At 44.6% G+C, this 71,857-nt stretch overlaps 1 protein-coding gene and 1 non-coding gene across 6 annotated transcripts; both read left to right on the top strand.

Annotated features, from left to right (window-relative positions):
* Positions 1 to 46,271: 46,271 nt before the first annotated feature.
* On the top strand, positions 46,272 to 65,729 carry LEMD1 (LEM domain containing 1). 5 transcript variants are annotated; one of them, XM_045013956.1, is made up of 10 exons: positions 46,343 to 46,402; positions 47,437 to 47,519; positions 54,635 to 54,806; positions 55,150 to 55,275; positions 58,259 to 58,332; positions 59,180 to 59,263; positions 59,998 to 60,096; positions 61,798 to 61,890; positions 62,330 to 62,418; positions 64,290 to 65,729. In XM_045013956.1, the coding sequence occupies exons 3-10, from the start codon at positions 54,653 to 54,655 to the stop codon at positions 64,531 to 64,533; spliced, it is 963 nt and encodes a 320-aa protein (XP_044869891.1). In that variant the 5' UTR covers positions 46,343 to 46,402; positions 47,437 to 47,519; positions 54,635 to 54,652; the 3' UTR covers positions 64,534 to 65,729. The 5 variants fall into 5 exon arrangements, with proteins under 5 accessions (XP_044869892.1, XP_044869891.1, XP_044869893.1 ...); XM_045013958.1 differs by lacking the exon at positions 46,343 to 46,402 and adding an exon at positions 46,605 to 46,644; XM_045013957.1 differs by lacking the exon at positions 47,437 to 47,519 and having other exon boundaries at positions 46,272 to 46,402.
* On the top strand, positions 46,577 to 46,648 carry TRNAW-CCA. The gene has a single exon. It is a non-coding gene; the product is annotated as a tRNA-Trp (tRNA).
* Positions 65,730 to 71,857: the final 6,128 nt, after the last annotated feature.

The raw sequence follows: 71,857 nt of genomic DNA, 5'->3' as shown, positions 1-71,857 counted from the left end.
TGGACCAATGCCCATTTACACCAGCAGCGATTCTGGCCCCAGTACATTTTTACAGCTTCCAACAGGCTTTAACTTAAGGTGAGCAAAGCAGACAGCCTCCTTTAACCCCCTAGTTTGTGTTATAACAGAATAGTGGCTTCTTTTCAGTGTTATTGTTGTTGTTGTTGTTGTCATGCCTAGAGGCCCCACTATGCTGTATGTGCCATCGTGCTAGGCATGGTACACATATAACCTGAAAAGACAGTCACTGCCCCAAAGACTTCTCAGTCTGGACGAGTCTGGCCTAGCCAGTATGGAGTGTGTGTATAAGCAACAGGACTGATTTGAGTGAAATTGGGCTCGTGGCTTTTTTTTGTAAAGGCTAAAGGGGGCTCAGAGGTTCTGTCTGATCCAAGTGCATCCAGCTGATATTGTCTCTGTTTAATACATTGCTGCTGCATTCGTATCTGAGGCTCAGTCATTTTGGTGCTACATGAGCTGTTTGAGTGGAGATGACATCATGGCGGAGACCCTGTAATTAATGCAAACACATTATCATCATCATCATCATCATCATGTTCCTATGACGCCTCTGGCGTTTAGGGCAGTGATGAAGCTCCTCCACTCCTGTCTGTTTCTGGCAAGTCTTCCAATGGTTCCCCAGTTGTGCCCCAGGTTTCTCAGCTCAGCTTCCACAGCTCTTCGCCATGTTGTTTTCGGGCGGCCTTGTTTTCACTTGCCTTCAGGTGTCCATCTTATTGCTACTCTGGTGATGGAATCAGTTTCCATCTGAAGCACATGACCGATCCATCTCCAACGCCTCCTGGCAATGATGGTGCTCAGATCCTCTTGGCTGCACTGTGTCAATAGACCTTGGTTTGAGATTGTTCTGGGCCAAAAGATAAGGAGGCTTTTTTCTGAGGCAGGTTGTATGGAATGAAGACAGTTTGCACATGTCCTACTTTCTCATTCCCCAGCATTCTGCACTATAAAGTAGTGTTGAAAGTACGCAGCTCTGATAAATCTTGAGTTTGGTTTTGGTGTTGTATTTTGATGATTTCCAGACTGTATTTAAGCTCCCGAAGGTGTTCCTGGCTTTACTGATTTTGTACCAGATGTCCTGGCTTGTTCCACCATCCTGGCTGATAGTGCTGCCCAAGTATGTGGATGTTTCTACAAACACAGGTCTCTCTAAATGGGTACGTCCATACTACCCGCCCGGGTCGGCGGGTAGCGATTGACTTCTCGGAGTTCGATATATCGCGTCTCATCTAGACGCGATATATCGAACTCCGAACGCGCTCCCGTCGACTCTGGAACTCCACCACCGCAAACGGCGGTGGCGGAGTCGACGGGGGAGCCGCGGACTTCGATCCCACGGCGTCTGGACGGGTAAGTAGTTCGAACTAAGGTAGTTCGAGTTCAGCTACGCAATAGCATAGCTGAACTTGCGTACCTTAGTTTGCCCCCCCCCCAGTGTAGACCAGGCCTAAGGCAGTGTCTTAGAGAATGTTAGAGGCAGTGTTACCTAATGGTTAGACCAGGTGTAGGCAACCTATGGGCGGCACGCAAGCTGATTTTCAGTGGCACTCACACTGCCCGGGTCCTGTCCACCGGTCTGGGAGGCTCTGCATTTGAATTTAATTTTAAATGAAGCTTCTTAAACATTTTAAAAACCTTATTTACTTTACATACAACAATAGATTAGTTATATATTAGACTTATAGAAAGAGACCTTCTAAAAACGTTAAAATGTATTACTGGCAAGCGAAACCTTAAATTAGAGTGAATAAATGAAGACTCGGCACACCACTTCTGAAAGGTTGCCGACCCCTGGGTTAGACCAAGGCATTGATCGAACTCCTGCATTCAGTTCCTGGATCCTGGCAGCAATGTGGTTAAAGCAGGTGAATCTGGGAGCCAAGACTTTTATTCTGAATCCCCCAGCTCTTTTAATGACTCGCCCTGTGACCTTGGTCAAGTCATTAAATTTACCTGTCCCTCCTTTTCTCCATCCTTAAAAGGGGTGTGTGTGTTGTGAAGTTTATTAGGGGTTATTATGAATTTTTAAAAATTCTTTTTATTAAAGCAGATGTAGATACAAAATAAGGTGGGAGAAGGTAATAATAGTTCATAAATGATCAGAAAATATTGCGTATGACACAGGAGGTACAAACAGTATACAATGTCATAGTAAAGAAAAGTATATAATAGTATTAAATACAAAAGGGTTAATATCATGAACTCATTTTGAGATCCCCAGTTAGAAGGTGCTGCATTATGTAGCCAAGTCCCAATATAACTCATTGACTAGGACATAGTAAGGCGGGTTGGGGGAAAGGAAATGACTTTGTTACAAGGAAAGACACTCTCCAAATACCCAATTCATAGTACAGGTGGCCTTAGAACCTCACCAACCCACTCCTGCAGTAGGTCCATAGCCTCTGGCTGGGTTACTGAAGTCCTCAAACCTTGATTTAAAAAACTTCAAGTTAGACTGAATCCACCACTCATTCTAGTTCAAACCAGCAAGTGACTTGTGTCCCCCCATTGCAGAGGAAGGCAAAAGAAACCCCCAACCATCTGACCTGGGGGGAAATTCCTTCCCAAACCCAAATCTGGCGATCAGTTAGACCCTGAGCATGTGGGCAAGACCCACCAGCCAGACACCTGGGAAAGAATTATCTATAGTAACTCAGAGACCTCCCCATCCAGTGTCCCATCGCTGGCCATTGGAGATATTTCCTAATAGCAGTTGCTGATGGGCCATATGCCATTGTAGGCAACCTTATCATACCATCTCCTCAACAAATTTATCAAGTTCAGTCTTGAAACAGTTAGATTTCTTTGCCCCACTATCTCCCAGCTCACTGACCTCCATGGCTCTCTTGAGTTATAACAGTGAATAGTTAAAAAATAAGCAAGACTTTTGGAAGGACCCTCCTGCATCAAGGCATACGCCAGCTGCCAGGTGATGGGGGTCAGGAGAAAACTTTGCCTAGGGATAGGTTATGCCATACGTGCAGGTAGGGTGACCAGATGTCCCGATTTTATAGGGACAGTCCCGATATTTGGAGCTTTTTCTTATATAGGCACCTATTACCCCCCACCCCCTGTCCTGATTTTTCACACTTGCTGTCTGGTCACCCTACGTGCAGGGTTTCTTGCAACTTCCACTGATGCATCTATCGTTAGCCATTGTGGGAGACAGGATACCAGCTTAGATGGGCCCCAGGTCTGATCCAGTCTGGCAGTTCCTGGATATCTATCTATCTATCTATCTATCTATCTATCTATCTATCTATCTATCTATCTATCCTTCCTTCCTTCCTTCCTTCCTTCCTTTTATTTGTATTTATTTTTGCTATAATGCTATTTCTCTCTCCTTCCCCCGGTAAGTCGGAAATGGCAACGTGGCTCTCATTAGAGGCTCAAGAATGTGTGTAGTCATGGTGAACAATGAGAGCACAGAGGGGACAGAGGCAGGAGAAGAATGGGGCCTCTGTGGCACCTGGGAAGAGACTCTTTTGAATGTCTCAGCTCTTTGGAGGCCCAGGGCAGCAGTGGAATGAAAGCACCTGAGAAATGAGGGAGAGGGCTAGTGAAGGAAGAGAGAAGTGGGTGGATGGCGGGAGGCAGCACTGAAAGCCTTTGTCTATACTAGGGCCTAAATTTGCAGATGAATTGGGTATGTAATTTGAGACACCCCCTAGGGACTGATGTTCAGAGGGTGCTGACCACCCGCAGCTAGCTGAAATCAGTGGGAACAGCTAGATGCAGACACTTTCTGAAAATTGTACATTGAGACAAGAGGGCACAATTTCCAAAGGGGCCTGAGTGACTCAGGGATGCTAGTTCTATTGACTTTCAAGAAACTCCTGGTCAGATTTTCAAAGGCATTCAGGTGCCTAAAGATGCAAATAAATGTTTGATGTCAATGGGCGTTAGGAACCCAGCCTGCTTAGGTGTGTTGAAAATCCCACTGGGTGCCTCTTTGCATCATTAGGCACCTGAATGCCTTTGAAAATTTGGCCAGAAGTGACGCAATTTACTTAAGGGCTTTTGAAAATGTAGCTCAGAATTTTCAGATATTGGGACCAGATATTCCAAACAGCTCAGGCAGCTAAACAAGTGGCTGGATTCTCGGAAGAGCTCAGCTCGGTGGGAGCTTTTAGGAATAGCTGCCCATCAGAGTCACGGTAAAAGCTGCTGGGCGCTGAGTGCTTCTGAATATCTGTCTCCTGAGCAGAAGACAGTGGAAGCTAAGTATGCTCAGCACCATCAGCTCAGGCTGTGAAGCCAGCAATTCAACAACCTGCTTACTGCATGCCCCCTCTCCACCCCAGTCCTCTAAAAAGCCCCCAGAGCTACACATACCCCACAGGGGAATTGCACAAGGGGGAGATAATGTACGTTCAAGACTCAGAAGACTTGGGCCCCCAGTCAGATGTTTTCATTGTTTGCCCCGGCCCAGGTGCCAGTAAAAGCCTTGTTGACAAACAAAATATTCATCCCTGCTCCACCAAGTTCAGTGTTCTCAGGGCGAGAGAGGAACAGTGGAGCCAAGACTGTCATTTCAGTGGCCGGGCCAGTGATAAAAGGCAGGGGTAGCTCACCCCTTGAGATTTTGGGCCTGGGAGGGTGACATGTTTTGAGTGAGGGGGAGAGAACCAGCAGGGTCGGGAAGAAGAGAGAGAGAGACAGAATGTGGAAAAGCTGCTGTGAGGGGCTAGGGCCGGGTGATCCCTTGCTGGCTTACCGGCAGGGTGCTTTCCAAAACAGGGGTGATGAGGGGAAGAGAGGCTTATTCCTCCCCACCCCCATTCCCCATGCTGGCAACAATACCCCATCACTGGGACGTGAGTAATACACATCCCACTGGGGGAGTTAGATCAAAGCCAGTGAAGTAGATACAAGAGGTTTCTGCTTCACAGACCAGAGAGGCTGGAGTTCAATAGAGCCTTTGTTACCCAGGCTCTTCAGAATTAAGGATGGAGAAATACCTGACCACCCGCCCCCCATCCCTAGCCCCTGGGTGCTGAACCATCTCAAGTGTGCAATGGAACAGCAACCACTTGGTTACTGGTGGAGAGACGGAGAGGGGAGGCGGAGAGGGGACGGCGGGCAGGGGAGGGGTCAGCGGCTTCAAAAATGAGTCAGATTTAGTTGGATGTCACTCAGATCTCTGAGGCAGGACGGCAGCAGGAGATGTGGAGCAGGAGTCGGGGCATATAAAGCTCACGGCCGGATCCCCGGGAGGCTGGTGTGGCCGGGAGCGTTGTCCCCGCATCAGAAAGCCTGCGATTCAATAGCCATGGAGGGGGTACTTCGTGGAGGGCTTGGAAGGAGATGGCAATGCAGATCTCACCTCTCCTAGCCAGCGGGGTGAGTGGCGGGAGCTGTTGCCATTTTTGAGGCCTATATCCGGGTCGGCTGGTTCAGTGCACCAGCCCCGCCGTGATGATGTCGCTCTGCCAAAGGTGAGGTCATCCGTGCCCAGCTGTTGGCTCCGAGACTTTGAAAATGATGCGTCCCATCAATCCTCTCTCTGCTGGGGGCTGGCGTGTCTGATTAGGGCTTAGTGCAGCCAGCAGGGGGGCGAGGTGGAGAGGAAAGAGGGGGGACCAGTGGAGGGCGCTGATGAAAGATCCGGGATGGCATTTAATCTGCCACGGTGTGCGTGCATCTCCCTTTCCCCTCTTAAGGGCTGTGTGGAGCTCTCAAGGGGTGGAGAGCAGTCTTTTCCTGGGGTGAGACTCAGGGGCTGGGTTGTTTTGGGGTCATGGTGGGGGTTAAAAGCACAACAGGTTCCTCCTATAGCCTCCTAGCCCTGGGTGCTGGAGCAAGGAGACAGTGCAAAGCACCATGCCCGGGTTGGAGAGGAAGGGACCTGGTCTGCTCTGGCACCTGCTTCCCACACACCTTGGAAAGTGCTTGGGCCCCAGAGCAGAGGCTGAGGGAGGGGTCTGACTCCACAGAGGCACCTGGCTTTGGTGCTGAATGCACCAGGCTCCTTGGAAAGCTGGGACTGTGCTTTATGTCCCGCAATGGGATACCACGGCATAGAGCATGCATGTCCACATAGGAGCAGTTGTAGATAGCGTGCATGTGACTATACAGGGGCACATAGGCATATGTGTATAGATATGTCTGCCACTATAGGAGCAGGTTGTTATATAGCACCAGTGGACACATAACAGGTGAGCACATAGCATGTGCACCAACATAGAACCATACAGGTGGCCATTCAGCCCACGTACAATGCATGACAATATAGAACAATGCAGCCATGCTTATAGCATGTCTGCTCAATGCCCATTTAAGCCCATGCAGGTGATATTCACAATGCATGTTCCATTGCCCATATAAAGACTATGTTGCCATAAAGCAAATGTGTCCACATAGGACCATATGGAGCAGGGGGGGGGGCTTTTCGTGTTTGATTGTTAAAGGTGAAAGGATGTTGGCAAACAACATTTCGGAGCCATCCATGTGCTTCAGAAGTTCAGCTTATAAGTGAAAGGCCAGTGCACTATTCTAGACCGCAGGGTTTAAGATTTTACCAAACCTGCTGACTGTATAGTTTTAGAGAAATTGAATTTCCCAAAGACTTTTACCGAGGCAACAGAGGGGAATTTCGACTCAGAAGCAGAGCTGACCTCATCAGAACCTGGTAATTAGTAATCACTGTTGCTGAACAAGTGTGAGCGGCAGCAGTGTATGTAAGGGAAGAGAATAAAGGCAGAGGGCCAGATCTTTAGCTGTGTAAATCTGTGTAGCTTCATTGACTTCAGCAGGCTTCCCTAGTTTACGCCAGACATTGGGTGCAGAGGCTCTCACTAAAGAATGGGGACTGTTTCCATGTCTAGAAAAACTGGAAAATACTGAAAATACTGCTGGGAGTATCTCTTGTGTTCCTCTCCTCTGAACACACTTTACCTTGTCCAGAAGTGCCTTTTTTGTAGCTGCCTCTGATTAAATGCAGGGAGAAAGTTTTCTTGAAAGAGGCAGCCGAGGAGACCATCAACCTGGGAAGCAGAGTGGGAGGGAGTGGGAAACATACTCTCAGCAAAAGTCTTTCTTTGTCCAGCAGCCTACAGAGAAAGTTTTGTTTCATGCACCTTTTGCAGCTGCATCTTATTATGCATTCATTTATTCTAGTAGCCAGTGACATTACAATAGATGCTAGAGAAGAAATGTAGACTAGTTCTTGGAAATGGGAGGCAGGACTCCTGGGTTCTATTTCAAACTCTGCTGTTGACTTGCTGTGTGACCTTGGACAAGTCCCTTACCAGCTGTGGAGCCAGATTTTCAAATCTCAGTGCCTTCATTTCCTTGTATGTAAAGGAGGTGTAATAACACTAAACCACCTTTGGAAACTCCTTGGACATCCTCAAAGGAAAGTGGCTTTATAAGTGCAAAGTATTACTGTACTTAATGAGCCAGATCCTCAGCGGATGTACACTGGAGCTACACTGAATTACGTTCAGCTGAGGATCTGAACCAATGTTTATCATGTGCTTTGAGATCCTTAAAAGCAAAATAAAATGCTGTCATATGGGATGCCAATGGCAGGCATTTAGCAGAACAGGCAGAAAATGCTGCAGGTGCAGTTATGGCCACAAATGGACTATGTAAAAATAAGCTCCTTCGTGCTGTACACATCTGCTCCCTGAAAGTTTTGCCATTGGTTTCAATGGGAGCAGGATTGGAGCATGTTGTGATTCAACTCTGCTGGAAGACAGTGCTGTCCCTAGAACTACAATGCAACAGTGTAGCTTGTAAAATACAACGTTACGACATGGATGAGAAGGGCACACGGCTTTCTAACTGCCCGTTTTAGATATTTCCACTTGCAAATCAAGACTAAGGGAATTAGAAACGATGGGCCTGGTTCTTTTCTCATTTACACTGGAGCAAATCAGGAGTAACTACATTAAAATGCTTACATAAGTGAGAGAAGAATTGGGCCTAATTTACATAGGTGTCCTTAATAGGGAGTTTCCACATTCTTGCATATTTTGACCCCAACCCTGGGAGGTGCTGAGCACCTCATTTCACACTGCAGTCAATGGTAGATATGGGTGCTGAGCATCTTGCAAGGTAGGGCTCTAAGGACCAGGTCCTGCTGCTCTTGAAGTCGATGGTAAAATTCCCAAAGGCTCCAAAGGGATCAGGATCTGCCCTTAAAGAGGTCTTTGTAAGCGAGGAATAATGCAGCAACCTTAACATAAAAACCCAGGGCCCAGTCGTACAACTCCTCCATAATTGGAGCTCTCAATAACCTCTGGGTGTGGAGGACTTGCAGAGATGAGCCCGGAACGAAGCTCCTGCTGACTTTACTGACCCAAACCCAGCGTTACTCCTTTAGCCCTGCAGGAGACTGTGCGGCAGAGGGAGAGTGTGGTGCGTGCTATTTCCCGGACCCTCCTCTCCCTCACTCTCATTTTAAACCAGAGGAATGGCACTGACTAGGCAGAGAAGCTACTCGCGATTTACACTGGTGTGAGAGGAGAATCAATCCAGTGCGGTGCTTGCACCATCAGCTGCTTTGCCCGCAAAGCTCTGACTGCAAAACCTGTATTGCTGACAGAGACAAGAGGCAGAAGGAGAAAAGCTGGGATTTTAGAGCTTTTGATTTGTAAACTGTGCAAACTGCTGGACATAAATACACACCCTCAAGATGTCCCTTTTACTGTCACTCTTCCGACCACAACAGCATTTTAAAATGCTTAGGGTCAGATTCTGCTGTCAGTTACAGCACTGTCAATCTGGAGTAACGCCACTGACTTCAGTTACTCTGGATTTACATGGTGTAGCTAAAATCAGAATATGGCCTTTCCAGGCATCCACTGCCGTTAGTGTACTTCATCCAGACAGGTGGGTATTCATATACACTGCAAATCAGGTCCTGCAGGCAAAACTCCTAGGTGTTCGGCTAGGTTTAGCCTTCTAGCGAGAACAGCAACCAGCTCATTGTCGGCTTCCCAGACGGACTGCGACAGGCTTTAGCTAATCAGTGGAGGCGATGCATGGTCAAGACTCCATAATGGCCTTCATCAGACAGCATGTCCTGTTCCGTAAAAGCAGCTAAGCTGAGGCCACCAAACTCATTTCAAGGATGGCCCAAGAAAGATAAAGGGAATGGCAGTGGGGAGACATCACGTGATAGGCCGGTGACTTTATTATGAAGTGGAGCAAATTACTCCGGGGCATAGCTGGAGTTAAATTAAATTTTCTTTGGGAACCTGTGAACTCTGGGGAGTCAGAGACGGAGTCCAGGTGGCCCCAGTTCCGAGGGACTAAGAGGGGTTTCATTATTTTTATTTTTTTTCCCTTTCCCTTTTTCTTTTTATTTCCCTAAAGACGGCTGGCTTATCCTCGGTAAGCCCTCTGCTGTGGTCTATGGCTTTTTATTCCTATGTGATTGCGTTTCCTAACTCATGTAGGGCTAAAAGCCATGGGCTACAGAGAGGACAACTCCACCTTCTCAGGCACCTCTACAGTCTGCACGGATTCCTGATCCCTTTTTAATCACCCATATTTATTTGGTAACAAATAGCAAGTGAAAGGGGGCATTGAAGCCTTGCACGACCTTGAAGGTTTAGCAGGACAAACGGGGTAGGGGGTGGTTAGCAAAGGGACAGACAAAGGAGGGGTGGGGGGTGATGTTGGCCTTTCAGAGCCCTTCCTCCCCATTCAGAGCTGAAAGGCGGCTCTGGTGCGTCCGGGGCTGCACAACTGCTATAAGAAGTCTTTGGGAGGGAGGCTTTGAGTTTCTTTTTTAGTGCCGGGCTTTTCTCACACAGTTCAAAGCTCCCCCACCTGCAGCTTTTCTGAACAAAAGGTTCAGGCACAAACCAAGGCCATTTCCTATGGAGACAGAGTGCCGGTTAACTAGACCCACAGAAAGTAGCCACCAGGTAATTATAAAAGCCCTTTCTCTTCTATTGTCTCCTTTTCTAGTGGGATCGCACAGGTGTCCACGAAAGGGACAGGCCCCTCCAATCACTTTTACTCTGATTCCATCCTGCACTCCCAGTCTCCCCTACCCTCTTTGCACTTCGAGGCCCTGGCGGGTGCAGTAAACACAGAGGGCTGAATCCTCAGCTGATGGAAATGGGCATAGCTCTGTTGCCTTCAGTGGAGCCATGTCAAAGTGCACCAGCCAAGGATTTGTCCGAGCGTCTTCTGTGAGGCTGTGGCTAATGCTGTGAAATCAGTGGGGAGTGGGAGAAACCAGGGGGTGATTGGTGAAAGATAATCATACAGCAGAACTGTGCTAATTCTTACTGGGCTAATCTGCAAACCCAATAATCCACAAGTTCAAAACCTGGCAGGGTTTCACCCAGCTTCTTGGCTCAGACTGAGCAGCAAAGAAAATGCTGTGGTGAGGTTTCATGCTGATCAGACTTCGTTATATTCTCCTGCATATTTGGTCATGCAGTGGGAAGACGTGCTTACTATATCCCCAAGCCAAGCATTTCAAAATCATGAGTCAGACACCTCAAAAATCATGAGGCTTACTTTTTGAGCTTTTAGGGGTCACAGTCTTAAGCTTTTCCCCTCCACACTTATCCTTTTATAAAAAAGTGAAAGCTGAGCTTCTCACATGGCTCCAAGAGCTAGGGCTTTCAGAAAAGCACCAAATATCATCCCAAGACTCATGGTAAAATCATGAGAGTTAGCAAGAGTGGGCCACGTAAATAATTAAAAGTAAGCAATGCTAGTCAAAATTAATTGAACAAAGCAGATCTTGTGAGGCTGTTAGGGTATTTTTGGTTGGTTTGGGTTTCGAGGGGCGGGGGGCAGAGCAGGATTTGCTAATTCACAAAATTTGCCTATTGCAACCGGTCCCATCACTTGTGTGAATGAGGGTTCAATCCTGTAGTCACATCTTCAGTGACTTCAGTTGGACTTAACGTGGACACCTGTTTCTCTGATCTTGGCTAGCTATTAGTGGAGGAGCAAGACTCTGATGGTTAATGCTCCAGTCCCAGATAGCTTGGATAATTAACCGGCAATAATAGGAAAGGAAAAAAATTAACGAGCCCATTTAACCACCTTCTTTGTCGTAAAACAAAATGTTTTGTTGTGCTGGGAAAGTAATGAGCAAAATCCCCTTTTCCTGTTAATGGTACATTAACCCATCTTGAATTGTGGCAAAACTCCTGTGGAATGCACGGCCCTGAGATCGCCAGGCTGTTCCTGAATGAATTCCTAATGATCAGTGCAGCTGCTCTGGGGGCCCCCACACTTTCATAGTGATAGGGGATTTAAATGGGGAACATTGCTGAAAAGGATTGGGGAAACAGTTCTTCCAGGATCCCAGCTCTCCTTACACTGTACCCGTTCATCCTGATTAGCCTCAGTCATCTCCGGTAATTGCAACGCTTCATTCTGCGGCTAATCTAACCGCCGGGCTGGGTTAATTTGTATCTTTGTTTCATGAATATGGAGTGCACAACATGCCACCTTTATAATCAGGATGCCAGGAATTTGGCACTTGTTTACAGGCACAATTTTTAAGTGGTAATTGCTTCTTATTGTCAACAGGCTCCAAGAGATTGCAAAGGATCTCAAATACCCAAACAGAAGCGGCTGTAGCCCCCATTAATATTTCGGTGGCTGTTGGGCAAAGCTGATCAGAACAAGATTATTGGCAGCCTGTCTGCAGAACGCAGGCTAGATACTCATCTCCTGAGACTCGCTTTGACTCTCCTTTATACTATTGATTTTTCTTTTAGCAAAGCAGGTGCTTAAAAACGAAAGAGAGAGAAACACTCAACAACATGTATGTTTTCAACACTGCATTCGATGGAAACCCAGCTGGGGTAGGAGGGTGACGGCTGGGTCTGATAACTTATCACGGCCTCTGTCGGTCAAAAACAAATGGATCTAGGGCCAAACACATCCCACAAAGTCTTTTTCTCCCTTAGTATTTTTTTTTCAGATGGAATATTTTCTTGCCAAGCCAGAGACAACCCAAGCTGCAAGACCTGGATTCTGATTTTTGAACACTCCAAAGTCTGAGGAGTATTTGCATCTGGTTTGGTCCATTATAATGACAGCAGCATTGATTCATATACTTTAGGGCCAGGAGAGACAATTACAATCATCTGATCTGACCTCCTGCAAAGCACAGGCCATAGACTTTCACCCTATGGGAACTGCATCAAGCCCATTCCTTCTAGCTGAGCTAGAGCATGTGTTTTACCCACAGCATATTTGGGCCTGTCTCTGCCATTGGCCTGATTCAAACATCAAGCAACCCAAAAAGATCAGAGTTGTTTTGGTTTTGGGCTTTTATTTCAGGCCCATCACTAATGGAAACGGGGTTGACCTTGCAGGGGTTCTCAGGAGGAGTGTCTTGGGGACTGCGGCAGAAGGAGCATTTGAAACAAGACCTCATAGGAGGCATGAAGGGCATAGTAAGACTTGGGACAAGTGGCTGCAGGAATGGATGCTAGCAAGGGTGGTTGCAAAGCATCTACTGAAGAAGAGGTAAGACTTCCAGGTCAGGTGAGCTATGGGCTTGGTTGTCATCCAAGAGTTGAAAGTAGCTCATGCGGCCTTACAATGAAAGCAACCTTTGCCTGCTGGTCTAAGCGCCTATATTAGGACTTGTCTACACAAAGAAGTTAATTTGGGTGAAGGTAGGGTGTGAATTTAAATGAGAATAGCTATTCCTGAATAATTTCCTGTGTAGAGGCTCTTATTCCTGAATAAGAGTACCTTATTCTGAATTAACTTAATCCACTTTCAAAATGAATTAAGCTAATTCAGAATAAATTAATCGGGAATAAGTCCCTGTGTAGACCAGCTCTAAGGGTGTCCACACATGGAATTGTTCAGGAATAACTATTGAGCTTTTATCTACACACTCCCTTAATCCATATTAACCGTCAAGTGTAGACAAGCCCTTACTGACCACATCCAGGAGCAGACTTTTGGGCCCTAGCTTCCAGAGCTTGAATTAGGGTCAATGAGGTTAATAACATCCCTGCCTCCCAAAGCAGCAAGGAGAGGATGAGTTTCTGTTGTCATCTTCCCTTTGAAGTGAAACATCTCAAAGCTTTTGTTTAATGTAGTAGAAATCCCTTCTCCAGCCACCCTTCCACCTCTGACCCCAGCCAGGACTCTGTGACCTAGCTCTCTAGGAGACAAGGCAAAGACTCTCAGGCCAACTCTGCCACTGTGGTTATAACAAAAATAAAATGACTAGTCAAACTGACAAACGTAGGGTGAGATTTTCAAAGCAGCCTTGAAGACTGTACACACACCTGCCATTACTTTTAACAGGAGAGATGGGTCTCACTCCCCTGGACTGCTTTGGAAATCTCATCCCTAACAAAAGGAAGAGCTTCATTGTTTTTCCCGTGCTATTTATTGTCATTTCAATAATGCTGTCTCCTGCCCTGAAAAGAAAGAGACGGGAGCAATCAGATTGCTACAATACTGTTAATTCCTTTCAGAGCTACCGAGAACTAAAGAGTAGGGCCAGTCAAGCTACTAGGAGCATCCATGACCTATTGACAACCTAAACCCTAGCCAGTATTTGTTATGGGCCAGATGGCAGCTTGGCTTGTGCAGGACAGTAGGACACACCTATGCATCCCAGCATTGGCAGCTGCCTATAGGTGAGAGCAGCTTGTACAGGGAAGCTATATCTCTCTTACCCCGTATGCATTGGCAGAATCTTGGTGCCACATCCCTCCCCTATGTGCCAGCCAACACACCTGTTCAGGTAGCCCGGAACAGGGTATTTCTACCAAAACAAGGGGCAATTCTTGTTAAGTCACAATCTGCCTGCTGGTCTGCTCCGGGGGCAGGATAACTTACTCAGGGCTTAGGGCAAAGTCACACTTGCACCCTGTGTTAACACACTTCCTCCTACTTACAGACAGAGCTGGAGCTCTGGATTTCTTGCTGGGTAAGCTGGTCACATGGAAGACAATCCCACGAGCAGGGGCAATTTCCCTGCAGACCATGATAAATGACTCCAGGGAGGGAGTTGCAATTATTAATATTTTAATTACAGCCAGATGATAACAAACTGAAAAGCCGTTCTTTATTAAAGCTGCAGCAGTTGGGTAATGAAGGAAGAGGCTGCTTCTCTTTCCCTTCAATCACCTCAAGCTCATTTAACTGGCTCTAAGTTGAGGCTGTTGGGGGATAAGATACAAGGAAGGAAGAAGCTGCTGTTCTTATTTTGTTCTGTCTCAATGGGCCCCAGAGACCATTCCAACCTTCACTTGTTAGCCAGTCCCCTCTATCTTATCATTAAGGGGCTGATCTAAAGGTCATTAAAGTCAGTGGGAGTCTTTCCATTGACTTCAGTGGGCTGGAGATCAGGACCCAAGTACATTGGACCACATCCATCCCAATGAAGCCACTGCAGTAATGTCAGGGACAAAACTGGCCAGTTTATTCATCCAGAGTTTGCTTTGCCACCTGCTCACCATGGGAAAATCCCTATCAACTGGGTGGAGAATCGTAGAGAGGTTCTCAGCTCAAGGTGGGTCGTTGTGTAGTTCCAGTTTCTTTTTAATTGTGTCTTTTGCATTGATGGGTCTCAGTCCAGTTACTCATGGGCAAGTGTCCAAAAATCCCGCTCATCCTAACTGGACCACTGTTGGCAGTCTCAGTAGAGGGATCAAGCACTGAATGGGTCATGGAGACTGAGCTCCTCTCTTTTATCCTAGTCATGGTCCTTTTTTCCAGGGGGAAGCCGCGGTGCATTGCTGGGCTAGTGATGGGGAAGTTTGCCCACACTGTATTTGTTCCATGGATAATGAAGGGGGAAATGTCAGGAGATTTGCAGTTCATTTTTCCTTCCCTCCTGCCTCATCCTCATTTATGGGTGTACATTGGATGGAGACCGAGTTTCCTCAATTTTCTAAGCTTTCATTGCAATGGTTCGGATCGGTTCTTCTTTTGTTTGACCCGGTCCATCCAGCCTCAGGGCCTGACCTTGCAATGTGCCGCACTACTTCAGCACAGTGCCAAGAGCCCTCAACTCCCAGAGGTGTCAGTCAGAGGTGAGGGTGCTGAGCATGTTGCAGGAAGCACCTGGCACCTCATGAAATCCGACCCACAGCTACAATAGATTCTGTGGGAAGCCTTTGCAAATAGGGTTACTCAGGAGGAAAGCCAAGGGGCTTATGAAGGATATAGCTGGACATGCTGCCTCTCCAGTCATGAGGGACTTTTCGACTAAGAGTTCAGTCCTGGGAATGAAGCACACTCAGCACTTCACAAGTTCGGGAGCTTCATTCAGCAACAAGGAAGGTTTCATGGGTGATGAGAGGTCTGCAGGCGAGGGCAGGTCACACACTAGGTATGGTAGAACTAGAATGCAGAGGTGCTGCAGGATGTCTGTGCATCTGCCAGCTGTTAACATTCCTTTGGCTAGGCCTCGTCTGAAAAAAGAAAATATTTAAAAAAAAAAATCCCCCCCCAGATGACACCACACAGGCTCTTTATGTCAGGCTCCCATCAGCTCATACTGCCCGAGAAATAAGGACCAGGAGATGTGCTAGACATGCCCAAGTCCATTTCACTGGCAATCAGACCCAGAGACACATCTGTACAACTGGGGCTTCGCTCAGACCCGTGTAGCTCTGTGGTTCACGCAAGCCATTTTGTTGGCATTTGATCTAAGCCTGGAGTCACATTATTTATGGTTTGTTTGTGTCACGGTAACACCTTAACATAAATGAGGCTCCATTGTGTGAGGTGCTGTACATAAGCACAGCAAGACAGTCCCTGCCCCAAAGACGTTACAATCGAAATAGATAAGACAGACAAAAGGTGGGAGAAAGGAAGGATTTTTTATGCTCATTTTACAGATGGGGAACTGAGTCGCAGAGAGATTAAAGGAGAGATTTTCAAAAGAGCTCATGTTGCTGGCTGAGCTCTTTAGAAAACCTGGCCCCATTTGACTTGCTAAGTGTCTTCATGCCTTTTGAGTTTTGCCTGGAAAATTCACAAGTAGGACAAAAAGGGACAAACAATTTTTTTGCTGTGAACTATTCACTCGGCTCTGCTATCTATGGAAAGATATGGATCTACTGTATATACCATGGGATGCCTCCCCCTGGCCCCTGCTGCCACGTCTACTTGAAAATGGGTTATTAAGTAACAGGCTACCCCACTGGTGCTGAGTCAGCCTGAAACTAATGAACACCCTGGCTGGCCATTTGAAATTTATTGCACCTATTAATTACAACCATTAGCTGCAGCCAGTGAAAATTTTATAATGAGGACCCTTGTGACTTTGCCTTCCTAGCAGCAAATTAACTGTGTGGGGGGAAGAATCAATGGGATCAGCATACTTTACAGAAGTGATGTTTTAATTAGCAATTCTCAGCAAACATGCAGGCCCAAGAAACAGTGCTTTGGTTCATTATCTCCTCTTAAAGGGACAGAATTTCTTTTTGATTTAGTCCTTTTCCGGTCTCTTCTGTTTAAAAAAAGTATCCCGCTGTAAATTATGGGTTGCTGCTCTTAATTGGGTTTTGCCTTAGGTTGGTTATAATGAGGGAGCATCCAGGGTGTGTGAAAAAATAATAACCATAATTTTAGAAGTGGAAATAAAAAAACAGATTAAATAATGTGGATACTCTGGTAAAATTAGCCAGCGATACAGCAACTGGCATACAGAGGAGTGTAATGAAGTGGCTGGCGCGTACGTGAGGCATGCCCTCTCCTGGATGGAATCAGTATGGCCCTGTACTGCTAACAGCTAAAGGAGATAGATGCTCCATTATTTTAAGTGATAGATTTTAGAGCCAGTGGCTCTGGATTCTATCCCTGTAATTTTTATTAAGTTCTTAAGGCCTCATTACACACTGTGCAGTAGTGACTACTAAAGGCCTAGGTGACTGGATTCGTTGCAACAGTCAAGAGTAAAGATCAACCCAGCCCAATTTGAGTCCAGATCTGTGCTTTCCAGAGTCTGCTGGCTTTTGGAACTGGATTACAGTGTGAAAAAAATGTCATAAATCTCTTAACGTAGGCCTCTATGCTGGGGCATTGCTCACAATTCTGACACGCTTGAAGCCAGGGGCGGCTCTAGGAATTTGGCCGCACCAAGCAGTCATGCCTGCAGGAGGTGCACCGGAGCCGCAGGACCAGCGGACTCCCGCAGGCATGACTGCGGAGGGTCCGCTGGACCCGCGGCTCCAGTGGACCTCCCGCAGCTGCAGAGGGTTCGCTGGTCCCGCGGCTCCGGTGGAGCATCCACAGTCATGCCTGCGGGAGGTCCACCCGAGCCGCGGGACCAGCGAACCGTCTGCAGTCATGCCTGCGGGAGGTCCGCTGGTCCCACGGCTCCGCTGGACCTCCTGCAGGCATGACTGCGGAAGGTCTGCTGGAGCCGCCTGCCGCCCTACCAGGAAAATGCCGCCCCACGCGCGCGCTTGGCGCGCTGGGGTCTGGAGCCCTGCTTGAAGCCCAAGGTTTTAAAAAGTGACAGTGGTTTGGGGTGCCCCACGTGAGACACCTGAAAGGGGCCTGATGGTCAGAGGATGGGTGCTCAGCACTGTCTACTTGTCCAGCTCTTTTAAGGTGTCTCAAATCAGGCTCCCAAAATCACTGATCACATTTGAAAATCTTGGCCATAAAGGTCAGAGATGGCTGAAATATCTACCATGAAGGGGAAACAACTTGAAATTTGAAGGCATTTTTTCATATTTCATTACAAGCTATTTTATTCTATTCAGGTCCTCATACCACACCCATCACCATGGTATTTGGGCACTTTCCAGTACTAGGTCATTTTACCAGGACATTGGTCTCACCTCACAAATTTTTTTGCAAAAACACGGGACCCATTTCCATTGAAAATCAGCCTGCTTCCCGAGAAGAATTTTCTTGCTGGGGGCAAAAGGCAGCTTTAAAATTCAGAGTTCAAAGTGTAAAATTTAACATTTTTCTAGTGGGGGAATTAAAAGCAAATTTGATCACAATTCTCAGAAAAGCAAAACTGGAGTGGCATAAAAATCACATGAATTGAAACCTCAGAATTTCTGTGCAAACCTTTGCCAGGACAATTAAAGGGCCAGTGACACATCATGACAAACCACCTCTTTCAGTGCAACTCTGCTTTTAGCCGTGTGAAAAGAGGGTTCACCTGATTCTTCCCTCACCCAAAGCAGAGCTCAGTGGGTATGACTGTAGCTGTTTTAAGGGTAACAATACATGATACCACAAGATGCAGGTGATTGGTCAACCTGACAGTAGCAGAGTTGCCCTGTAGATAAATTTAGTCCTATGACTTCAAGGGAGGAATAAACAGTAGGGACAAATATACACATCTTTTATTGCAGTATCAGATTCTTATCTCAGAGGTTGTCTACATGGGCGAGTTTTACAAGTTATACAAGTATAACTCCCCAGGTAGACACTCTTATTGTTCAGTTCTTCCTGTAGTAACTCCTCTGGACCCAATTCACTGTCACCCTTCACCTTCCATTGTCATTTATATCATTGTAAAGCAGGTGCAAAATGTTATCAGAATGCAATGGTAGCATTTTACTTTCACATTTCACTGGTGTAAATCGCTGCACAAGGGGCAGGGCAGCAGTGATTCAGGCCCATTGACTTTAGTGGACTTTCTTTGAATTTAAACCAGTGTAAATCACATCAGAAATTTGTCCCTTTGTGCTTGTCTAACTAAGATCTCATAGCACTTTATCATTATTCATTAAGCCACACAACCCTCCTGGGAGGTAACTAATAAATACACTAACCATTTTACATATAGGGAGATTGAGGACTTCTCTATACTGAGGATTTTTGCACCCTTCTAGCTACACCAATTTTTGCACTAGTACAAATCCCTAGTGTAGACATGTTGCATCATCGGTGCACCATGTCTACACTAGGGGTTTGTAGACATGTTGCCCTGGTACACCATGTCTACACTAGTTGTTTGTCCTAGTGCACCAATCCTCAGTGTAGACAGGCCCTACGAGAAGTGACTACCTCAGGACCACACAGTGAGTCCGTGGCAGAGCTGGGAATAAAGCTTAGAAGTCCCAGTTCCCATTCGTTTGCTCTGACCACAAGATTACACTGCTTCTTGACATACAACTGAGAAAGAGAGGAAAAGACAGCGTGGAAAGTCTAAGCTAAAATAAAGATTTCCCATTTCATCAGCCTGACCTGGCTGTTAAGAATAGCCGGGGTTGAAAAGCAAAACCCAGGGAAAGCAGTAATTGCTGGGCTAAGGAATAGGTTCTGTCCAGCTGGTTCAGAAACACATTTATTAGGACTCAGAGAAAGTGACATTATTAAAGTGAGCATGCTGATTTCAGACAGCTCCCAATTCATCACTGTGACAGTGACAAACACGGCCGGGGCTTGTGCAATTGACTAAAGAGAATTCTCTGGCTTAACATTTTTAATGCATCCTGCATTTTTTCTCTGCTGCACGGGGCTTTATCCAAAGGATCTTCTCCCTTGAATAGAAAGGGCAGTGCAGCTCTGTGAAGCATGCCCAGCTCTTGCAAATCAAACAGGGCTTCTGTCACCGCTAATGAAGCTAGTTCATTTATTTTTTAATTATTCCTTGCTCCTTCAAGATCCTTTTTCTACCTTTTCAAGACGAACAGGAGCATTAGGCTCAGTTTGTGCTTGCCTCCATTCTTCCAGGCTCATTCATCATTGTCTGCTCCCTGAATGGAAGGCAGAAGGGTCACTTTTAAAAGCCTCCGTGCGACAAGTTTCCCTAAAGACATCAATAGCTCCATAATGGAAGCTGGGGTCCTGTCAGTCAGACCGCCCAGGTTCTGATGATGGTTTTGTGTCTGCAGCTAAGTCAGTCTGTCCCAGGATCCGCTAATATCCATGGAGAAAGGTACCCGAGTGATGCTGTGGCAAGTGTTGGCAGAATAAATATCATAGAACTGGGGTGAGCCTGCTTGTAGGTCCATAGTAAGGAAATCTGACCGTCTATTTCAGTGTCCTGAAACAGGGCCACAGCATATTGATAATAATAACAGTCTGCACTTCCCATAGCAACTTTCATTTAAAGATCCCAAAGTGCTTTGCAAATGTTTGTTAGTTAAGCCTCCCTGTGAGGTCAGGTAAGTAATTTTTTACCCCTGTTTAATAGAGAAAGTGTAGCACAGAAGGGGAAGAGTCTTGGCCTAAAATGAGTTCGTGAAGTGAACTGGAGGTGGCTGTATAAGGACAAGGACCATGTGTTTGCTGGATCTGAGCAGCTTCTCCAGGTGCTCTGGATTCTTGAGTCCTGGGCTCCATTTGTGGTAGTAGCTGCCGTCTTCCTCTCTTGCTGATTCTGAGCTGGGAAGGGTAAGTCATGCAAGCGTCCAACAAGAATCCTCAGCAGTTTTGCCTTTCCCATTCCCCGCTCCTTTTGAATGAGGGTCTGAACCTGCTCCCATTAAAGTTGATGGGAGTTTTGCCATCAGCTTCAACAGCAGCAAGGATGAGGCCCTGGAGACATAAGCAGGCAGAGCAAAGGCCTGTCCAGCTGGAGCCGGCACCCTGATTGGACCTGTTGTACCGTGAGCAAAGTCCCATCCACACAGTCAATGGTAGCCACTTCGGAGCTATTTTATGGTTACTCTTCCTTTTGGTATTGGCCATTACTTTTTTGTCACCTCTGGTTTCCTCTGGAAGCTCTGATGGGGCCAGATCCTCAGCTGATGTAAATCAGCAGGGACTCCCCTGGAGCTAAATCAATTTACACCAGTTGAGGATCTGGCCAATTGTCTCCCTGGTTGCCTACGTCCTGATCCAAAGCCCATCAAAGTCAATGAAAAGGCTCAAGCTTCAATGGGCTTTGGATCAGGCTCCTCGTGCTTTGAACCCGGCCCAGGGGGCTGAGATGCAGAGCACCAACAGTAAATACCAGCCCGTTGCTGGGCAGGAAAATGTCAATTCAGCAGGAAATTCCATGGCTGCGGTACAGACCATATGCGAAATGTTTGTTATCTCCAGCTTCAGCTTGATTAAAACTTGTCTTTAGTTCCTTCTAGGTGGCCATTTGCCTAGAATAAGGATTTCCTATCAGTTATGTCAGGCTTGCCAGCGCCTTATGCGAGCTGCTGGCTCATTGTGGGTACGTATGCAGTGGCAGATAGTTAGCAAAAGGAAATGCTGGCAGAATGATGTTGCCCAGGATACATGTTAGAGCCAAGATTGACACAGCTTGACCAGAGAATGGGGAGATCTATTGTTAGAACTACCTGCGTGACTGGGCTTAAAGGGACACACTATCTACCTATTGTACTCACACTTACTGTACAGTGACAGCATGGTCTGGGATATGGTGTGGTCCAGGGCCCCTGAATTCTACTCCTGGATCTGCCACTGAGCTGCCAGGTGACCTTAAGAAAGTCACTTTGCTCCTCTGTATCTCCTCCCCCCCCCCAACCCCCCCGTCTATTTAGACTGTAAACTCTCTGGCACAGACTGTCTTTTGCCATGTATGTACAGTGCCTAGCACGAAGGAGCCTCTAGGTGCTACTATAATATCAGTAATAATAATTCATTTGGGCGCAAAATGCAATGAATTTTACAAGACATAATGGGCTGAATTTAGCACTGGGGTAACTCTGTTGGTTTGCACACACCAGGGATTAATAATATTAAACACATGTCCATGGGTTTTTAATATTAAAATCCAAGAAGATCCCGTTTTCATTTTTCTTAAATTTTAATATTTCCTTGGAGTATTGGAAATGCAATAGTGTTGTGCGTGAGAAAAACAAACGGAAACTAGCTATGAACAAAAGTCAAACTGAGCTGTCGAGTTTCATTGTCCATGCTGAAAAATTTGGAAACCAGCAGCATAAATAATGGGAAACAAATCTGACTTGTAAAAGTATTTTAAATGGTAACAATGTAAGGGCCTGATCCTGCCATCCTTTCTCATACTGGGTCTGATTCTGATAGCCTTGCCTGCACTGAATAATACATTACTCAAAGGGCAGCCCACTGATTTCACAGAGCTACTTGTAGCATAAGGTATCAGACTCTCGCCCATTGAGTAGTGCAGGTTTCAAAGCCCACCGAAGTCACTGGATTTGACTCCCACTGACTTCAGTGAACTTTGGCTCAGGTCCAAATTCCCACCGACTTCAATGAGGTTAGTCTGCGTGTACGAAGGGACAGAATTGGACCCTAAAGTATTTGAGCTGAAATTCACCACTCGCATAAATGGTTGCAACTCCTCAAGCTTCAATTAATTTTATGCTTCTTATGTGAGTGGTGAATATTACTAGATCATTTTCATCTAGCTCATCCGGGGTGCAAGGAAACTACCCAATAGTGAGGTACCAGGTTCATTGCACTATGACTTCAGATTTTTATCTTGACAGCGTGTCTTGAAATTTCCCTGGAAATTGTCCCAATGTCCCATTTCCCTAAAAATGGTGGAGCGTTGTTACCCTTGACATATGCTCACAATTGTACTTTCAAAAGGGTACCATTTCTAGGACCTACTTCTGATGGATATTATGGGCTAGCTTTTGTTTTCCCTATATCTGGGAGCCAGATCACCAGCTGGTGTAAATCAGCCTAACACTATTGACTCCAAAGGAGCTACATTGATTTACATGAGCTAAGGATCTGGCCTCTGGGTTTTTAAATATCCCCAAAATATGTTTGCCCATTTTAGGTGCAGGTGGTAAAACCCTGTTAAATAGTTTACAAATCTTAACAGTCCTGAAGTTCTGCAGTACACCTGGGTTTCAGGAGGAATTTTTAGCTAGAGTTGGGCCCACATAATGTATATGCTGAGAAATTTGAATCTGGATTCAGATTTTGACCACCCCCAAATTTGAGACAGATCTGGTGATTTTGTTCAGGCCCATCGCTGATGTTGGGGGATGAACGTATTTGGGTGCAGGGGCTGAGGAGGATTTTTCTATCTTTACAAAAATATTCATTGACTCAAACACGGGGCCCCATCTGGCTCCTGATGAGCCATATTTACACCTACTGACATCAGCTGAGGTTTCACAGGCAGTAGTGCCATTGAAGTCAAATGGGAGTCTTTCCATTGACTTTAATGGGAGCTAGATCGGGTCCATAGGGCAGAACTTGGCCCACTGTCTGCAACAGGAGCTGAAGTAGGTTCGCTGAGCCTGATTCTCCACTTGCTTACACTGGCGTAAATCAGCAGCATCTGAGGTTGGCGCAGTTACCTCAGTGTAAAACAATCAAGGCATTTTCACTGGCTCTTTCTCTCAGTGCAGATTTGCAAGTATACCAGACCGGTTCTGCAGAGAATTCCTTTCTCCACCTAAAGTCACAGAGTGTAGCTACGCTGAGAGAGAGCTAGCTTCAGATCTCGTCTTCAGACAGCTTCATCCAGTGGCACTTTGCTCCCTGCCAGCTGTTACCTCAGAAGACCCTTTTGCTGGCTTATAATAAAAAGCAGCAGCACAGAGAGGGATGCACAGAGCTGCCACTATGCTAAAAAACCCTGCAGACAGGAAGACTCATTAAGGAGCCTGTTGTCATTGTTCGTGACTCTGAGCCTCAGAGGTAGCATTGGGGCCTTTTTAATTTGGGAGCCTGATAGACAGAAGGCTGTCAAATGAAGGGGAAGGTGGGTAGGTGGGCGGCTGGAGAAGTGTATTAAAGGGACTCCGTCCCTTGCTTGCTATCTGCTCTATATTAGTAGCTGGGCTCTGATTGGAACGACAAAGTCAGGCAAAAGCACAGAGGACAAAGCCAGCCCACTAGGTAGCGGCGCTCTGGTATCTAGTTCCCAGGTTACTGGATGGGAATAATGTGATTTTCATTGCCATGTCGGAATGACAGTGCTGGGAATTGAAGGGCTCTTAATGGGTACTGAATGGCTGTGCTGGAAGCCGGAAGGTCAGTCAAACATTCTCCATGGCCCCCTCGAGGAGCTTAGCATGTGCCCCTGAGAGCCAGCTGAGCTGCTGACAAGCAGCCACTCCGAGTGGGATTTTAGCTGCACTCTCTCCATTGGGGTAACTGTCAGCTTGGGATATTTTGAAACCCTGTGAGTGGGAAGGGGCGGAGTCACATGCCAATATATAGGCTATTTCTCTTGCAAAATCTCCTTTGGGCCAAACCCTGCTCTCACTCAGTGGACTTATTTGGCGCCCACTCTGGACCCGACCAGCAAATCTCTCAAGCACCTATTTAATGGGACTCCTCGTTGAGAAGCACGTGCAAAAGTGCATTGGTGGCTCAGGGCCAAAGAGGAGCACTGGGCCCAGTGTGTTCAGTTTAATTCAATGCAGTTAAAGAGGTTCTCCTTACTTTTCTCCTAAGTGTCCCCGTGTAAGTTAGAGACAGGTCCAGTTCTGAATTTCTGCAAAGTTACGGGATGTATGAATCAGGCCTGTTTCTGTTAGCAGCTCACCAGTGTCAGAAGCTATGGTTCATTGCTAACCACTATGGGCAATAGTTGCCCCACTGGAGCTTATGCTAGAATTTATACAGCAATTCCCACTCGTGGATCTCGAAGCTTGGATGAGTTTCATTATCCCCATTTTACAGCGGAGTTAAGTGATTCATTCATATGGTAATTTAGTGACAGACCTGGAAGAGTCCAAGCTCCCAATCCCATGCCCTGTTCACTAGCTCACACTGCCTTCCTTGCTGAGATAGGGATGAGGGGCCAGTTGAAGTTTCCTTCAGGACTCTCTGTATTTCAGAGATTAGACTGACCTAGCCATAAGAATGTATCAATTTAGTGTTCAAGACTCCTGCTTGCCAGCACTTTAATCAGTTACCCTCTTTCTCACTAGCAAAACTAGATTTGGTCATTTGCAAAGTTAGAAATGCTAAAAATTAAAATGGGGGAAAGCGCAGGTGGGTTTGACTTCAGATGTTATTTTTTCCCTTCCATGTCTTTAAAAAAAAGGTTTTTGTTTGCATAATTACATTTTGCAGCTGTTAGAGCTGTTACTCCCTAATGTGGGCTGTGCTTTGGGGCATGATTTGATCCACTGAAAATGGACAAGGAGACACTGAGCTTTGATATCAGCTGCTTCTCATTAATTGCGGTTGCTGGGTATATATCGCTAAGCTTTGTTAAAACACCCCAATGAGCCTAAGCTTAAGGTCCCTGTAATATTCATTAGCTTAGCAGACTGTGCAAACTATTTACGTTTCTGTGCATGTGGGAATTACAGCTCACAGGCTTCCACGGGCAGCATGTGTTTGGTTCAACCCCCTCTTCTTTTACTGGAAAAGAAAATTTTGGAGAATGTGATTGGGGGCATCTGGCATGGGGAAGGCTGGAGATAGGAGGTTCTGCACTGGGAGAGGAGGCTGCCGGGGCCCAGGAGTTCTGCATCTGGGGTTGCGGGGAAGTGTGTCTTGCAAAGGAAGGCAGTGATTGACCATCCCTGCCCACCCTCCTTCCCAGCCATCAGCAAGAGCTGCTCTGATTTCAAAAACTCTCTCTTTCTTTCCTCTTCCTGTCCCCAACTAGGTTTCCTTTGGATGCTCCTGAGCCTGACCTGCCATAGGGGATGCCCCAATTCACCTTCGCTTGCTTCTGTGGGCTCCACGGCTTCTGCAAGATGAAGAGGAAAAAAGAAGAGCCCAGTGCAGAGCAGGAGACGTCAGTGTGAGACTTGTCCCAGGTGTGTCACATTTACCCGCTCACTCACATCGCTGGATCCCAGCCCTGGTTTGAACTTGGTATGATATTTTTGCCCTTTGCCTGAGATCCCGTCTCAGGGGGAATCAATCCCATTTCTGCTCTCTGATCTCTGTAACCATGAAGAGGCACCCTGCCATCACATCTGCGTCCCATGCTTATTTTGCTCTCCTGCTGCACTGGTGGGTGCACAGGTCGGGGGTGAGGGGAGAGAAGGGAGTCACAAGACTGATGCTCCAAACCCTGGAATAGGAGGACCAGCATGTTCATTTAACTCCTAAAAGCAAAGCTGAGTTTCCTACACTTGACTGTCGATAGTTAATCCTCCAAGTGCAACTAGGGCCGCTGGAAACAGGGTTCCTCTCCTGTGAGAACTTTTGAGATTTCAAAATGTTTTCATGTCCTGAATCAGGATGAAAAATTGAAATCTCAAAAACTTCCACTAACTGAAAAACTGGATGAGGGAAGCGGGGGAGGGTGGGGAGAACAGTTTGGATCAATTGTAACGTTTCATTTCCATTTTGAAACTTTCCCCTTTAACCTTTTTTTTTGGTCTAAATTTACTAACATTTCTGAATAAAACATCGTTTTCCTTTGAAAAGCGGTGGGTGAGGGAATATCTTCTGTTCGACCAACTTCTGTTGGTGAGAGAGATGAGCTTTCAAGCTTACACACCACTCGTCTTCTTCATGAACAGTTTTGCTTTGGACAAATCGGCCTTTTTCAACAAAAAAAGTTTTGCTGAGAAATTCTTGACCAGCTCTAAGTGTGACCTCCACAAGGAGACTGCCGATCTTTGTTCCCTTCTAGTGGGTGGTCCATATAAAAGACTTATGATTCTACTACTGCTCCTAGTTAATGGCTTAGTCCTTTAGCCTGTGTGGTAGCAGCTTGTGCTTTGAGTATTGAAGGTCTTGTGTTCAAATTCTCTGTTGGTCCAAGTGGAGTCAGTTATACACAGAGACACTGGAACAGTTTGTACAGTGGGGAGTGCTGAGAGCCATTGAACCAAACTGTAAACCCTGTACATGATGGAAACCGCTTCAAGCCAGGGGTGCGGCAGTGCCAGCACCCTTAGCACCCCTAGTTCCAGCACCTCTGGTTATACAACGCCTTTTGCACCTGAATAAATTTGGTTTCCTCCTCTCTTCCCTGTATAACAACCTCATTGGCATCTATAAGAGGACAGTCAGTTTCTTAGGGGACTTGAAAGGAGCAAGCTCAAGTTTATAGGATGCTCTTGGTTACTGTAGCAGAGGGAATTCCAGCCAGGATCATCTAACCATCAGCACACAGCTCCCGTTAGCAACAATAGCTGTGACTGGAGCCAGGGAGGGGAAACGAGGTGTTCACGTCAGTGCAACATTCCCAGGGGGCAGGCTGTCTTGCTCAGTGTGGCCCTCCCACAGTGCTTGATAGATGAGCTGGGGAAGGTGTCCTGGCAGAAGGAGGTGCTCCTGGGATGTGAATGATGGGCTCGCTCATCGATGTCAGCAGCAGGCGGAGGAGAAGGCGGAGGAAGCTGGTTAATTTGTGTTCACACGTTTATCCTGCAACTTCTCTCATTTTCTTTCTCCTCCTTCTTCTTTCCTAGAGACTTGCCTGGCTTGGAAAAAAGCTGAAGCTCAGAATGACCCTTACAGAAGAGCCACAAACAGGCATTATCCTGGGTGCTATGGTGGTTCAGCACAGATCCCCAGTCTCAAAGGTGCTTGGCCTTGGACCTCACAGCCATCCGTGGCAGAGAGAGATTTTTGTCTCTTTACTGGGTAAAAGTTTCATTCACCAGAAAGCTGTCCTTGTCTTGCTCGAATATGTCCCCTGGACAGACTCTGAAGGAGATTTCCAAATCAAGAGCCAGGTCCTGCCCTCAGTTTCCCAGGAGTAAGTAGGCAGCAGGATTTGGCTCTGTGTTTTTAAGTTGTCTCACTGCTGCACTGTCAACTGAAAATGAACAAGCTGTAGAGTTTTGTTAGTATCTCCCAAGCAAATGTCCTGTGTCTACAAGAAGCAGCTCCTAATGCTTCTGAGACATTTTGTGCTCAGATATGCTAGATGCCAGCATGGAGAAACCCTTAGGGAGTGGTGAAAACACACTGGGCTTTGATTCTGCTCCCTCTTGCATCGATGCAAATCAGGAGTCACTCCACTGAAGGCAATGGTGTTAGCCCAGTGGGAGAGCAGACTCATGCCCCTTATGTGTCTATATTAACTATGGGAAGTGAATTTTGCAGTTGGCCCCTTTTCTATAATGGGCTTGAATCAAAATCCCTGAACTCTATGTGAAGAGAAGTTTGGAACTGGGACCCAGATTTCAGCTTTGGAGCTCAGGTCTATCTCTAGCGTGTATGCATCCTCCAGTGGTTCTCCACCTTTCCCATAATGGGTGCCCTCTTCCAATCCAGCCATTTAGCAATCTGGAAAAGGCAGAATGACCACGATCCTATGACACCTGTTCATTTACATGCAGAGGGTCGCAACCCCCAGGATAAGAGCCCATGTTCTCAAAGAAATTCATGTAGTTGAGAGTCTGGAAAATGCCAGTGTTCAAATCGTTAACTTTTTTTGCTGGAACTGCCTCACCTAATCCAGGCATAGCCATTAGCATTAGTGTAGTGCTGCAGTTTCAAAGGTTGTCCCTGTTTTCTCCCTCCTTGTCTGTATGTCTTTCCTACCTGCTGTTAAAGCCATATGGAAATTCTTTGGGTGCTGTGCCTTTCAGGAGGTGTTGCAGACAGACTCTCCTCTTCAGGTACCCTAAAACAGCCCCACTAGTTGTCACTGTGGATCCCAGAAAATATATCTATTTCATGGCCTGATCCAAAGAACATTGAGGTCAGTAGAAACTCTCCCTTTGATTTCAGTGGGTTTGGATCAGGACCTCACTCAGGAAGGTCTTCTTGTGGTAGTGTTGGAGATGGGCTTGAACCCAACCCTCAGCTCTGAACACCCCCCAGCCTTATGGCACTGGAAATCCAGATCCAACTTTAGCCCCTCAGACTCAGCTCTGGTTAATTCAGACAGCCTCAACACTTTCACTCCTGAATCCTTTGCTGCCACCTCCAAAATGTTCAGCCCCTGAGGATACTAGAGTTTCGCTCTTTCAGTGAGGATGGTCACACAATATTTGTAGTCCTTTCAGTCAGAATAAACTGCAGCTGCGGCGGCTTTCGAGAACTGGTAGCAAGGCCTGAGCTGGGTGCATGACAGAGTCAGAAAGACAGGCTGTCAACATGACAGGCTGAGATGGTAGCCATGGAGAGCTGAGGAGGGGTTCAAAATGGCTGCCTCAGGCAGGGCTGGTTTAGCCAGTATTGCAAAGCTGGTGGCTGTAGGGAGCCCTCATGAACCCTCTCCTGCCCCAGTCATCTCTGTATGGAAAAGCCCATGGGAGGTTCCTTGCTCATGCTCCAGGGTTCAGTGGTGTGGAGTAGAAGCTGCTTTGTACTGAATGAGAACCCAGTGGGGACCACTTGGTCCCCCTAGAGAATTGGGGGGCCTCCTCCTTTAATATGTCCCTGGTTAGGGTAAATTGCTGGCTCTTTGCCTCCTCCTGTGTAACAGAAAACCTCCATTCACTTGCTCCTCTAAGTCCCTCAACAAACCCATTGCACCAGTTCTGGATACATCTCCTAAGGCCTGATTCCCACCATGGAATGGATCCAGCCCTCAGAATCAGTCAGGTCAGAGGATGGGTAGTGGGAGAAGGTCATGTGCTAAATCTAGTGGATGAGGTCTGGGGAGGGGGACAAGTGAATGACGTTGCATGGAACTGTCAACAGGCCTTCACTGCAGCCAGCCAAAGGCTTTGGGGACAATGTTATTAATATTAAACCAAAAATAGTAACTGGGGCAAAACCATAATTTCTTTTTAAAGATCACACATGGAGGATCAGGGGCACAGAGTGCCTTAGGACGGTGGTGCCAGAGATTATTAATGCTGTAACTCTGATGCAAAAGCTTGCCCGGTAGGGTCTCTGAGGAATGTTGTCGCCTGCTCCCCTTTAGGAAGGGCAGACAGGTAAATCTTTAGGGGCCAGATCCGTGGCCAGTGTAAATCAGAGGAGACTCGTTGACTTCAATGGAGCTATGCAGATTTACACCATCTGAGGATCTGGCCCCGAAAAGAATAAGTTGAGCTAACTCAGAAAACAAATCCTTTCCCCTACTTATAAAACTCACTGACCTTTCCAGCTCTCAGACCGCTGCTGCGAGACCGGATTTATGCTTGATAAACAGAGCTGTGTGTGCTGGTGACAAGCTCTCCTTTTGGGAAGATTTGCTAGCTTGGCCAGCTACCAAAACCTACATGGCCCTTATTTTATTGTCTTATCTGAAGGGTTTAGCATGAAACCTCTGCCCAGCAAGGATGACCAATAAAAGGAGACACATGAGATCATCTCCTGGGGTATAAGAAGAGCAACGAACTAAGCAGCTTTAAATAATCTTCGTCGGGTGCCAGTAGTCGGGGTTGCTCTAGGAGATGGCTGAGTCACTTCAAACACGAAACAGCTGGTAGCAGACCATAGCGACGAGTCCAACTGCACCTGATCTTGCTTAGTGAGTCAGTCTGGAAAGTTCACATTCTGAGAAGCACTGTATTTTCCCCATGGAGCATGAAGAAGATACTCACACAAGGTGCTGTCTGGTTCATGCACATGAAGGATCAAGCATAGGGAAAGGACCCAACACTGAAAGCATTGGGGTCACACTCCAGATGGATATGGCCCAGATGTCTTTTTTTTTCTCAGTGAACTTTGGCATGTCTGAGCCAACTTGTGATGGTGACCATTTTGCTACTGCTTGATGCATTACAGAAACTCATCACTGGAGGCTGTTGGTCTCGTTTTCATCTCATTTCAATGGTGGCAGAACGTTTAGCAGAAGACTGAAATTTAGGCTTAGTTTGGGTATCTAAATCCCCTAGGAGATTAAACATTACAGGCCAAATCTTGGGGTCTCTCACCCAGGAAAAGCTTTTGCTGGGTCAACGCCTCACTGGAATGGAGCATTTTCAAATTCTATTGGCTCCAGAGAGAGCCAAAGGTGCTCAACATCCCTCAGGATATTGCCCCTTGACTGGGTTTTTTGCCTGAGTTAGAGACTTCAGGATTTGGCCCTAAAATTCTTTCCAATCATTGACCCCATAATAAAGCAGAAGGAAAAGTGATGCAGAGGATGAACATTGCCCCTGAGCATCTCTAGATGCCAATATCACAAATGTGTGCTCTATTCTGCAAGTTGGCAGCAATGGGAAACATGATTTTTAAAGAAAACCGGCTACAGCCATATTCTGGGTAGGGATATGCCTGTGCAGCTCCTACCGATGCCAATGGGAGCCCAATATATGTATCCAAAGCCAGGATACAGTTGGATATGTCCTAGCACAGTTCTGAGTTTCTGCACAGCAAGAAGTGCTTGGCAGCCTGTGAACTTTCACTCTGTTTTCTGCACTGAGCAAGGTGGGGGTAGTTATTTTGACTCATCCCCATTCATTTTCATCAAGGTCAGCTCATTACCTCATGCTCAGCTGATTGCGTAACACACTGTGAGCAGTTATTGCTCTCCATGGATACAAGAGACTATCTTTACTGGCCTTCTACTTATACAGAGCAAGAAGAGCTACCTCTTTAGTGCAAGTGGCAGGGACTTGTGCATTTGGTGCTGATGGACACAAATTCAATCCCTATTTAGGACCAGTGTATGTGTGGGTACAGCCCCTGTTCATCTCAGCTATAAGCTATAGCAGCTATTTTGGCAGCAGAAGTTTGTCCCAACTGAAGATCAGTTGGCCACAAGTCCCTGAGACGTTTCAGATTCCTATGGGTCGAAGTCAGAGGCAGGAGATTTGCAGATGATCACAGTCTGTATCCTTTTTAGTAAGTTGGACCCCATGTAAGCTAAGAATACTAATGTTTTCTCCAGTGCGGTGAGTTTTAATTGTTTAATGGAGCACTAGGTGAATAGCCAAGAACCTAGGCTGCTATGAGCCTTTGATTATGGAGCCATCATGGCTTCATAGTTAAGGTTCCAAAATTAATACACATACCCTGAGATTCTGTAAAGAGCTAACAGCTTTACTGAATGTATCCAGCTTGGCTGGAGGTTTATACAGCACTAATTAAATGCTCCTGAAATGGGTCTTATGTAAAAACTGGTATGGGTGCTTCAGAGGTTTTCTCTCTATTGTGGTTGTTCCAAAATCTGGTCTGGATGGAGGAGGGGGATCTTTCCAGGACAATACGGTAACCTATTGAATATATATTGTAGACCACCATATATCTGCTGAATTTATCTCACCTCAAGAATTGCACCTGCCTCCAGCAAAGAGCTTCCTAGCTAGGCATGGATGAATATAGTATGTAAAATATATCGACACACACACATATATATATATATAATTGAAAATGCAATAAATGACACAAGTACAATATGAATGTTTAAAAGCTCAAGCTGCAGTTATTTTTAAAGAGAACTTTCCATGTATGTGGATAGATAGCTCCCAAAGTAATAATATGTTATCCACAGTGGCTCTAAGCAAAATTATTTGCTCCTGGCTTGACCCCTGTGGTGCTCATAAATGGCTTGTGGCGCTTTTTGATTCTCCTATCGTAATGACTTGACCTCTAGGTTGATGGCTGAAGGTTCCTTCATCCGCACATCATTTCCCACCAGGTTCCAGCCCGGCGCTTTTCTGCAGCGAACCTGTCAACAGTCTGAACTTCCAAGCAGTTTGCTCTTTGCTAATTGCCCAGGCTGAGAGTGGGGGCTGCCAACTAACTTCCACATGACAAAGTTGCAGTGGGCAAAAAGTTAGATTTTTTCCTCCCCAGTGGCAGCATTTTATTAGGACACCAGACTCTTCCAAAACTGTGAAAGCTGACAGCTCTTGTCAAAGCACAAATGAGCTCCCCTCTCTCTTTCTCTTCCTCACCCACATACTCGCACAAGCCCTGGCATTTTTATAAGAAGCATTTTGCTTCAGTGGCCAGAATTTCCCTTGTTCCCATACTTGTGTAACATGCTTTATGCTGCTTGTCCATCTGGCTTCCACCTTTCCACCTCAGAGGTGACGGCATTTCAGTGGGGCTATAGAAATGTAAATCTTAATACTACTACTACTAACAAATTAACAATAATGACAAACTATTACAGAGCTATTCATCTATAAATCTCAAAGCACTTTACAAAGGAAGGGAAGCATCATTACCTCCATGCTACTGAGGGGGAAACTGAGGCTCAGAGCAGGGAAATGACCTGTCCAAAGCCACCCAGGGAGTCAGTGGCAGAGGCAGGAAAATAACCCAGGTGTCCTGACTCCCAGTTGTCCCTGTGAAGCTCTTTTGGATCCTTTGGGTGAAAAGGGTGCTGTAGAAAAATGTAAGGTTATTTTTCTCTTTTTATGACACATTTGCTTTAATATCACTTCCAGCCACCCCGAAGTCTCTGTATAATTCTCTCCATTATAACAGGAGTCTTAACTGTAATGTAACTCCCCAGAACAGCTTCAAAGAGAAGAGTTCTATGCTAGCTACCATCATTGTTCCTCGGAAAATGAATGTTATGCTCCTGAAAGATGCATTTGTTCCCACCAGAAATAATCCATCTCTAATCCTATTATAGTGAAGGAAACCATCCAAGTTTCTCTAAATGAGAATGGAAGGATATATTTGAAACAGGCAAATCTGCTCATCTCTGCAATGCAGCAAGCACTGATGTGCGAAACTCCATTGCTACACACCCCACTGGTTGCCTGCAGCCCTTGCCCATGACCAGCTTTTCAGATGACCCAGTGGGGACCTATGAATTTAGCAAGGTGATGTGCTCATGGGAATTTAGGAAACCAAATATGCTGCCCCCATTCCCCATCCAATTCTTTCTGGGCAGTTGGCAAAATGTATTTAAGTTAAAGGGACAGACGCTCCACTGGTATAAATCAGCTAGCTCCAATGACGCCAATTTACTAGAGCTGAGGATTTGGCCCAAAATGTCTTGAAATTAAAAGGCAAACCAGCATTGCTTGATCTTGACAGTAGAGAGTCTGTAGAAGTGCTGATGGTTTAGTCAAGGGGGAAACAGCTTTAATGATCAAAATAACCAGAGCGTTGCCTTGGGCTAACTCCCAACAGAGGCAGTGTATCCTCTTTGTAAATATTGGCCTACTTTGGAGCCAGAGAGTCTCCAGATGTTTATTTGCATGACAGTAAGTGGGTAGGGGACCAAAAAATTGTGTGTGTGCGCGTGGTGGGGTTTCATCCCAAGTTGTTTTGTTTTTTATCAGCAGATGATCTCTTGACAGAGGTGGTCTTGCCAAGGGAACTTTCACTGCATTTATTTAAGATGCAGGAAATATTTGTGCAGTGAATTGGAAGGGTACAGAACATGCACAAAGCGTGAAGCCAAGAAAAAAGCTGCAGCTTGAACTCTTGTTGTGTAACATATTCCTGACAGTCTTACTGAAGATGTGCAAGAAGAACAGGGATGTAGCCTAATCCAGCCTTTCTCAATCTGTGGGTCGGGACCCCAGAGTGGGTTGCCACCCTGTTTTAATGAGGTCGCCAGGGCTGGCATTAGACGTGCAGGGGTTAGGGACCGAAGCCCAAACCCCACCATCTGGGCCCAAAGCCCAAGGACTTCATCCCTTAGTGGTGGTTGTCAGGTCACAGAACCCCCACCTGGAGCTGAAGCCCTTGGGCTTTGGCTCCCCAGCCCAGAACAGTGGAGCTTGTTCTTTGCCCGGGCAGCTTGGCTTAGGTGAGCTCAGGCTTCGGTGGTCCCTCCTGGGGACATGTAGTAATTTTTGTTGTCAGAAGGGGGTCACAATGCAGTGAAGATTGAGAACCCCTGGCCTAATCTAATCTGCTACACATGCCCACATGGCTATAATATATCAAGTTGGAATCTCTCTTTTTTTTTGTAAACTCCACAATAGGATTTAAGTCTTCATTCCACCGGAACACTTCGCAAACACAAGCTTTTGGCATTTAATTGGATTGGAACAGTATCAGTGTTCTGTTTATTACAGCCAGAGTGATTTCTGCATTCCAGGGTGTATCCAATTTCTTTTAAGATTATCTAACCAAAGGTGCCCTTTTCTTTCTTGCACTTCTAGGGTGCTATGGTGGGATTATGTTATTTTAAATGCACTTTACCCCCCCCCCATGTTGAGTTGGTGGCCCCAGTTATCTTGCTCTTTATGATTATGCACAGAACATCTGTAGGTAGTTAGGTGTGAAGAAATCAGACATCTGCACGCCACTGTTTCGTCTGATACCTTCTGTAACTGACACGGTCCCCCAGTAAGTTCTTTGACCAATATTTCAAAAGTGACTAGTGATTTTGGGTCCCCAGCTTGAGTCACTTTAATGAGTGCTGAGATCCAGAGGGTGAATGCTCAGCACTTGCTGAAAATCAGGCTCCCATAAGGTGTCTCTAGATGGGCATTCAGAATCACTAGTCACTTTAGAAAATCCCTCCGCTCCCCTCCCCCCGCCCGCCCCATCCCCACTCATCAGCAGAATAGCCTTCCTGGCCCATATCTTGCAGTCCTTTGCGTTGAGCTGAACAGGAATTTTGCCCTGAACAAGAACTGCAGGATCCAGACCATTATTTGTATCTCTTCTTTAAGAGTAAAAAGACAGTTGCTTAAATACAATGTATATTCATTGAATGTATCTGTATATAATTTGCACAGCCACTTTGTAAAGCAGGGTGATCACATGGGTAACATACTCATGGACTTAAACCACTGATAATTAAACAATCCTCACTATGAAGTTTATTATATGTATAGATTTATACGTAGGGTCACATTTCACTCTCATTTATGCGGTGTAAATGCAGAGAGTCTGTCCGTGTGTTCAAATGTCACAAACAAACAAACAAAAACCAACGTGTAGTACAGAGATGGGCCTGAACTAACCCCTTGGATCCAAGAACCCCAAAACTTCCACCAGGTTTGGGGATGTTGGGGGGGGCCTCAGACCCATCTCTAGTATAAGGGCATGTAAACAAAAAGCAGAACAAAGCAAGGATATAGTCACAGAAGATGCAACACTACGGCCCTGACTCACCCAGCAAAGCATATGCATAAATTTAAGCTTGTTCTAAAAAGCTTTACTGGATTGGATCCTAAAATACAACGGGCCTAGTTCACCTCTAATGTAACCCCATTGTTCTTCAGTGAAATGTACAGTTACCCACACATTTAAAGGTACAGGACTGTCTTTGCAATGTATTAAGTGTCTCCCTATTGTCCTTTTTTCTTTCACTGTCTGGATTCCATCATAAAGGGACCTAACCAGACATGTTCCTCAGGAGTCTCCCAGCCTCAGTAGCCATGGAAACCAGCTATTTTTAGTCTGTTTTTCAAGATGCCAATAAATGACTTTTCTCTACTTTGGAAAGACAGAGGACCCGGTCAGCCTCATGTATTAATGCATGGTAACTTAGTGTCTTAAAAAGCCATGCAAACTTCTTGTAAAGTACTGTATATTTAAGAAGAAAAATAAATGTGAAACTTGTTAATAGGAGAGTATGTAAACATGCACAGTAGATTATTCACTTGCTATTATATTTCCTGAGAAAAATATTTGTAATACTTTTTAGAGCACATGCTTTAGAGTATAGATTTTATAGATGTCTGGAGATAAAGAGTATTTTTGGTACATGACATGTTTTGCTTTCTCCTTTTTCAAGCTGCTTGCTTAATCCCTGCCCCAGACATACATTGGCAGTGTTTGGAAATTAAATCAATGCCTGTGAGAATGCAATCCCATTAAAAATCCCCAAACAATGACTCTGTTTTCTAGGATTTCATTCATGTTTGAAGCTGGAGGCTTTTTAAAAAGGACTCAGAAACAAATTTGTATGATTATCAGGCTGCATTTTAATGAGTGACAGTGGCTTAGCATTCTACAGCCAAATTCAATATGCAAAGGGAAATAAATGTAGCGGGATAGAGGATCTGTTTCCTTGAGGGTTTTCTTAAAACCAGTCACATCCGCAGGAATTATTTAGGTCCCGGACTTGCAATGCAATGCAATGTAATGGGGCAGACCTTTGCATCCATGCAGAGCCCCATTGACTTCAGTGGTACAATAATACTAGCACAAAAGTCCACCCACATACATCACATTGCAGGACTGCCTCAATTTTCCCACATACTTGGTATGACTTGATTAAAATTATGCATATATACCTTGTACAGTATTTTTGAATACCCTAACCTTATATACCCTTCCTACAGATCACACAAGCCTTGTGGTGGGAAAACTCTGGTAGGGCAACGGTGCTGTGCAGGCCACCCTTCATAGACTGTCTGATCCTGCAAAGGGCGGAATATCTTCTGCAAGGTGCTGCCTCTCAGCTCCCACTCAGGGCTGCCGAGAGCGGGATTGGGCCCCGGTGAAAAAAAAATTTGGGGGCCCCCCAGCAAGGGCGGACTGCTAAACAGGGCCGATGAAGCCAGGGAAGCCAGGCCCCGGACCCCCTTCCGGACCACCGGGCCCCAGTAATTTGTACCGGCTTCCCCCTCCCCTTTGTCGGCCCTGCTCCCACTGACTTCAACGGGAGCTGAAGGCACGCTCTGGATCTTGCAGGAAGTACTGAGGATACCTTGCAGCACTGGCGCCATAGAAACACAGAGCCAGATCCTCAGCTGGTGTAAATCAATGTAGCAGGAGGATCTGGCTCACTCACTCCAGCATTGGTAGCTGGGCTGGGAAAACCATCCTGGAATCAGATCAATAAAACTCTCGCGCGTGATGATGACCAAAGTGATTTTCTTTATACACTTAACAGGTATCCTAGGGCTAAATATACACGGAGCCCAGTGACTTGTGCTGTAACATATCTAGTTTACAAGACTGTATTATAAATTATAGATGCATATCATGTCTGTAACTTGCACTGAAATACCTGCCTATTGATCTGTCTCCCGCTGATTAATTTTCTTTACTGACTAGTCCCTTTTTTGGAAGCAGCTAACTGGCTTTGTTTTTGTTCATTTGTATGTCTCTGAAATCTATGCACCTGGAGTAAGCACTTTCTTGTTCTAACTGTAAAAGCATGACTAGGAAAGCAGGTATGTTAATTGCTGTAATAAAGAGACTTTATAATATCCCTTTGCAGTAGATGAATTACATTTTCCATGTTGTTGATACTTCTTTATTATTACTGAGATCAATGACTCGACACCAACAGGCTATTGCAAACATTACCAAGCAAAAGGAGTACAAACATGGCACTTACAGATGGTGGGAAAGAGAATACAAAGAGTAAGGTTGAAAGGAGAACATTAAAGAGAGTGCAAATGGGGTCATTATGATTACGGTCAAAATTAATCATTTGCTCCTTATTATCCTGACACATATGAAAACAAAATAAGGTGTCACTCAATCAACTTAATGGCAGATAACATTAAATCTAGAGATCGCACCCTTTGTTGTTTATATAGGCCAACCTGTGTAAAGAAACACCCCTTCACGTGCTGTGTGAGGTGCAAAACTGGGGAGCATTTTGGAAGTGGCTGTTTTGAATCCTGAGGGAACTGTACTGCCAAAGTGGACAAGGAGCCCCAGGGGACTTCAACAGAGGTTCTACTCTTCCAAGGATGCCTCCCCATCTGTGGGGTTTCCTCCATGCATGCTGGGGCATCTGAGGCTCAGAAAGGCCTGTCCCCTTCCCAAGCCCCCCAGATACTTTGGAAACTCCCTGGGCCTGATTCTCCATTGTCTTGTACCTTCTTTAACCATTTATTTTGTGCAAAGCAGGTGTAAAACGCCATTAGTGACATAAAGGCCTGATCCAAAGCCCACTGAATTATGTTGGCTTTTGGATCAGCCCTTCTGTGAGTGGAGAATTCCAGTCAGGTAGCATTTTACAGCCATTTCGGATGTGTCAATGGCTATTTTTTGCTCTGTCTTAGTACAGCACCTAGCACAACGGGGGCCTGGTCTATGACTGGGTCTTTTCGGCATTACTGCAACACAAATAATAAATAATAAATAGGGCTGTCAATTAATCACAGTTAATTCACGCAATTAAGTCGAAAAAATTAATCGCAATTAAAAAAATGTATCACTACTAATTGCACTTGTAATCTCACTGTTAGACAACAGAATACCAATTGAAATTTATTCAATATTTTTGGATATTTTTCTACATTTTCAAATATATTGATTTCAATTACAACACAGAATACAACGTGCTCACTTTCTATTATTATTTTTATTACAAATATTTGCACTGTAAAAATGATAAAGAAATTGTTTTTTTCATTTCGCCTCATACAAGTACTGTAGTGCAATCTCTTTTTTGTGAAAGTTGCAGGAGGCTGCACCCCAACCCCCTGTCTCCTCCCGGAGCCAGCACCCCAAACCTCCTCCTGCACCCCAACCCCCTGCCCCAGCCCTGACCCCCTCTCAGAGACAGCACCCTGGACCCCCTCCTGCACCCCCACACTCTGCCTCAGCCCTGTCCTGCACCCAAACACCCTCCTAGAGCTTGCACCCCTCATCCCCTCCTGCACCCCAACTCCCTGCCCCACGCTCAGCCTGGAGCCCCCACCTACACTGCGAACACCTCAGCCCCAGCCCAGAGCCCGCACCTCCTCCTGAACCCCAACCCCCTGCCCCAGCCCAGTGAAAGTGAGTGAGGGTGGGGATGGAGTGAGCGGGGTGGGGCTTCGGGAAAGGGCGTGGTAGATCCTGGGTTGCCCTTAAATTCAAAAAGCGATCTTGAGTGTAAAAAGTTGGAGAACACTGCTTTAGAGCCTACAAGTCCACTCAGTCCTACTTCTTGTTCAGCCAATCACTAAGACAAACAAGTTTGTTTACATTTATGGGACATAATGCTGCCTGCTTCTTATTTACAATGTCACCTGAAAGTGAGAACAGGCATTTGCATGGCACTTCTGTAGCTGCCATTGCAAGGTATTTACATGCCAGATATGCTAATCATTTGCATGCCCCTTCATGCTTCAACCATCCTTCCAGAGGACATGCTTCCATGCTGATGATGCTCGTTAAAAAAAAAATGTTAATTAAATTTGTGACTGAACTCCTTGGGAGAGAACTGTATGTCTCCTGCTCTGTTTAACCCACATTCTGCCATATATTTCAGGTTATAGCAATCTCAAATGATGACCTAAGTTCCCTCTAAGCTGCATGCAGAAGCCTATTGAGCGCTGCACAGGCGCTCAGGCTGCAGCAGGGAGAGATACCTCTCCTCCAGCCCCGGACCTGCCGTGGCTGGGGCAGAGATGCCCCTCCATCGGCCCCAACCCAGCCCCGTCCCGGACCTGCCACTGCTGGGGCAGAGGCATCCCTTCCCCGGACCCTACCCAGCCTGGCCCGGACCTGCTGCAGCCGGGGAAGAGGCACCTATCCTGCAACCCCAGCCCTGGAGCTGCTGCCTTTCCCCCACAGCTGAGGTGCTGCTGCAGGGAGAGAGATATGGGGGGAATCCTCTCTACCCGCTATAGCCCCGGGGCAGCCTGCACCACAAACCACTCATCCTCAGCCCCACCCCAGAGCCTGCACCTCCAGCCAGAGACCCTGCCCCCCTGCACCCAATCCTCTGTGCCAACAGTGAGCCCCCTCCCTCACCAGGAACCCCTCATCCATGGCCCCACCCCAGAGCCCTCACCCCAATCCTCTGCCCCAGCCCTGAGCCCGCTCCGATACTCCAAACCCCTCAGCCCCATTCCCGCCACATGAATTTTGTTATGTGCGCCAATATGGAGGTGACAAGCTAAAAATAAGAAGAGCTAAAAATAGAGTAGCAGGACTTGCACCAAGACAAATAAGGATCCTGCCAAGTGTCACTCATTTCAAAGAATAAAAATATCTAGATCCCAAAGCAGGTCAGTATCATCATCCCCATTTTACAGATGGAGAACCTGAGGCACAGAGCAAGTAAAGTGACTTGCCCAAGGTCCCTCAGCCAACCAGTGGCACAGCCAGGACTAAAACTCAAGTCTCCTGCGTGCCAGTCTGTTGCACCATCCAGTAATCCATGCTGCTTGTCTCTATAGGCACGAGTCCAGCAAAAACTAGCCACTTAGTAAAGATAGGTCTTTAAAGGCTGAGTAAATTGTACAAGAAACTTTGGCGATGTGAGAAGAACTTGGGGACGGCCTACAAAAGGTGAGTCTTAGTGCAGGCTCCACTGTACAGTGCACTGGCGACCTGATCTGAATCCTATCCAAGTCAATGGAAAGATTCCCACTGAAACTGCCCTGAAATTGGAACAATTTATATAGTGAGGGCACTGAGAGCCATTGAATCAAACTACAAACCCTGTATATAATGGAAACCACTTCAAGCCAGGGGGTGCAGCAGCACCCCCCGCACCTCTAGTTCCAGCACCTATGGCCCTAACAACTGGAAAGGTAGATCATTCTGCGGACATATACAGAAGCAAACAGTCAATACAGGAAGCTACCACAGAGATGTTGAGAAATTGCCTTGGAAAATAACGTTGAAACGAGAAAGACAATTGATTTGTTATGGATGGGTCTTGGATCTGGATTTGACTGGGGCTTGGTGTTCAAGGCCCATGGGTTAGGTTAGGGTTCAACAGCACTGAAATATCACAACTGCTTGGGCAGGAGTGTGGCCTGAAATGGTGTAAACCTCAGAAGATCAGTGAGATTTCTGTCACCTTGCAACTTGCAAAAATAGGTCCTTTCTGCCTGGGATCTATCCCAGAACCACCTACACATGGGTTTGGATCGGGGGACTCTCATCCAACCCACCCTGCAAATGCTGGGGCATCTGGGGTCTGTTCATTCTTTTGTACCACGCAGAGCTCCTCCAGGAATGACGCAGCCATTCTGTTTAGTTTTAAATCAGCAGCAAGATGTGCCCATCTTAAAAATAACTGTTTTGACAGTATTGATATAAATATGTGAATGGCTTGTTCTGCTATTTTCCTTTCACATTCTTCATTGCCTGATTCTGTGTGGGCTGAAGACAGGCTCAAAGACAGGGTGAGACGGTGCCACCTATAGGACATTCCTCAGTTCCAGTCTGGGTAGGTTTCAGACAGCTGTCAGGAGTCACTTTTTGTTCTTGTACCCGCTCATTATTTCAGCTAGATCAGACAATGTAACGCCTCCCACTCTCCACAGTAGCCAGCCTCACCAACAAACTACACGAGACGACAGGCTTAAATTTAAAGTGGGGTTTGAATTTACTGAGAGGAAGATGGGGTTGGAGGGGAAATAATATTATTTTCAGGAATGTCAAACTGAGACAAATGGAATGGGTGAGATACTCATATAGTACAATCCTGCATTAGAAAGAAGAAAGAGATGGACAAAACTGAGGGGAAAAACAACTGCGGAGAGTTGGCAGTTTTTCAAAGGGACACTATTAAGGGCCCAAAAGCAAGCTATTCCGCTGGGTAGGAAAGATAGAAAATGTGGCAAAAGACCAGTTTGGCTTAACCACGAGATCTTGCATGATCTAAAAAATAGAAAGGACTCATATAAAAAAATGGAAACTAGGACAAATTACAAAGGATGAATATAGGCAAACAACACAGGAATGCAGGGGCAAGATTAGAAAGGCAAAGTCACAAAATGAGCTCAAACTAGCTACGGGAATAAAGGGAAACAAGAAAACATTTTATCAATACATTAGAAGCAAGAGGAAGACCAAGGACAGGGTAGGCCCACTGCTCAGTTAGGAGGGGGAAATAGTAAGAGGAAACTTGGAAATGGCAGAGATGCTTAATGACTTCTTTGTTTCGGTCTTCACGGAGAAGTCTGAAGGAATGCCTAACATAGTGAATGCTAATGGGAAGGGGGTAGGTTTAGAAGATAAAATAAAAAAAGAACAAGTTAAAAATCTCTTAGAAAAGTTAGATGCCTGCAAGTCACCAAGGCCTGATGAAATGCATCCTAGAATACTCAAGAAGCTAACAGAGGAGGCATCTGAGCCTCTAGCTATTATCTTTGGAAAATCATGGGAGACATGAGAGATTCCAGAAGACTGGAAAAGGGCAAATATAGTACCCATCTACAAAAAGGGAAATAAAAACAACCCAGGAAACTACAGACCAGTTAGTTTAACTTCTGTGCCAGGGAAGATAATGGAGCAAGTAATTAAGAAAATCATCTGCAAACACTTGGAAGGTGGTAATTGATAGGGAATAGCCAGCATGGGTTTGTAAAGAACAAATCATGTCAAACCAATCTGATAGCTTTCTTTAATAGGATAACGAGTCTTGTGGATAAGGGAGAAGTGGTGGATGTGATATACCTAGATTTTAGTAAGGCATTTGATACGGTCTCGCATGATATTCTTATCAATAAACTAGGCATATACAACTTAGATGGGGCTATTATAAGGTGGCTGCATAACTGGCTGGATAACCGTACGCAGAGAGTAGTTATTAATGGTTCCCAATCCTGCTGGAAAGGTATAACAAGTGGGGTTCCACAGGGGTCTGTTTTGGGACCAGCTCTGTTCAATATCTTCATCAACGACTTAGATATTGGCATAGAAAGTACACTTATTAAGTTTGCAGATGATACCAAACTGGGAGGGATTGCAACTGCTTTGGAGGATAGGGTCATAATTCAAAAAGATCTGAACAATTTGGAGGAATGGTCTGAGGTAAACAGGATGAAGTTTAATAAAGACAAATGCAAAGTGCTCCACTTAGGAAGGAACAATCAGTTTCACACATACAGAATGGAAAGAGACTGTCTAGGAAGGAGTATGGCAGAAAGGGATCTAGGGGTTATAGTGGACCACAAGCTAAATATGAGTCAACAGTGTGATGCGGTTTCAAAAAAAGCAAATGTGATTCTGGGGATGCGTTAACAGGTGTGTTGTGAACAAGACACGAGAAGTCATTCTTCCGCTCTACTCTGTGCTGGTTAGGCCTCAACTGGAGTATTGTGTCCAGTTCTGGGCACTGCATTTCAAGAAAGATGTGGAGAAATTGGAGAGGGTCCAGAGAAGAGCAACAAGAATGATTAAAGGTCTAGAGAACATGAGCTATGAAGGAAGCCTGAAAGAATTAGGTTTGTGTAGTTTGGAAAAGAGAAGACTGAGAGGGGACATGATACCAGTTTTCAGGTATCTAAAAGGGTGTCATAAGGAGGAGGGAGAACAAGGAGCAATGGGGCTTAAACTGCAGCAAGGGAGGTTTAAGTTGGACATTAGGAAAAAGTTCAGGAACAGGGTGGTTAAACACTGGAGGTTGTGGAATCTCCATCTCTGGAGATATTTAAAAGTAGGTTAGATAAATGTCTATCAGGGATGGTCTAGACAGTATTTGGTCCTGCCGTGAGGGCAGGGGACTGGACTCGATGACCTCTCGAGGTCCCTTCCAGTCCTAGAGTCTATGGATCTATGAATCTATTATGAAAAGTGAAATCAGATTAACTGATAAAAGAGTCCAACGTGTAAGATCACTGATCTCACATACACTTGTGTAACTCTGGACAGGGGCGGCTCTAGGTTTTTGGCCGCCCCAAGCAGTCATGCCCGGGAGGCGCCCCCGAGCCGCGGGAGCAGCGGACCTCCCGCGGGCATGACTGCAGAGGGACCGCTGGTCCCGCGTGGCTCGGCTGGACCTCCCGCGGCTGCGGGCGGTTCGCAGGTCCGGCGGCTTCGGTTGAGCTGCCGCAGGCGTGCCTGCGGGAGGTCCAGCCGAGCCGCGGGAGCAGCGTCCCCTCCGCAGTCATGCCTGCGGCAGGTCCGCTGCTCCCGGGGCTCCGGTGGACCTCCCGCAGGCATGACTGCGGCAGGTCCGCCGGCCCAGCCTGCCGCCCCCCCGGGAAAGGGCCGCCCCAGGCGGGTGCTTGCCCCGCTGGGCTCTGGAGCCGGCCCTGACTCTGGACCAACTCCGTTGAAGGTAATAGAGTTACTCTAGGTGTACAATAGTGTAACTGTAAGTAGAACTGGGCCCAAAGTTGCTTCACCAAGAAGCATAAAATCTAAAGCCCCAATCCTGCAAACAATTATGCATGTGCAATGGGACTAGTCACTTGGATAAAGTTAAGCATGTACATAAGGACTTGTAGGGATCAGCAGTAAACATTGTAGCCAAATCCAATTCCAGAAGTGACTTGTGATTTTGGGTGCCTCTTTTTGTGGGTGTCCAACTTGAGGAACCATAATTATCAGAGCTCAGTGCTTTCTGCAGATCGGACCTCTTTCAGGTATCTCAAATTGGGCTCCCAAAATCGCTAACCCTTTTTGAAAATATTGGCCTACACCAGGTGGTGTTTGCAGGATTTGGCTCAAAATAGACAGCATAAGTAACTAAATAGTAACAGGATAGACAAATATAACTGCAAAGTTACTTATCAAGTAACGCAAAAAGGAATTGGAAAGTGTCACGGTAAAAGCAGCAGTAAGCTCCAACACTCAGGGGCAGCTCCAGGCCCCAGCACGCCAAGCGCGTGGTTGGGGCGGCAAGCCGCGGGGGGCGTTTTGCCGGCGCCGCGAGGGCGGCAGGCAGGCTGCCTTCGGGGGCTTGCCTGCGGAGGGTTCGCTGGTCCCGTGGCTTCGGTGGACCTCCCGCAGGCCTGCGGGAGGTCCACCGAAGCCACGGGACCAGCGGACCCTCCACAGGCAAACCACCGGAGGCAGCCTGCCTGCCGTGCTTGGGGCAGCAAAATCCCTAGAGCCGCCTCTGCCAACACTTGCTGTTATAATAATATTTTACAGAGTAGCTTTTATGATGAATGTGCCCAAAGCACTTTACAAACTATATATACATTGTCCCATTGAAATGCAGCCACCTCTGAGATGGGAGGCAGCAGCGTGGTGAACTGGCCAAGTGTGAGAGGTGAAAGGAAAAGTTGGCCAAGGACTGCTTACCTCAGATTTGAGTGCGCTGGACAATTTTCAGCTCTTAACACACTGAACTCTTATTAATTCCACACTGGAAGAGATTGCAGGATCAGACTGCTGGAGCCTTCTGTTTTGAATCAATGGAAATTTTGTCTGAGTTAGAACTGAAGGATGGGGACCTCGGGGAAGCGACCTTCTTACATGTCTTACTATGGGGCTATATAAATAAGTAGTATCAGCTTTGGCACATGTTTCCACACTCCCCATTGTAACTCCTTTATCGCTCGCTGGAGGAAATGCAGGGAGGGATAACATTAAAGAAACATGCAGTGCACACACACAGTGATTAGGGACTTCCAAACACAGCACATTTCAGTACAAGGAGTGGTCCAAAACCAGAGAATTCAATAATACGTAACAATGACATAATCATGTAAATAATAAATATTCAGAAATACAATATGATACTGATTAAACTAATAGATAATAATAAATGTTAAATACAATAATGTATAAGGGGATTAAAATGCTGAAGTACAATAGTGATTTAAGTATTACATAATACTAAATGCAATAATAATAGTTAATATTAAACCCAGAGATTTCAGCTTGACCTGAGAACTGATGTCTGAGAAAACTCAGTGCACCTAATACAGCTCCAACCCTGGCTGGGCATGTCCTGCCCCTATAGGCTGCATGGGAATGGTAGAGTCCTGTGGAGTAAGAGAGGCAAATCCCCTCCCGGAGCTTGTCGGTGGTATGGCCCTATGGGCGAGTGGTAGCGCCCGCTGACCCCCTCCCGACGCACCCGCTCCCGGAGTTGGTACCGCCCAGAGGGGCGTGGCCGGGCGGTGGTTGGCTGCGAGGCGCCCCGGCGGGCGATTTGAAGGCGGCTGGGTGGGCGCCGGCCTGGCCGTGGGAGGATGAGGGCGGGGCGCTGTCGCCGTCTCCTTCAGCGTCCGGCGGGGAGACCGAGGTGAGGGTCGCCACGAGAGCGCGCGGCAGCCTGCGGGGGCGGTCGGGAGAGCGAGGGGCTCAGGTGTGGGGTTGGGAAGCTCCGGGGGCAGAGTACGCATGCGCTAAGGAAGAGTGACGGGGGAGGACTCACGCGCACAGCCTCTTCAAGCGCCGCTCCAGCCCGGACTGACGGGACCTCGTGGCGCAACGGTAGCGCGTCTGACTCCAGATCAGAAGGCTGCGTGTTCGAATCACGTCGGGGTCAGGCTGCCCCTGCCTGGAAGGGGATTTATTTTATACCTTTAACAAAATAGAGGGTGGGTGGGGGGCGTTTCCTCTAGTGTTGCGCGATAAGGGGACGCGATCCCCAAACAACACAGGCAGTGTTGGAGAGGGCTCTGCTCCCCCGCAGTAATGATAACTGGGAAGCGTGGGGTTGGGGGGTACCTGTAATCCAACAGAAGGGGATGGTGCATGGGAAGGGTGCCCCTTAAAGTAAAATGGAGGAACATGGGGAATCCCCCTAAGCTAGGAATAGTGCATGGGGGTGCAATTAGAGACTGGGGGAGCAGCATGGGGTTCCCCAAAGCAGAGGGAGATAGTAGGAAGGATAAGTTTTCCCCAAATTAAAACAAAGGGCAGTTGAGAGGCAGGGTAGGGCTCTGGGCAGGAGTCACCCCAGGGAGCATTTTTTGTATACTTCCACTTATAGGGCTTGTCTATACTGCAGTGGCCCAGCTGCAGACTTTCAGTGTAGGCCGGTGGTTGGAGGGATTCTCCCTCTGCACAGATAATCCACCTCCCCAAGAGGCAGCACCTAAGGTAGAGGGCAGAATTCTTCCCTCAGCCTAGCACTGTTTACATGGGGAGAGGGAATAGGTTGGTTTAACAACCCTGCTTCACACCCCTGTGTGATGTAGTTAAGCCAACTTAATTTTCTAGTGTAGACCAAGCCACAGAAATGTAGGGCTGGAAGGCACCTCCTCAGGCAATCTGCTACTTCATCCTGTTGCAGCTGACCCCTCTCTTATTTGCTATTGCACTCCTGCTTAGCTCCCAGGGAGGGGTCTATGTTCCTGTCCTTTGGATGCAGATGCTCAGCTGGCTTGTGACTTCCCCTGAGTGAGGATGATAGAGTGAGTTTTATGCCGTCCTCTTCCTTTTAAAAACACTATGTACATGGTACAGTTCTGGCATATATTCCTAAGGCAGTCTTCTTTTGTCTCAGCAAAATCAACTTGAGAAGAGGGATTATTATAGATGTAAATCCTAGACAAGTACGTATGATTATTGGTTAAACACTGCGCTTGTGAAGCATTTATCTTGTAATTGACAGTTGTGTTAAGATGCAAACTACATAAGCAAAGTAAACTGACACTACTGGGTTAAAATTACATGGGGAGGGGGGCGAGCCTCACTTGCCTATATAAATTACACCAAAGGTTAAAATGAAATAATCAATGTTTGATTTATTTTTCTCTTTTTTTTCCCCCTTTAATTGAATTCTACTAGTTAGTTCACTCTGGTTATCATGCAGAAATTTATGGCTACAGTGCTTAAGTTACAAACAACTAGAGGACAAACAAAGCTATTTTAACTAACATAAAAGTCGAGGAGATTGGGTGGGCACAAAGCTTTTTTTAAAAACAAAATCAAACAAAAAAAAACCCTCCACAAATCTAAATTTGGGACCTGATACTATCAACTACCAACAAATCTAGCCAACTTAAAAAAACAAACAAATCTGAGGTTGTTTTCAACTATTGCACCTGCCTCTGAGTTCCTCTGCCAATGCGTACAGCTTCACAACCATGTGTTCGGATTTTAAAATTCTGTGTTCTTCTCTGCTGTATGAAATACCCTCATAAGTATAACAGAGGAAACTGACTATAATTGGGGAAACAGAAAATCTCTACATAGAGTGCTGCTGTCAGATGCATAAAGCAAACAAATTCTCAGTGTTGAGAGGGATATTTTGCTCTCATCTTTAAGTTTATAGCATTCTTAGGTGTTTCTTGTAACTGTAGTGGGGCAAAAAACACTTCCAGGCAGAGTAGGCTTTTTAAAGTTGATAGTAAGTCTCTAACTGCTTTTGACAATGTTATCCAATCTTTGCAATGTTTTGAGCATAGTCTCATGTGATCATGAGGTGCTGAACAATTGCAGCTACCATTTGCTTCAGTGGGAGCTGAGAGTACTCAGCAGCTCTCCAGAACACTAACCTTTGAGAAAGGTAAACAAAACAAACGCACCAGTAACTACTAGATCATTAGACATTTCTATGACATGACACAGTTAAGCAGAGCTTTTTGGAAAGTCATTCAGTCAGTAGTTGCCTGGAACAAACAATTGCTAACCCAATTTTTGGAACTAATTTTACCTAATAATGCCCTTTTTAAATTTAGTCATGATGACATTGCAGTGTCATGATAGCTTGGAAAGTGACATACACACTTGGTTACTCAAACTATTTTGGATTGGGAAGCAACAGATGGCCTTATAAAAGTGTTGTCTATTTCACAATAGAAAAAGCTTGAGTGCTTTTGGGTTCTAACCCTTTAAATCTTCATTTCAAGATGTTTTATTTTGTACACCTGAATTTCCTTTAATCTTGGTCTTTAGTGCTCTACTGTTCATTTAAATGTTCAGTCTCTTTTCTTTAGATGGCTTTTGTTATGACTATGTTGTTCACCAAATCTCGCTGCAAACAAAAGTTGTTTTGAGCTTATTTGTTTCCTCAATTTCTATTTATTTAGAAAAATAATTTCTGACTAAAAAGAGCTGAAGTTGAATTTTCTGTTTAGTCCAGTGTCAGGGTCTGCTCCAGGCACCAGCCCAGCTAGCAGGTGCTTGGGGCAGCCAAGGGGAAAGGGTGACACGTCGGGCTCTTCGGTGGTGGGTCCTCAGTCTCTCTTGGAGGGAAGGACCTGCTGTCGAAGAAGAAAGCGGCGCGATGGAACTGCCGCTGATCGCGATTGCGGCTTTTTATTTTTTATTTTTATTTTTTTCCCCACCGCTTGGGGTGGCAAAAACTGTCCAGTGTAATGTCCTCCATCTTTAAATTAAGAGAAAGTTGATGGACAAAACCAGTTATTCCAAAAGCCTTGATTAAGAGTCCTCTGAATGAAAGATGCTACATAAAAATCATTCGTATGACTACAAGATCTAGAATTAAGTCTAAACCTAGCTTTTGTGGGGCTGAATGTCATATCCTTGCCACATTGACTCTGATAACCAAATATACGGACTTGATTTTGTGTTTTAGTTGTATGTTGGGGGTGGACAAGAAGTGTCACAGGGGAAACTTGAGGCAGGTGAATAGCATCTTTTCAAATGGATGAACTAGTAGAGTTGTATGTTTATACATAATAACTGGAAAACAGCACTTTCAGTCCTTTCAGTTTTTTGCTGCTAGCTAACTGTTGAGGTCTTTATGGAAATAGGCTTTGGCAGATGGCCATTTGAAATGCTGTTCATTCAATTTGGCTGACTCCTTTGTTAAAATAATGTATTTGTAGATTAAGTGAATGTGTACGCTCACACTTTTCAGATTGCACTTGTATTTAAATGGAATGTGGCTTCCATGGGACGGGATGGGAACTGAACACAATTTAAGATAATTGTTAGTCATGTTTTAATCATAAGTGCGAGATATGTCACTGAAGGCCCCCAGCTCTTGTTTCCTTGTAACATGTTTGTACTTAGAATGCCACATGTTTCAAAGGGTATCCTATTTTTACTTACACCTTTAGTGAAAGGTGCATAGTACAATACAAAGCTAGATAAAGGATTTTAAATGTCTACCCCAGTGCTGGCAGAATAATTTTCCTATAATGGGGAGAGGGGGGTGTTTCTTGCTTTAAACGGGCTGAAACATGCCAGGTACTTAGTAAATACTAATTTCTAGCTTTGTTATTCTAGGGGCCAAAGGACAGATTGTTATGAGGCCTGTCTGTGGTAGGGAATAAAGCATCTGAAGTAATATTGTTTAATATTAGCCACCTCCAGTGCGCTCGGCTAATATAACGGCTGAGTGAATATTAGAACTTTAAAATGGCTCTCTGTGTAACTATTTTCTGCCCTAATGTTTTAAAATGAACTGGAACACAGAACTCTAATAACGTCATTCTTAAAACACCTATCAGCTGGTAACTTCTAGGTGCAGCATAGTGTGCAGGCATGTTCCCTACAGTCTGACCAGAGCTTTGTCTTGTCCTAAGCATTTCAAGCGATGGCTTCCCCCCGCCACCCCAATTCTCTGGGAAGACTTCTCTGGGAGTTGATCTCCTCTATAGGAAGCTTTCATTAACATTCAGTCTCATTCAACTATAAATATTTAGTTCTCTTAATCTTGCCTCATAAATCAATCACTCCAGACTCATCATTTTTGTTGCTCTTCCGAATTACCTTTTGTCTTAGTAATTACTATACAGTATCCTTTAGTGAAGGACTGTAACTAATCCCTTCAACTACTGAGGTGTCCAGAAGTGAATGCAGTATTCTAGTTATGCTCTCAACTGAGTGGGATAGACAGAATATCTCTTTCCTTTTCCATAGTGTGATGCCTCTGCGACCCCCAAAACACTAGCATTTCTGCTGCTCTGTCCATTTGCTATAGCTCCTAAAACTTGTAGACATCACAGATGTTCTTTTGGAGTATCACTTCCATAAATATCTATCACGGATTAGCTTTCCCCATATGTATTTACTTGCCTTCTGCCATAGCTGCATCTTGTATTTCTAACCTCATTAAACTGTTATGCTATTTTCAGGCCTCACCGGTGTAATAGATTGGCTTTTCTTCTTCCTAGCAAAATTCCTCCTTGTAATGAACCTGCAGTGAAGTCACAATGTAGTTTGACACCAGTCTATTACCATGGAAATTAATGATGTCACAGATAAGTCACTATAGCTTTATTCTGGGCACGAAGAGCAGGGGCATTTGGGCTTTTAGAAAGAGGAAGTCCTTTTTAACATCTGTAGCTGTTCTAATTACAGACTCAGAATTTCATAAGATCATGTGAGGGGGTAAGTGAATTTGTCTGGGATATCAGAACAATCTCCAAGACTGTTTCTAACCTGGCATAAGAGGGATCTGTAATTCCCATCAGTAGAGCTGTCCCAGTGGAGAGTGACAGATTATAATTTTGACCAGGGTCGATTCAGCCTTAGGAAATGACACCCTCATTTTAAATTGAAATGGGTCTTTTCGGGGATACTTTCTTTTTTAACCCAAAAAAAAAAAAGCTGAACTTTGAGGCACAAATACGTCGTGAAACAGTGATATGAAATATCTAGACTTGGTTCTTGTAAAATCATGTACTTTGTAGTAAAAATGTGTAGATTGTTTAGAAAATTTCTTTTTCACTTCAGAGAAATTAAGGCATGAGTTGACTTTGTATCCTGGGCTTCAGCCAAGAGCTAAGAGACTTGTTAAACTACATTAAAATATAGTCGGTTGACTGGATCCCTGCATGAAAAAAATGAGAGCAAGGTGTCTCAGATGACCCATTAGGGTCTTTGTTCTAGAATTTTCATTAGACACTTGTAGGTACAATTAATTTTTAAAACCTCTTTGAGATTAAATGTGTTCTTTATTAATCAGATCTATGGTGGGGCCAAGCGTTGGGTGCTCAGCTCCCATTGGAAATCAACAGTTGGATGTCTAACTCCCTTATGCCGCTTTGAAAATCCGTCTAAATGTAGAATTCTAGAACTAGACAGAAGGTCTCTTAATGTTACTGAGGCCTGATTTTAAACAGAAGTTGAATCCGTGTAGCTACAGGTGTGATATTAAACTGGGGCAGCTTTGTGTGTAGTCACTACTATGTCAATTTTAAACCTGGTTTTATGTCAGTTGAGCTTGGACCTGTACATTTTAACTAAATGCCCACAGTGGGGTTTGTACTGGTTTAACCAAATCTGTGTTTAAACTGGTGCGACTTGTGTGTAGACAAGCTCTGGGTAATAGTAAAACTGCTAGAATCATTGAGTATGGGGTTTTTTTAGACGCTTTTTTAACAGAATTTTTATTTTAATAGTCGAGGTGACAGGGTTTTGAATTAGCCAGTATTATAAGATAAACCTGGCTAGTGAAGGTTTTTTTGTAATTAGACAGTGACAAAGCATGAGCAGAGTGTCAGTTTAAGGTTGGCTTTGATCATATTGTAATATGTAATTATATTGCAGTAATAGTCACTGCAGTATTAAAACATCTCTCGTCCAGGATCACTCTTCTACCCATCATTTACAACATATGGTTAAGTTCAAGTCTCAGATAATAAAAATGCAGAGTGAGACCTTGAATTGATGTCTAACTATTTATTTTCCCATGATGCAAAGCATTACGGTTTGGTTGAATGTTTTAAGACGTTTGGTAAACAAGTGTCGAATTTATGTACACCTCTACCCCGATATAACGTCCTTGGGAGCCAAAAAATCTTACCGCGTTATAGGTGAAACCGCGTTATATCGAACTTGCTTTGATCCTCCAGAGTGCGGAGCCCCGCACCCCCTCCCCTCCCCGAGCAATGCTTTACTGCGTTGTATCCGAATTCGTGTTATATCTGGGTAGAGGTGTATTTAGAATAACCTAATTCTAATGCGTTGTCAACTAATCTTGAGATAAAAACTGGACTGTGCTCCAAACTGAAAACTGTGTTTGAGGACTGGTTTTCTGTCTTGCAGAGCACCTCATATGCTGATGACAGTCAATAAATAACAAAGGCATATGAAAGTGCACCACAGATGTCTGTTATGTCAACAATATGTGGACTTGTCTGCCAGTGTTTCCTGTACTGCTTCTAAGATTTCATTCTGACATTCATGGGTAGATTGAAAAAATCAAGTGCTCGGATGAATACAGTGTTCTGCTTATATAAAACATCACCCTTCTATAGCACCTTCCATGTGTGAATTCCCTTGGGCTTTGTAAACATTAATGAATTAAACCTCACAAAGTCCCTGTGCAGCATTAGACAGATGGGGAGATGGACGCAGAAGCCAAGCAAATGGAATGAAACCACTTTAATTAGATCTTATCCAGTTGTTCTGTCAAGATAGAATTGGGGTAGAGTGGGTCCCAGACACAATCTGAAAAGTTGCATAGGCTGGCTGGCTCCTAAGCCTTTTCTTCCCACTAAAAGGAAGGGGAAGCGAGTAAAAGAGGCGTGGCTTTAGGCAATGCTTTCGCCCCTTTTAAAATATCTGGATCTCTACAGACTCTGTTCCAATCAGAAAGGCACCTGTTATAATCAAAACCAGGGCACAAGAGACCAAGGCGTGGAAGAGCAGCTGTTGCATGCAGTCATGCGCAGTATTTTTGTGCTAGAAATGATTCATTTAGTCTGTGTAATATATATGGAAATGTGCTGTGGGAATGTCAGTCTGGTACTTGAAAATAATTAATATAACCCAGACAAAGCATATTTTTGACTTGCAGATCTTGTAGGCTTTCCCTTCGGTCGTATAGGCATAGGCTCTAGAAGCTTTACTGAAGACTATTAAATCTACATACATACAACTTGGACAGAGTGGCAGGCCTAAAAGGGACACTTCTCCATCACTACAAACACAAACTGAATAACGATACAATATTTTTAGGTTGCTGCAGAGACAGCCAGCAAAAAGAAAGCAAGTTAACAAAACGATATTTCTAGAGTGTTTGTGACAGACGAAGTGAAGAAGGCAGGATTGGGAGGTTGGGGGAGAGGGAAGGAGGAGCAATGGTTTCCAAACTCTTGACACTGCAAACAATGGAGATCTGAACTATAAAGGGATACTCAAAGTACTTTTCTAAACATGTTGCATATAGGCCTAGGGATTTAGTAGTAATTATTGGCGTGTGTGTGTGTGTATATATCTATATATATATATAGATATATATACACACACACACGCACAAAAGATCTTTTTACTTCATTTCTGGAAGCCTCCTCTGAAATTTGAGCATACCATCTCTTGTTCCACTTAGCTATAATTGTCAATTAAATATAATTTGTTACCTATAATTTGCCACCTAACTTTGTATGAAAGCTCTAAATCTGTAAATACTAAAATGTGTGATGGAATAGTGAGGCACTTGGAAACCATTCCAACCGTGGCAGGAAACCAGAATGTAACTATTCCAGTTTATCTAAATATATAAAAGTGATTAATAAAACAGGATTTGCAGAGCAACAGGATAAATGCTTAAAGATGCCTTTGTACTGTACTTAGCTTTCATGGTGAATTCTCGGATCTTATTCCAAAGGTTCTGCTGTTGGAAAAGATGGCCCAGGTTACTGTTGGTGTGTTGATAGAAAAGCAAGAACAAGAAAACCGAGATCAAGACACAACAGATGAAATCAGCATTAAACTACTGAGTGACAATGAATTGCAGGAAAAGCTTCTCATGTATGGTACCGAGCCTGGACCGATACTACGTATGCTTCAAATTAATTATGGTTATGATTGGGAACAGATGGGGAAGTAGAATCTAATCTAACTTGTCTTTAAAGTGAGAAATTGGGTCTCAACCCAACTCAAAAACATAAGACAAAAAACAAAGGCCTGAGTTTTCAAAAGAGCTCAGCTCCCATTTAAGCATCTAAATGATGTGGCCAGATGTTTCGTATGTGCTCAGCACTTGTTCTCAACTGGAGTTGCTGGGTGCTGAGCTCATTGTAAAATCCCTGAAATTTAGGACCAGATTTTCAAACAATAAAACTAATTGCACAGCAAGCCAATTGTTGTTAATCCCCTTGTATTCTGAACTGCTTATTTTAGCTTCTACAAGGACTCTTTATGAGAATAAACTACTGCAGTTGGTGAATCCAAGTCCACAAGGATTACGTGCCAAGCCAAAGGAAAGTGGAGATCTTGATCAGAGCTCAGAGAGTGAGGAAGAAAAAGGTACAGTAGTAAACTTTTTGGATGCAGAAATTAAAATAGTGTCAGTTTATCAATCTTAATATTTTGTATGTTTGAGAGCACTTAGTATTACCGTGTGAGATTTTTCTACGTTCCCTAGGAACCTATTTTCCATTAAGTTCAATGAGTTAGACCTATCTGCGTCTTTGAGTGCTTCAAAAATCTGGCCTTAAGTGATTTAGGAGCACAGATCCCATTGAGGGTCAATGGGACTCATGCTCCTAAGGCCTGGTTTATACTAGAAAATTAGGTAGTCATAATTATGTCACGCTGGGGTGTAAATAATCCATACTCCTGACCGGTGCAGTAAAGCCGACCTAAATCCCCGGGTAGGTAGCTAATCCACCTGTCTGAAATTATTTTAAATGCTACTGATAAACAATAGTATCTCAATGGTGACTTTTTATGAAGGAAAGTAATCTTGCTGCAATAGTTCCGTGAGTCTTTGCAGCCGAACTCCAGAGCAATTTCTTAGGTCAAATCCCTTTTGTCCCTTCCCTATTGTGCTCCTCATAGAATCATGGGGTGAAATCTTGGTCCGATTGAAGTCAGTGGGGGCTTTGTCATTGACTTTAGTGGGGCCTGGATTTCACCTGTTGTCCTTACTTTAGTGTGGCTTAATGGGTTTGTTGTGGTCTCAAACTGTTTTATCACCTCTTGCTGTCTTCCACTCCTCCAATCCCCATCTTGCACTTCATTACCATGTGTGCCCCCTCAATTCTGTTTGGTATATGATTTTATTGTTTAAACCAAAACGATAATGGCACATGGTTTATTCAGTGTCTATAGAGTTCTAGGCTGACTCTGCTCTGAGATGGAAAACTAAAAATGCTATAAAACACCGGGATGAGTAGTGTGATTCAGCAGCCAACGTCCCTGGGTGCTGTAAAAAAAAAAAAATTCAGATCTGGGCCATATAACCCAAATAAACCACGCACATTGCAGGACTTGCATGTATTACACAAATCAGAAAGTAAGTTGCCTTGGCTTTTGGATGGCATCTTCAGTCTCGTCTCTTATGCTGAAAACACTGGGACTGGTCAGTTTGAAGAGGAGAGAAATAAGGAGACACAATCAGGGTGTACAGAGCAAGAGTTTTGAGAAGGCAGATTAGGGGCATAGAATTATTTGTATTCAAGAGATGCTCCGGAGCCCTAGTCATGGACCGGAACCCCATTGTGCTGGGCTCTGGACAAACACAGAACAAATGAATGCAATTGAATGATTATCAATAGTCAGTTCATTAAAGGAAATACTTTTTACATGATGCACAGCTAACCTTTGTAAATCAGTGTCACAAGATACTGTTGAGTCTGAAGGCAAGTCTATACTACAAAATTAAGTTGACTTAAGTTACATCGACATGCAGCCGCCGCAGTAACTGAATCTGTTTTACGCGTCCCTTCTACACTCCCTGTGTCAGCAGTGCGCATCCTCGCCAGGTGCACGTGCACCCATTTCACTGCCAGCGTGGGGCATTGTGAGACAGTTGCTGAAAGGCAGCAACTGTCAACAGTGTCTACACTGACACTGCATCAACCTGACTATTGACCTAAGCACTACATCTCTTGTGGAGGTGAAGTTAAGTAGGTGTAGTGGGTGAGTTAAGTTACTGGGAACTAAATTTTACTGTAGATGCTTTCAGAGTTAGGGCAACATAAGCTGCCTTACATTGATCTAACTCTGTAGCATAGACCAGGCCTGAGATCTTAGCTAGATTTTTTATAAAAAGGGGCTAGAAGTTAGAGGCCTGATTCTTCTTTACACGAATACCTCTTTACGGTACTCGGAGGGGCAAATCTGCAGTTGGTGTAAACGATCATAACGCTTATTGAGGATTTGCCTCTGACATTGTAAAGGGCCTTAAATTGGCCCCTAACTTGGTATAACTTAGAATCAGGCCCTATATGGAAAATGAGAACATCCACTGATAAATGAGACGTTTAGAAGTCTAAAGAGATGTAAACCGGTGTGTTTCAGGGCATAAATCAATCTGTGTGGGAATTAGGAAGCAATTTATTCTATAGGCAGGTTGTTCTGTGACTGCCTGCCGCAGGGTTCTCTGAAACATCTGGCACTGACCGCTGTCTGACAGGCTATTGAACCTGATGGCCCTGTGATCTGATCTGGCATACTAACTCCTTTGTGAATATCAAGGGAATTTGAAATATCTTTAGAGGGAAAAAAACGAATGTAGGGGTTTCTTTCAGCAGAAGTAGAACGTTCAGTAGCTCAATCCTGAAGATTTTTTTGAGGAGCTGCATAGAACTGAAAACCAAGCCCTTTTTTTTTTTTAAATCACTTATAAGACTCCTTTTTAAGTTCCCATCAAGGAGATAACCAAGCCTCTCATTTATTTTACAGGCTGTAAGGAATTGCTAACTTTTTAAAGCAATTAGTTTGGTGTGTCAATTTCTGTTGCTTTTGGGGAAAAAAAGGAGTTGCAAAATCCTGAGCAGATTAGAAATGTTTTGAAAAATACTAAACCAACAGCTGCACGTCGGACTAATCTGACAGCATAGCAGCTGTCCTAACAAAAACATAGCTAGCTCAAACAAGCCTTCTTTTTATATTGAGTGAATATACTACTACATCATGCTATGGAATGGATAAGGAATTGTTTACTCGTTAGTTTTCCAGGCGTGATTGCCAATATATGAAACTGTTCTGACACCTCTCCTGCCCCTTTAACCCGGAAGACTTGAATCTAATCCTCTGTTAGGTAGACTGCTGGCATTTGGGCACATTGCCTCTTTGCACCTTCTCATTTACGTTTTTGTATGTTGCCTATCACCATTGCATCTAGGTGAAAGCACAGGAGGCTAATTAAGCAAAGCAGTTTCTAAAGATGGCTGTCCTATAGCTCTTGTTCTGAAGTATTGACTCAAGCAGTGTAGCACAGATACTCCAGCATAATTTACCCTTTTAAGGCCCTCACTTGTTAGTTTTTCCTCTCCTTATTCAGAGACCAGTACTGAAGTAGTCCTTGAAACAAAAGACTTCAAAGTGACAGCAGCTTGTGCCACTGGCTACAGTAAAGTAAGTAACCTACTAATGCATGAATATTTTATGTAGCTGCTGCTACATGCAGGAAATTTCAAGTTAATAGAACCTGATGTTCTTTGTATTAAGCTCTTGACAAATGCAGCAATTACCTTCAATCAGTTAATTATAGTATGCTTCTATGGCACAACTTCTACAATGCAGCCCAAGGAAATCTACTGTGAAACAGTCAGCTCGGGTGTTTAAGAATATGCCAAGTTGATTTCCTGACATACAAAGTGCCCAAGTAATTATAAATGCTGACTTAAAATTAACTATTAAATATTTATTCAATCACCCATGTTTCAGCATGTTAAATAACATTTAAGCTTGGATTTTAAAAGGATACAAAGTAAGGTGACCATTGTAAGTGGTGTGAAAACAAGTTCCTATAAACCTTAAGACCAGACACATCCCATCTATCTAAAGTTCTTATAGGGAAGTGCTGTTATCCATCTTGCATTATAGATGGGGAACTGAGGCGCAGAGTGAAACTAAGCGACTTGCCCAAGGCTGAACAGGGAGCTTGTGGCAAGGCATGTAATTTAACCCGAGTCTTCTGAGGCCCAGCTACTGGTCTAACCATTGGACAAGCCTTCCTCCATGTTTCTTCATACTTTACAGAAAAAAATTCCTAATTACAACAATTGGCTTCAGACACGGCCCTGAAGCATTTGAAGAAAGCTTAAATGATAAATACCATACTAAGATGTGCTGGCTCCATCTACGTAAAATAAACAGTTCAATATTATGACATTCAAAAAATATGGACCTTTAATTAAGATCACTGTTAGTAAAAGTCTCCATCGGTTTTCAGCATTTCTTGTGGATTTCTTTCTTACAGGCTCCACACACTGAATTTTCAGAACGCCACAAGAAACTCCTAGCACCTGATGCAGATTACAGTCTTGCCAAGATAGTGGCAGAGGAAAGTACTCACCCTCCCAATATTTTAATTTGTGGTTACATTGGTGCTCCTAACAATTCACAAATCTTGAATTTTGTGCATGAACTTGCATGAGAAAAAGCTTCTCATTAGACATGCTGTAGTGCAGCTGAACGTTCCTTCACTGCTTCTTACTTCACCTACTGCTAACTTTTCAGCAATTGTTATTACTGATCAGAGGTTGATCTATATCATTGGCTTTGGTCTATTTGCATCTTGTTCATATAGAAAAGCCTTATCGTTCAAATTTCTTACTATAGATAGTCCTGAGAATAATTCCCTTATGAAATTACTGGCCCATGTCAATGCAGGTGTTCCATTAACTGTCAGATGGGCCGTATTATCGACATCTACCTTGGGCCTTTAAAAAAATTAAGTAAGCTGATATTCAATTGCTACTTAACAACAGTTTCTACTCATCTTGAGGACTACTTTACATGTCTGATGTGTGAAGCACAGATGATTCCAGGTTCTTGGTTACATTTTTTTTTAATCTGCAATGCACAATATAAATGAAGGTGTAGACTTATTGTCACAGGTGGAAAAATCACTAGTAGTCATTTCTTGGATAAGTGCAGGTTGTTAACTGCAAGAGAATAGTCTCTTGTGCACAGTATTCTTGACCTTGATAAAACAGCTTTGACCAGGAGAGTATTCAATTATGCATAGATTGTTTACCCTTCCAACTAATGAATGCCTGTCTTGGATTTTAACAGCTAGAGCAAATATTGCCAGAGGATAAGTTGCCAGCACATCGGACACAAGGACAGAAGAGGTCAGGTGGCAGCAGTCCCCAGGCTAGTCGTAGGACAAAGGTACTCTGGCACCAATTAACTTATAATAAACTGGCTTTTTTCCAGAAAATCTTCCAAAAGTGCTATCCACAAAAATGTGCCCTAGAGCAAAATGGTGCAAATGATGTATTGCTGAATAACATTTAGCTACCTAATGCCCTATCCATTCACTTGAAAATTCCTTTCCTTGGTCTTGCATTTGATCCCTAATACAAATCTTCCCTTACCCTAATTTAAGACAAAGTAGCACTACCTCAAAGGTGGACTCTTAAAACAAGCGAAATGCACACACAGTTGCATGCCTCCTTTGAAAGAATAGAAAATAATCACAGAATGATGCTGCTCTGCTTTTATAAATCAGCAAGAGGTGATCTTGAAACTATATGATGTACACTTAATAACTTTATGCAAGATTTCAGTGCAGGAGAGATGAATTTGTTTTAGGCCCCAGCCCTGTAAAGTCTTCTAACAGAGCACAAAGTTAAGCACACGCCTACATCTTTGCCAAATTGAGGCATTAGATTGTAATGTCTCTAAAGTGAGGATAGCTAGAAGCTGGGACTGGACAATCAGATGGATTATTTGATGATCTGTTCTGTTCTCTTCAACAATAAAAACAATAATTGGAGATATACCAATCTCCTAGAACTGGAAGGGACCTTGAAAGGTCATTGAGTCCAGCCCCCTGCCTTCACTAGCAGGACCAAGTACTGATTTTTGCTCCAGATTCCTAAGTGGCCCCCTCAAGGATTGAGCTCACAACCCTGGGTTTAGCAGGCCAATGCTCAAACCACTGAGCTATCCCTCCCCCCATTGTGTCTGAAGCATCTGGCACTGGCCACTGTCAAAAGATATGTCTATACTAGCCACCGGATCGGCGGGTAGTGTTCAGCGTATCAGGGATCGATTATCGCGTCTCTTCTAGACGCGATAAATTGATCTGCAAGTCGACGCCCATACTCCACCTCCATAGGAGGAGTAAGCGGAGTCGATAGGGGAGCCATGGCAGTTGACTTGCTGCTGTGAGGACAGCCAGGTGAGTTGAACTAAGATACTTCGACTTCAGTTATGCGAAGTTGCATATCTTAGTTCAAACGCCCCCCCGGCTAGTGTAGCCCAGGCCAAAGACAAGATACTGGGCTAGATGGACCATTGGTCTGCCCCAGTGTGGCTGTCCTTAGGTTTGTACAACAACCAGCACAGTGGGTCTCTGGTCCTGATGAAGGCTTTTGGATGCTATGAAAACATAAACAGTGATATATCAACATTTATCTTTTTCATTCAAAGGGCTTTAGACCAGATTTATTGTGTGCTTCAGCCCATAAACCTAGCTTATCCATAAAAATTGTTGACTCGCAGTTGAACCCTTTTTTTGTTTGTATCAGTGAATAATAGTCAGCCTTCCAACAACCTAACAAGGTCCATTTGGAGTAGTGCTATTGCAATCTTTTGAACAGATTCAGTCTCGAATTTCATATTTGCCCTAAATGCCCTAAGTGTTACAGCTCAAAAAAAGCTTAAAGCCCATCATTTCCCCCTCCCCCCATTTCTTTTTACCTGAGCCATTTTTTTTAATTGCAGTGGTGATCTTTGTTCAACTTGTTTGTACAGGCCATTGAATTAGTAGATTTAGATCATATGTCCAGATACAAAGTACTTCTTACTGTGGAATGTTGATTTATTTACTTTAAAGTAAGCTGTAATCACTTGCTTCTTTGGCAGGGTAAGATCATGTTGGACAAGAGCACAATGACTTATCGAACACCAGCTAATACTCCACAGGCTTCAATATTTGTTAAACAGAGTAGACTGCAGGCAACTAATCTATTTTTTTTTAACTTAATCTCCTGGGTGGCTGTAAATCCTTCACAAGGTGTCTCTTCTGGTCATGATAGAGGAAATATCCACTTTAAACAAAGTTATTTGAAGGCTGCTTCCACTCACTGAATTGCTTCTTATTAGAAAACAAATAATTTGGTTATTACATTTCTGGCACAACTCTCCTTCAGGCTTTTGTGATCACAGCTAATGTTCCAGGCTAGCACTGGGCACAGAATTGCCCTTTCCCATTCATCTTGTTTTTGGTCATTGTAAATCCACCAAGATGAATCCTCACTCCAAAAAAGTTAACTAAGATATTCTTACTCTCTTAATTATCCACAACTTGTTCAGTGGCTTCAGCAGTTGGGAATAAAGGATCCTGCATAAAGTCTATTTACTAAATCTCCCACTATAAACTTTCTTCTCTTGTTAGGCAGCTGACACAATGGGTGACTCGGTTAGCAAAGATGATGGTCAAGGTGAAACGTGGTTTCCTGAACCCCGGTCTCCCATAGGAATAAGGTAATGATCTGCAGCCATTCACAAAGAGTGATTTGATACAACTGCACTACTTATCAATAGCCTCTCTTCCTTCCTATTCCCTTGGCCGTTGAAAAGCTGAGACTCCACCAGGGTCTTCCATGGATGGTTAGGTCTCTGGTCAGAAAAGAAAGCTTTGGCTTATAAAAATGTTGGTAGGCAGCACTGAGGTGAGGTAGGAAAGAACTACAGAAAGCTCATGACATACACAGCCGCTTACTAAAACGTATATTCTCTTCAGCTGTCAAGTCTTTTTTCATAATGTGTTTGTGGGGGAGAGGGTGTTAGCCAAGGGAATGCAGAAGTTGCAAGTTAGTATATTTAAGTTCTTGGGTGACCCAGCCAATGGGCCTTGAACTAGGGGGACCTCTTTTACCTGAGGCGAGTCTAATCTCCATGGCACAGTGGATCTTTTTCCTCTGAGTGCCATTCAGAGTACCATTTATTGGCCCTTGTGATGTGGCCGCTCTTCACCTAGGAGTTAGACACAGACCTGCTGACTGATTTCACGTAAGCTACCAAACCGCTTAAAGATGGTGATGACTTTTAGTCCCCTGGGGCTGACTTGAGCCACTGATGTAGAGGTGAGAGAGAGGATTACTGGTCAAATCACTAGCCTGGGACTTGGGAGATCTGGGTTCAGGTCTGAGCTCTGCCACAGACCTTGAACAAGTCAATTAATCTCTGTGCCTCAGTTCCTTATCCATAAAATAGGGAGCAGGATAATCCTTGTCTGTTTAGACTGTAAGCTCTTCAGGGACAGATTCTCTCATGTGTATGTACAGTGCCTAGTAAAACAGGGTTCCAATCTTGCTTGGGAATACTAGATGCTACATAAAATAAAATAAGTAGTACAGAGACTCCATATTGACTCACTGAATCCACTGGGCCATTCTTCGCTGTTCTGAGTTTCATAGGAGATAAAACATTGACCCTGAATGGACTAGAACAAGAGACGTGCACTGTTCTAATGCACAAAAAAAGCTGGTGTCTCTTGTCCTTTTGCAGCAGCCAGTATCTGCTTGAAGGGACATGAGCTTTGTGTTGCTGGAGTGCTTTGAAGTGGCAATTAGAGGTACTGCCAATCGGTGTCACAATAAAAATGAACAGTTTAATTTTTTTTAATCTGGGGGATGGCATCCAGATTCTAAACAGATTCTGTCGTCTTTGTTTCAAAAATTCACTACTCAGTCACTGAAACCTAGTGTAGAGGCTTTTAGCTGTTTCTCTCTTAGGTATGAGCTTCCTTTGCAGCTCTGCAAAAAAGCTACTTTCTAATTGTTTAGACCTTCTCGTAGACAAGAACCCATGTCTCCTGCTGCTGCCTTAGAAAGCCTTGTGGAGGAGCGCTTATTTTGCAGTGCAGTCCATTAAACAAAAGGAGTCCTGACCTGGGGGTTTTCTTTCTGTTGGCTACCAACCAGAAAACAGTTTCCCAATACTACTTCACCGTCAGTGTTAACACAACAAATAGTAACCGTATGCAGAAGCCCATCTGGAAATGTATTCCTTCCAATTCTCTGTTAAGGAAGGCATGCTGGCCCAGGCTGTGTTAAAATGAACTTCCTGGCTGCAATGGGTGCCCAGCCTGAGTTTAAAGGACTCCTTGGCTGTCCCCATATATGCAGTTCACAAAAACTACCTCTTCTGTTGATCTCAAAGGATCATGTTTGATCATATGGAGGTTTGCTTCAGCTTTGGCTATATTTTAGTTTCTCTTGATCACAAGAAGCCTGATTGTTCCCTGGAGCTATATTTCTCTCTGCTACTGTGTGCTTAAGTTTGAAAGGTAACAGTGGTTAGCAGTATGGATTTTTAAAAGCTGTCTTAAACTTTACTATCCTTTTTCATAGTCCTAGGAGAAGATCAGTGAGAGAGAGTGACCCGTCAACACAGAATATTGTGGAGAAGTCCAAAGTGGAAAAGGAGAAGCCCAAGGCATCAGCATTAGAGCACAAGGAGGCCCATCGAGGAATCCTATCAATGCCCATAAGGATTGCTATACTCGCTATCTTTGTTTTCGTACTCTTTGTGTATGTAACTATGGAGACCAACCCAGACAATCCATTCACGAACTTCATCACAGGAAGAGGCTAGTAGTGCTGTCCTGACTCCCAGCTAGGGAGCATTTAGGAGTGACTACAGAACAAAGCAAACGCCTCTTTCGTTCCCTACTTACATGTGAACAAGCTCTTGAGATAGTGAATTAAAAGGCCAATGGGAAAAAAACATTATAGTCACTGTGTTTTCTTTGTCAAATATTCATTGTATAGAGAGGCTCATAAGTCTTGGAGAGCCAATTTGCTTCACAATTTATCACCTCACCTTGAGCAGGGAGAAACAGACCTGTATCTCGTGATCAGATTCATCAGTTCATCCACTTGGAAGGGTTTTGCATTTTTCTAAACTACCAGTGGCTGATCATTGTCTTTCCCCAAAATGAATGTTCTTGTACTGAACTGTTTCTCCCTTGTACTGGAGAAGCACTAGCTTGAGACCTAGAAAACAAATTGCACACCTCTGACAAGCCAGGTAATGGCCATCATGGTACCACAATGAGGAGCAAGTCTCAGGCTCCCCCTGGAGTGCCTTCTCATATCTTAACTATGACAGGAAATCTGCTTTCTTCTGCACTCCTCCAATTCTGGATCATATCAAAAGTGGATACTGGTTGTCAGCACATTTGAGGCAATGCGTTTCCTCTGGATTTAAAGTTGAACTGTTTTTGTTTTCTAAATATAGATAATATCCTAAATCACTCAAGTTACCATGCTGTAACAAGTAAGATGCTTTAAAACCATAAATGAAAATAATTTCTTTTTACCTGCCAGGACCAAGTTGAGGGATTTTAATGTCCACAGCTCTTGTCAGAAAAACACAGAACTCTGAGCTTAGGGCCTGACCCTAAGAAACCTAACACATCACCAAAGCCTTATGAAATGGGTTTAATTTTAAGTGTACTCATGTAGTCAATTAATGGCATAAGATATTGAATGGTCTCTTCTAATTTTTAACGGGCATTTCATTTAGCCAAAGATATCAGCAAATCGCTTCACGACTGTGTCTAATGCCCTCACCTAAAAGCTTGGATAAAGTTTCAATGTGAGGTAATGGATTATCCCTTTCCTAAACTGATAACTAGTAACAAGGGGAAAGGGCTTGATGCCTACCATTGTTGTCTTTAATTCCACTGCCTCAGAAAATTCTGCCACTGTATTCTGAGTTGTGTGTTCTAAAATGCTAGCTGCTTTGAAAAAAAGCCATCTTTCAATATAGCAAATGCAAGGAAGGCAGGAAGGTGCTATTTTTGCGTGGTTTTGTATTTACATGGAAACACTTAACTGTTTCAGCTTGTTGTGTAAGTACCAAGTTATTTTAAATGCAATTGCTACTATGTTAAATAAAGAGCCTTGTGATATGAAGTCAGTTTCCCTCCTCAAATCCACACCTTCTGATTTCAGCCTTTGACAGCAGGGGCATGTAAGCAGCAATGTAGCTGTCACTCAGTCCTGTCTCTAAATCTTGTGTTGTATTTTCCAGCTGAAATTGGTTGCTTAGGTCTGGTTATTTAGGATGGAGAATGGGAGATGTAGTTTGTAAACCCTTAACATTCCTAATAGCTTGCTACTGCAAAACCTTTCTAGAATAAATCTTCCTCTGAAGCAGCTAGTATTCTGCTTTTTGGCATATCGGCCCCAAAGGACCACTGTTCTGAGCTAGTATGGCAACTTTTGTGTGCCCAAAATCTGTCTTGGTTGTAAAATATATTGCCTCTAATAGAACTAGTTTGGCCTAAGCAATTAGCTTTAAATTTTGTCCTCTTACGTTCAGAAAGTTTGGTGCTTTTTGTGTGATGAAAAGAGCTAGGTATTGTCTCCCTTTTTTCCCGCAGATTCTGAGAAACTTACTCTTGCCTCTACAGATACTTTCAAAATTTACGTTGGATTTGAGAAGTTCTGAGACTGTTCCACGTTCTGAATAGGGGGTAATGCAGCACAAGGCTTGTCTACATGAACGCTGAGATTGTGGCAAGGTGGGGTGTGAATCTACCTCACACTAGGCTGCTGTACACAGTTCTGATGCACGCAAACCCTTTGTTAATGCACTTTAATCTACTCCCATTTCAGTCTGCACCCTAGCTTACCATGGACTCTATTGGTGTAGACAAGCCCACAAGTGCTTTGAAGAGAACCTGTCATTTTCCCAGCATCTAGATGTGATCTGAGACCACACCAACCTATGTGCTGGATTTACATGATGGTCTTCATGGAAATACAAAGGATGCTGCACTGGAGAGAGTTGTATGTTGAATGGGTAGTTCACATGAACGTCAAATTTTTTACTTTTGTCGCAAGTTCTTTTCAAGTCCATTCCTCATTACCAGCAGATCAATTAAGTTTATAATGTGCTGGGAAGAAGCAATATTAACCAGACCTCCTGTCTCTTGGCTTTAGTTGCCTAACATCATGGAACACGTTGTGGGACCCATCCGTGTGCTTCCCCCACTGGGTTAATGTAAATTCACTAGCTTCTTTGCTCTTGTCCATCTAGATGAGTGGTTCTCAACCTGCGGCTGCTTGTGGTCCAGTCAGCACACAGCTGCGGCCCATGTGACATCCTCAGGGCCATAGTGTGTGTGTGTGTGTGTGTGTTACATGGGCTGCATCCACACTATTATTTTTATTATAAAAATAGTGTGGATGCAGCCCATGTAACACACCAAGAGCTGCATATACAGCCCACAATGGTAAATAGGTTGAGAACAACTGCTCTGGACAGTACGTGCTCCTTAGTTCTCCTGCTGAAAAAGTTGTGCTGCTGCCATCTACTCGTGAGAAAAATGTTAGCATGTAATGTCTTCTCCCTCACTAGGTATATTGCTTGATCTAGGTGCTGCAAGGGCAAGTGAATATAGGTGGGTTTTTTCTTTTTAATTTTTGGTTTGCTGGGCTTTTATGTTTAGTGCTATACATTCTAAGTGAAGACACCTTGGGGGAGGGGGGAACTCTGAATCTGATTTATTTCAGCAAATGCAGGAGACTCACTTGCTGGATCTGCTGAAAATGTCTAGTATTCAAATTTTCCCCCAATCTATAGCAATATCTGCTTCCCTGTAATTGATTCTCCTACTTTAAGAAAGCATGTAATAGATTGAAAGCTTAGTTAATCCTTGCCAGTATTGGATTCTGTTTAAAAATAAAATAAAATTCCCCTTCTCACCTTGGAATGGGGCAAAACAAGCAGTTTCCTCAACCTCCAGAGAAGTTGTTTATGGCAGCTGTTACCCATCTCCACTGAGCTAGAGAAGGCAGCAGTTACCTTGCCCAAGTGATATAGGAAGCAATGCCTATTCCCCAGGGAGCTAACTTAGCACATATTGTGCTTGTTCATTGTACAGAACAGATCAGCAAAACCAACCAACAAACAAACATGAAGGTGTTGTAAGGCGTCGGGCAGCAGGGCACCAATTCAAGTTCAAACACTGCTGCTTTCGTTTTCAGCAGCACACTGGACAAAACAAGGGAATAGGGAAGTGATCCATGGAGAATAGAGATGGAAAAGACCTTATTAGCTTACTGCTCCATCCTCCTCCCCTTTGTTCTTGTTCCCTGCAATATACCATATTACAGTCAGACTTGCAGCTCCCTCCAGGCAGGGCTCCATCACGCTACTGCACAGACAGTAAAAGACAACCCCTGCCCCAAAGAGTTGACATTCTTTGACTAAGTTCTCACAGACAACCTGTGTGTGTTTAAACGCACCTAACTATCCAGCTGTAAAAACATACTGGAGACAAGGTACTCTAGTTCTACTGTTAGGTAAACAAGGCAAGGGCAGGTGTGGGTATAGTGCAGGCGTTGGCAACCTCTGGCACACGGTTCACCAGGGTAAGCACCCTGGCGGGCTGGGCCAGTTTCTTTACATGCCGTGTTGGCAGGTTTGGCAGACCGCGGCTCCCACTGGCCGTGGTTCACCATCCCAGGCCAATGGGGGTGGCGGGAAGCCGTGGCCTGCACATCCCATGCCACTTCCTGCAGCCCCTGCCAACATGGCAGGTAAACAAACTGGACCAGCCCTCCAGGGTGCTTACTCTGGCGAGCCGCGTGCCAGAGGTTTCTGACTCCTGGTATAGTGCTAACCTCACCTAGCTACCATGTGACAAATGCTACACGTGCCTTGTCTCCTTTTAGGATTTTACAGCAAAGTAAATATCACGTGTTATCTTGCTGCATTTCAAAACCCAAACCTTTCAATGAAGACCAAGCCTTAGACTGAGGCATGAATGGGAGGAGGGGACATAACTGAATCTAGCATGGCTCTCTAGGGCTTTGTCAGGCTTGTTACCAGCTAGCTGGGCTTTCAATTCCCTTGAGCGACAATCCCAGAGTCTATTAAATCTCACGTGTGTGTGTTGGTTCTTCCATTATTCAACCTGAACTTTACTTTTCACAAACTTTTTGGATTTCCCCATGTGTATGTACTGATGAGGAATGCCTCGTGTCGCGTGCTCTTGAGACGTGGCCTGGAACATATTGCAGTGGTAAGAAAGTTTATGCAGGGGTGCAGCTTTGTTGCTGAAATTAAGTGGCCAGTTTTGGGGGGGGGCAGGGGAGAGGGTTATGCTTCTTGTTACTACTTCCGCAGTAATCAAGGCTGCTCTTCCAACTCAGCATGGCCTCAAACTATGCCCTCCGTAGCGAGGGATCTTTACTGCAGGCCCGATATGAAATGCTGAGGCTGCTGCAGTGTATGCTGAGTAAGAGCAGAGAACCTCAAGCGGTTGCTCATCTTGCTTTGCTTTAGGCAAGCCCCTTGAATGATTTCTACCTTATGAGATCCATAATACTGATATTGTGATCACAATGCACGTTGTACAGCCAAGACTTGCATCGTGCCCTGGTTTCGATAGGTGTGGAATGGCAGATAGGTAAAGCATTACCATCAATGGTACTTTTATCCAGCCCCACTGGAGTTAGTGGGAGCTTTATTCTGGGCTCCAGATGGGCACAGGATGAAGCCCATGATGATGAATAAACCAGATTCCACTATAGAGAGATCACAAGTGGGTTGTAGTTCATCAGTTTGCCAAATGAGCAAAGAGGAAAATAAAGAGGGCTCTACATTTCTGTTTTCACTTTTATTTTAAGGTGTCAAACATCTGGTGGAAGCTCAGTAACGCCAAGTTGTTCTAGGGCCATCGTTACTTGGCTGAAAGCTTTTTGCCTCAACTGAATTTAACAGTACTTGGAAACTCAGATGTTACAAATAACAGTGAGTTGTAAACTTCTTTTGCAATAAAAATGTGATGCTCAGACTCAGCCTAGACGGGCTCCTATTTCTCTTTCCCTCGCGCTTTCGCGCTCTCAAATCCATTTTATAGGAGTTTTGGGTCTTTAAACTTGATTTGCTGAACACTTAGGGGCATTAGATGGCAAGATTTCAGTAATAAATTTGCTGAGTTTCAGCTGAACATGGCTGGACAGTCCATATTTGCAAGCAGAATGTTGGAGGTATCTTTTATGCCTGTCTCCACAAGTTTAGAGATTGTGTGGCCAACTTTAGGGTAGAATTTGCACATATCTTAGTATTTAAGAATTTGTAAAAAAATTATTTTGATCTTTAATAGGAAAATCTTGTTCTAAGGTGGGTTTAAATAGAGTTTAGTTACATGTGCGTAGAGACAGGGCCTAATCTCTTATTCTGTAGCTCCATTGCAGTCAGTAGAGTTACAGGCAGAGAGTTCCAAGTAGTAGGGACAACATGGGAGAAGAACAGTGTGGAGAAAGCAAAGGACAGGTATCCAGCAGGTGAGCAGATGGAAATTGGGACTTGAAGGTGAGGATGTGCAGCTAGAACTTGGTAGGTCAGGTGAGAGGAAGGTAGGAAAGGGATGTGAGATGGGGAAATGACATGGTTAGATCAGCAGGACGGGAGATGGGTTTTAAGCAGCAGCATTTAATCAGTTGTCTCTTCAATAAAGGAAGCAGCCAAAGGAAGTAATTAGGCCTCTGAGCTAAGGCAAGATAAATGATTTCATAAATGCTCAGCAGGAAGTCCACTCCCTGTATTCAGGCTCAGAAAAGAGTCTGGAGATCAGAGGCGATTCAAATGCATGGTAAGTCTGTGGAGCCCGTGCACATTAAGGAACCTGCAGTTCCCATTGACTTTACATGGAGTTGTGGGTGTTCGGCATCTCTGAACGTCCCGCAAGCTCTGATTTAGCAAAGCTCTTGCCACGTGCCTAAGTCCCATTGAAGGCAAGTTGCTTTGCTGAGTCATGGCATACGTGAATGGGTGAGGGGAGTGATGTGGCCTGAGTGCTTCACTCTCTGTGCCTAGAGAATAAGTCCTCCTTCTGCTAGTTCATTGTGTCTCACCTCTAGCCCTTCAAGCCTCCATTTCAGAACCGCTTCCAACATTGTGCTCTAATTGTGCTCTGTGGGATTTCATTTCAAGGCTATGCATTGACTTGAATGGCCAATTGGCAAAAAAAAAAAAAAAAAAAAAGACTTTTCCATTATGCTCTGTCTCCTATCGCTGTACTCCATACAAAATGTTATAAACAGGACCTTTTGCACTAGGTCAGATTAGAACACAACCCAGAGCTGTTGCTGAAGCTATGATTGTGTAGCGTTCAGTGCACAGCGTGGAGAGGGTGGGGGGGTCAGATTTATTCTCTATGTCACTTTGTTGAAGGTAATGAAGTTTCCAAGAACAGCTTTGGCCTCTTAATATTGAATATGACATTGTTGTCACTTGATCTCATAACACTTTAGAACGATTAATCCTCACAATCTCCTCGGGGGAGGCAGGTAAGATTTATTACCTCATTTTATAGATGGGAGAACCCAAGGCAAAGCAGTGAATCTCACCACATTCTGCTCTATGCAAGGCAAATTTCTTTGACTTTGCCTTCTCTACCATAAACATACAGCTGTGTGTGTTGATTAGATATAGATTATTAGCCACATACTCCATATATGTGTATTTGTGTGTGTACAGATAGTGTGTCTAATATAAGCATGCATCTGTATATAAATCCAAAACACAGACTGCACTGCTCCCATATCTCCCCTGGGGAGAGGATGACTGAACATGTGACAGATGTTAGTCCTGATGCTTAATGCACACCTGGAAGGCACTCTGATATTACAGCAAGGATCTGGCGTAAGAACCTATACAAACTCGAAGAGGCCTTGTGCGAGCTCCCATGAATTAGTTCTCATGGCTCCCACGATGCTCTACCCAGTCAACACGTTGCTCACGTGGCTTGGTGCCACAGATGCACTCTTCAACCCTTACGAGTGGAGCAAAGTGGGAAATGGGGCTGCTTTTATCTGCACTCTGAAGGCTGAGAGTAGCATGATATTGACTGATCACCTTTGCTAGCCATAGGAAGCTACCAAATAACAGTAATGGA

Source organism: Mauremys mutica, chromosome 4 (assembly GCF_020497125.1).
Source record: "Mauremys mutica isolate MM-2020 ecotype Southern chromosome 4, ASM2049712v1, whole genome shotgun sequence".
NCBI lineage: Eukaryota > Metazoa > Chordata > Testudines > Geoemydidae > Mauremys > Mauremys mutica.
Note: the sequence above shows the minus strand (reverse complement) of the source record. Positions and strands in the feature narration are given on the sequence as shown.

Bases quoted from the DNA above. Each gene is read 5' to 3' on its own strand.
- LEMD1 (XM_045013957.1), top strand. From the start codon at position 54,653: ATGGCCCAGGTTACTGTTGGTGTGTTGATAGAAAAGCAAGAACAAGAA. The intron at 59,264-59,997 runs GAAAGTACTCAC...GGATTTTAACAG, and splicing joins TTGCCAAGATAGTGGCAGAG to CTAGAGCAAATATTGCCAGA. The intron at 62,419-64,289 runs GTAATGATCTGC...CCTTTTTCATAG, and splicing joins CGGTCTCCCATAGGAATAAG to TCCTAGGAGAAGATCAGTGA.